General features: G+C 47.5%; 1 protein-coding gene across 1 annotated transcript; it reads left to right on the top strand.

Moving 5' to 3' along the window:
* The first annotated feature begins 14,170 nt into the window (after positions 1-14,170).
* Positions 14,171-50,970, top strand: TNFRSF8 (TNF receptor superfamily member 8). The gene is made up of 12 exons (XM_023732195.1): positions 14,171-14,273; positions 19,123-19,216; positions 19,593-19,753; positions 22,619-22,735; positions 23,310-23,462; positions 29,100-29,193; positions 29,517-29,668; positions 32,218-32,319; positions 32,430-32,483; positions 45,510-45,535; positions 46,920-47,124; positions 50,726-50,970. The coding sequence occupies exons 1-12, from the start codon at positions 14,186-14,188 to the stop codon at positions 50,968-50,970; spliced, it is 1,491 nt and encodes a 496-aa protein (XP_023587963.1). The 5' UTR covers positions 14,171-14,185.
* The last annotated feature ends 20,301 nt before the right edge of the window (positions 50,971-71,271 follow it).

Genomic DNA, 71,271 nt, shown 5'->3' with positions numbered 1-71,271 from the left:
TTTGTTGTTGTTGTTAGGTGCCATTGAATTGGTTCCGACTCATAGCAACCGTATGTTCAACAGAACGAAACACTACCCGGTCCAGCACCATCCTTACAGTCGTTATGCTTGAGCCCATTGTTGCAGCCACTGTGTCAATCCATCTTGTTGAAGGTCTTCTTTTTCGCTGACCATCTACTTTACCAAGCATGGTGTCCTTCTTTGGGGAGTGGTCCCTCCTGATAACATGAGAAAAGTATGTGAGACAAAGTCTTGCCATCCTTGCTTCTAATGAGCATTCTGGCTATACTTCTTCCGAGACAGATTTGTTCATTTTTCTGGAGTCCATGGTATATTCAGTATTCTTCACCAACACCACAATTCAAAGGCATCGATTCTGCCTCGGTCTTCCTTACCCATCATCCAGCTTCCACGTGCATATGAAGCAATTGAAAACACCATGGCTTGGGTCAGGCGCACCTTAGTCTTCAAGGTGACATCTTTACTTCTTAACACTTTAAAGAGGTCTTTTGCAGCAGATTTGCCCGATGCAAATCTGAGAAGTTTAGATGTCGTCAAATTCCTCCTGTCACCCAGACCTGTAATCCCCTTTCCAGCATTCCTGACAGATGGTCCCTAGCCCTCTGCTTACATACCCTCAATGACAGGGAGCTCACTGCCTCATAACAACAATGACTAACACTGATTGAGCATGCTGTATGCGCCAGCCACTGTGCTGAGCCCTTAGCCCAAATTAGCATGTTGAACACTTATAGGGACCCTAGGAGCTAGGTGAGGAGGCTTGGTGATGAAATGGTTAAGTCCTTGGCTGCTAACCTAAAGGTTGGTGCTTTGAAACCACCCAGTGGTACCACAGAAGATAAGCCTGGTGATCTTCCATTAAGATTACAGCCAAGAAGACCCTATGGAGCAGTTCTACTCTGTAACATATGGGGTTGCCATGAGTCAGAATCGACTCGATGGCAACTATCACCACCACCACCAACAGGAGGTAGGTGCTGTTATTAAACACCCTTAGCAAGTGAGGGAGGACAGTAGGGGTTCAGTAGTAGAATTCTTGCCTTCCATATGGGAGATCTGAGTTCAATTCCTGGCCAGTGCACCTTATGAGCAGCTACCACCTATCTGTCAGTGGAGACTTGCGTGTTGCTGTGATGCTGAACAGGTTTCAGCGGAGCTTCCAGATTAAGAGGGACTGGGAAGAAAGGCCTGGCGATCTACTTCCAAAAATCACCCAGTGAAAACCCCATGGATCACAATGGTCTGATTCACATCTTATCATGGGGATGGTGCAGGACCAGGCAGTGTTCTGTTCCAAGAGTCAGGGACCAACTTGACAGCAGCTGACAACAAGCAGGTAGGGAAACTTGGACATGGAGAGCTTCAGGGATTTGCCCAAGGTCACAGGCTAGGAAGTGGCTCAGCTGGGGCTTGAACCTGTCCTCATTCAGAATCTGGAGCTCTTCACTGCTATCGCATACTGACCCCCACGCATTGCTTCCTGGGAGGCAGCAGAGCATACCAGTGAGGAGCTGGTGTCAGGCAACACACCCACTTCCTATTTCACACCACACTTCCAGCACCCGCTTCCTTTGTGCCCAGACTTGCTCCCCACAGGAAAGGGTCTGTGTGTGGCCCACCCATGTGTCCGGGGGAAGGTCTATGAAACCAGGCAGGGAGGTAGGCGAGATCATGGTCTGTTTGGGCCTGGGCGATGTGTCCCCCTTGTCTGAGGAGCTGAGGGTTTCTCCCAGGGCTGTAAGCAAGGGTGAGTGGAGGGTTTCATGAGCCCCACTCCCATGCCTGTGGATAAGCCCAGCTCTTCACAGGGGCCTGCAGGCCTGGCGTGGGGGCTCCTGCGTCACCATCTGAGACTCTGTCCTGTGGTGCCCCTCCTCACAGAGCCTCTTTGCCTCCCTGGGTCTCCGTCTTTGCTTGACTAGCTCCTTGTTATCCTTCAGGCACGACTTAGCTGTCTACTCTCCCTACGGCATTCTTTTCTCTCTGAACAGTGGCCTCCTCTGTCCCCGCTGCCCGTGGCCGAGCTTGGATGGTGCACAGCTCCCTGCCAAGTCTCATTTTCCTTCAGGGCAGCAGGAAGGACATTTGACAAGCATGTCAATTCCAATTCCAGTGCAAGGAGAAAGCTTCGGATGGTTCAGATAAATCCAGATATCCTCCTCTGCTCTGGGTACCCAAGGCCACACCACAGCTCTGTGTGTGTGTGTGGCAGGGGGCCATAGAGGTTAGGGTAGGGGGAAGTTCTTCGAGAAGGGCAGCCTTGTGGGCTAGGAAGACTCTCCAAAATGTATCTGCTGCAACAGACTGGTACGATCTGGGGTGTTACCGCTAGGAGCTGTAGGAACACACTCCTGGGGGACCTCATCCGGATGGAGCACTCAGGGGAGGCTTCCTGGAGGAGATGGCATCTAAAGGAATCTGAGGATGAGCAGGAGTTGGCTGCGTAGAGGTGGGGAAAGTGCTTGTTCTGGTTAGAGGGCCCAGAATATGCAAAGACTGGGAGGTGGGCAAGGGTGGCCCATTCAAGAACTGGGAGGGGTTCCATTTGGCTGGAGACTAGGGTGCAGAGAGGGGGTGGGGTAGGGGAGGACGGAGGGGCTGGCGGCCCAGACTCAGGCAGGAATAGTTCTCCATGTGGGAGTTTCTGGGACCAAAGCAGCTGGGGCTGAGTTGCCTGTCTGCCCTGAGGCTGAGCCAGAGGTGAGGAGGTGTTGGAAATGTCTGTAAAAGCTTGGAGAACAGGTTGAGGCAAGAAAGTGCTAATCAGAGACTGGGGGTGAAGTGTACAGGGCAGAGGAACACTGGGAACTAATTCCAAGAACACCTCCCCAACTCTGGAGCCTTTCTTAACCATTTTTGTTTCTGATTACAAAAGTGATACTCAATGGAGAAGATCTATTTGAAAAATGCAGAAAAGAACAAAAAAGAAATGAACACACATAATTCTTTTGATCTGTCTGCTCCAGCCCCCATGGCCTTTCTATTCTTTGCAGGTATCATGCTTGTTCCTGCCCCAGGGTCTTTGCACCAGCTGTTCCCTCTGCCTGGAATGCTCTCCACCTACCTCCTTGCATGGCTGCCGCCTTCCAGCCTTTGGGTCTCAGTGAGACCTCCCTGCCCACATTGTCTTCAGCTCTCACTCCATATCCCCATCTTCCTCTCTCAGAGCATCTGCTTTATTTTCTTCTGATTTTGTATCTACATTGGAAGCCAACTTGTTAGTTTATTTCTTTACTTTGTCTTTCTTCCCCAGGGGTGAATGTTCTCTCTGTGGGGCAAGGACTTTGTCTTCTTCAGTCCCTAAATCAGTACCTTGTACATCGTGGGTGGTCAGAAATTGTGAGTTGAGTATATAAGTAACCCCACCACCAAATTAGCCACTCTGAGCCTTTGGGTATATTTCCTGCAGCAGAGGGTTTCTAAAGCACACCCCAGATCAGACCCTAGTGCTGAAAGATGATGTTAAAGGCACCTGGAGAGGGGATCTGGATGGTGGCTGATCAGCAAATTTCCACAAGGAGATGGTATTTCAGCCTGACCTGATTGGATGCGAAGCGTTCCTAGTGGGTGGAAATGGAGATGCAGGGGCATCTTAGCCTGGGGAAAGAACATTCCAGGACATATGAGGGGTGTTAGGAGAAAGGCTGAGATGCCCAGCTTAGCTGAGGCATAGAGTGTGTGAAGTGAACAGTGTACAATAATGCCCAGCCAGGAATCTAGACATAGAGTGAGGGCCCAGGAATGCCAGGCTGAGGAGTCTATATTGATTTGGTTGGCAGATCATGTGTTGATCAAATATATCCCAGGGACTGTGATGGGGGAATCAGTGGTGAGCGAACATGGAACGATCCACCCTCAAGGAGCCAACATTCACGTGGGGAATCCAGACACTGAGAACATCATCCCACAAATAAAAGTGAGATTGCAATTGATGAGTGTCTGACAGTTTCTAACATGAGTCCCAGCCAAGTTGCAGAGGGAGTGATGTTTTGACCATGATGTGAAGGTTGAGTGGAAGTTTATTATGGAAAAAGGGGGAGGGCATTCCTGGCATAGGGACCAGCTTGTGCAAAGGCCCTGGGGAAGGACAGAGCTAGAGATTAGAGAGCAAGGGGATACAGGTGGGCAGAGCCTCATAAACCATGGTAAGGATCTAGGCCTTTATTCAGGGAACCATGGGAAAGCTTTGAAAGTTTTAGGCAAGGGGTGATGGAACCAGGTTTACCTCTTGGAAAGACCACTGTAGAGCTACTGAAGTTTTCTGAACTAGAGAGCAACAGCCATCAAGCTAGTATTTTCAAGCAGGGGCTCTAACCCTGGGGGACCATGGGCTCCCAAGTTTCCATGGGTAGATTTCAGGAGGTCTGGGAACCTGAAGGATCCCTGGGTGGCGCAAATAGCTAAGCACTTAGCTACTAACTGAAAGCTTGGTGCCTCAGAAGAAAGGCCTGGCAATCTGCTTCTGAAAGGTCACAGTCTTGAAAACCCTATGGAGCACAGTTCTACTCGGAAACATGACGACTGGTTGGTTGGTTGGTGATCCTGAAAAGATTCAGTTATTTCCATTAAAACCAGTTGCCTTTGAGTTGATTCCATCTCATGGTGACCTTATGTATGTCAGAGTAGAACTGTGCTCCATAGAGTTTTCAATGACTGATTTTTCAGAAGCAGATCGCTAGGCCTTTCTTCCTAGCTACCTCTGGGTGGGCTTGAACCGCCAACCTTTTGGTTAGCAGCCGAGTACTTATAACTGTTTGCACTACCTAGGGATTCCTATTTTCATTAGCCTCTTATAAAATTTTCATTATGAATGCCTTCCGTTATGAATTAAGGCAACAAACCAAAGTAGTAATAGTAGTACCCGAGACGTTGTTACTAGTAGAAATCACAGATACTCTCAAATTATTTTACAATTGCTGCAGACATCATGAAATATTGTTTATGCTTATCACTGCTTCAAAAACTATGGTAGTTATTAGACCTTGTTATTTAGTGAGTTTACAAAGAATCACATATATTACTACGACTTAAATGGTTCTTCTTAATGTTTTGATAACCATATTTCAATATAGTTGGGTTCCTTTGTAATCCTATGTATTTAAAAACATGATTCGGAGGCATGTCCACGTGCTTCCCCACACTGACAAAGGAGCACAGGAAATGTTAGATCCCTTTGGTTGTAACTAACAGAAGCTTAACTCACACAGGGCCAAACAAGACAAAAGAGAATCCATTGGCTCAATCATGGAAGAGTTTGCGGGCACCCTGAAACCAGGGGTTTCAGTGAAGTCTGCAGGAGTCCATTTTGCTCCATCTCTGGACTCTGTTCACCTCTGAGTTGCCTCCTCAGGTGGGTCCTGCCCATGCCAGTGATGCAGAATGACCACCTAGAAGGTTCTAGCTTCAACTGCCTTTTGAACCAGGAACACAGCAGAGAAGAGGGTCTCATTCTGGATACCAGTTGAAAAACCAGTTGCCGTCGCGTCTACTCTGACTCACGGTGACCTCATGTGTCTCAGAGTAGAACTGTGCTCCAGAGGGTTTTCAGTGGTTGATTTCTTGAAGTAGATTGCAAGGCTTTTCTTCTGAGGTACCTCTGTGGAGACTAGAACCTCCAACCTCCAACCTTTCGGTTAGCAATCTGGCCTGTTAACCATTTGTACTATACAGGGACTCCTCTTTGAGGCTCTTGTTGTTGTTGTTAGGTGCCGACTAGCTCATTCCGACTCAGTGACCCCCTGTGTAACAGAAGGAAACACTGCCCAGCCCTGCGCCATCCTCACGATCGCTGTTATGCTGGAGCCCACTGTTGCAGCCATTGTGTCAGTCCATCTCGTTGAGCGGCTTCCTCTTTTTCGCTGACCCTCTACTTTACCAAGCATGAGGTCCTTCTCCAGGGACTGATTCCTCCTGATAGCATGTCCAAAGTACGTGAGATGTAGTCTCGCCATCCTTGCTTCTAAGGAGCATTCTGGCTGTACTTTTTTCAAGATGGATTTGTTCATTCTTTCGGCAGTCCGTGGTATATTCAATATTCTTCGCCAACATCATAATTCAAAGGCATCGATTCTTCTTCGGTCTTCCTTATTCATTGTCTAGCTTTCACATGTATATGAGGTGATTGAAAATACCATGGCTTGGGTTAGGTGCACCTTAGTTCTTAAAGAGACGGCTTTGCTTTTTAACACTTTTAAAGAGGTCTTTTGCAGTAGATTTGCCCATTGCAGTGTGTCGTTTGATTTCGTGACTGCTACTTCCATGGGCATTGACTGTGGATTCAAGTAAAATGAAATCCTTGATAACTTCAGTCTTTTCTCCATTTATTATGATATTCCTTATTGGTCCAGTTGTGAGGATTTTCATTTTCTTTATGCTGAGGTGTAATCTGAAGGCTGTAGTCTTTGATCTTCATCAGTAAGTGCTTCTGGTCCTCTTCACTTTCAGCAAGCAAGATTGTATCATCTGCATAATGCAGATTGTTAATGAGTCTTCCTCCAATCCTGATGCCCTGTTCTTCTTCATAAAGTCCAGCTTCTCAGATTATTTTCTCAGCATACAGATTGAATAAATATGGTGAAAGGATACAACCCTGACCCACACCTTTCCTGACTTTAAACCACGCAGTTTCCCCCCTGTTCTGTTCGAGTGACTGCCTCTTGGTCTATGTACAGGTGCCTCATGAGCACAATTAAGTGTTCTGGAACTCCCATTCTTCGCAATGTGATCCATAATTTGTCATGATCCACCACAGTTGAATGCCTTTGCATAGTCAATAAAACACAGGTAAACATCTTTCTGGTATTCTCTGCTTTCAGCCAGGATCCATCTGACATCAGCAATGCTATCCCTCGTACCATGCCCTCTTCTGAAGCTGCTCTTATGAAACTGCCAGCTGTGGGGCTCATTGGCTGACATATGTCATCCTCACCCCTTTGTCCTGTTTAATCAGTGTCAACGTCCTGTGTCTCTCATTCTTGTGCGATGGGAGACCTAGCCCCCACTTTTCCAAAGTGAGACCACCCAGAGTCTCTTCTGTTTGGGCTGTTAGGGGTTGGTTGAGTGAGTTGCCTGCCTCGCAGTCAGACTGGATTAGGCTCTGCATGGTTTAGGGACTATGGCTCCCCAATTCCTGTAGTGAAAACAGGACCCCTGTCAGGAATAACAACAATCTACGCTTATGTAGTGCTTGCTGTGTGCCCGGGTCTGCTGTGAGCACTTTACTTACAATGATGCTCACACTCCGTTTAATCCTCACAACAAACCGAGGAAGTCAGTCCTATTATTATCTTAATAGTACAGATGAGGGTGTTGTAACTTGCCCAAGGCCATGCAGCTGGCAAGTGGCAGCCCTGGAGTTCCAGGCCCAGCTCTTCACCTCTACCTGTTTTGTGTCTCCTGCCTGCCAGGTGACCATGGACAAAGCCTGCCTTCTCTGGTGCCTCCATCTATAACACAAGACTTGGACTGATGGGTTTGAGGGTTGGCCATGGAGCTGTGGGACACGTGGATTTTAGGGATGAGCAGTGGAGAAAGGGGAGTGAGGCCTTCACCAAGGCGAGCCTGGCCTGAAGCTTCTCTGCTTCTTTTTCCAGAGCTGTTCCAGAAGAAGCAGTGTCTGCAGGAGTTCGCTGAATGCAAGAAGCAGTGTGAGCCCGACTACTACCTGAACGAGGCCAACCGCTGCACGGCCTGTGTGAGCTGCTCACGAGGTAAAGGTCTTGTCCTCCCTCAGGGGCTCCTTCCAGGGAGCATGGGGGGCTTTGGAGGAGAGATGGAGAATTTGGAAGGTAGAGGGTTCTGGGATTTGGTGTTTGTCTCTGAGTTGTTCCCGAGGAGCCTCAGTTTACTTCTCAGGATTTGCAAATTGGTATCAGCCATGATCTTTTGCATCCATAATTTTCAGAGAGACTTAGTTGACTTTTTTTCCTCATGGGGACTCACATTTATTGAGTTTAATCTTCGTGACATCCTTATGGAGGGTTCTTGTCTTATCCCTGTTTACAGTAAGAAAACAGAGGCATAGTGAGGTTAAGTGCCTTTCCAAAGAGCATAAAATTCTAGTAAGTGGCAGAACCAGAGTCTGAGCTGATGATCTGGTAGCAAGAGCTATGTTCTTTCCCCAAGATCACAGTGCTTCCAAGAGAATGCTTTCAACAAGCGCTTTTATTGTTAATTTCTTATTTTGGTTAGTGAACGTGGTCTGTGCACTAGCTGGTATTTTGTTTTGTTTTATTTTTGTGTGTGCAGCAGCTTCCCCCACGCAACACATATCTCTCATGTCTCTTGTGTACAATGTAATTGTGCTACCAGGCGTATAATGGTACAGTACATATATAACCTATAACACATATGTCTTATAGTCATAATAAACACCTACATTACTGGCTTAAGTATATACTGTACTGTACTTTCTATCATCATTTTAATGTGAACTTGCCCTACTTACAAATAAAAGGCTTACCATATAACAGTGTATGCTTTGACTCATAGGCAGCAGCATCCAGTCTCGTGTATCACACGTCTCCTGAGTGGGTGGGTGAGAAAACTGGTTGACATCTGTTGCAGCCTAATATAAGATCAAGCTTGTTAACTGTGTTATTTCAATAATACGTATCTTTATATATATGTTTTTTGTCACCTTCATTTGTTGATTTCTGAGACAGATGTGTTAAAATCTATCTCTCAGTATGGCTGTTCATTCATCAGGTTTTCATTGTATTCTATCAATTATTGCTTTATATATTTCAAAGGTACGTTGTTCGGTACATAAATGTTCATGAATATTGTTTTCATGGCTGGACCTTTTATCAATAGGAAGTGGACCTCTTTGTTCCTTATAATGCTTTTTACCTTAATTTAATTTTTCCTTGGTATTGTCATTTATTTTTTCTTTAGGTTAGTATTTCCCTGGTATATCTTTCCTTTTTTTTTTTTTTTAAAGTAATGGCTGCATTTTATTAAATAAAATATATGTGTTCATCATAAAAAATTCAACAATACATAAGAGTGTAAGGAAACAAGCCAAACCTCACCCCCATCTCTCCATCCACAAATAAATTGTATTTTCACTGGATGAGCATCATGACTGACTGACATAATTACATACCTCTATACAGAGAGAAGAGCAGATAGGTTATTAGCCAGACACCATACACGCATACAAAGAAGAAATTTTCAGAGAATGGGATCATACTACTTATGGCACTAAAATTATTACACTTATTTTTATTCAAATATACTAGAAGAAGAAACTGAAGTGAAGCCAAAGGAGTGCCAAGTCTCAGACAGATTAAAGTGTCTATCACAAGAAATAATACAGTCATGTGCTGCATAATGTCTGTTTGGGCAGGCAACGGACTGCATATACGTCCATGGTCCCATAAGGTTATAATAGAGTTCAGAAATCCCAATCGGAGAATGGGAAGTAGTGGATGTAACCAGACATAGTGAATGCAGCAGCTTCCCGCACGCAACACGTATATCTCATGTCTCTTGTGTACAATGTAATTGTGGTACCAGGCGTATAATGGTACAGTACATATATAACCTATAACACATATGTCTTATAGTCACAGTAAATGCCTATGTTACTGGCTTATGTATGTACTGTACTGTACTTTCTATCATCATTTTAATGTGAACTTTCCCTACTTACAAATAAAAAGCTTACCATATAACAGTGTATGCTTCAACTTGTAGGCAGCAGCATCCAATCTCGTGTATCGCACGTCTCCTGAGTGTTGTACCGTTATATCTCTGCTTAATTTTCTTTCGAAAATATTACCTTGAAGTGCATCATGGCTCCCAAATGCAGCAAAACCAGTGCAGGCAAAGGAAAAGTATCGTTTTGGAAGTGAAACAAAAGGTATCTCATATAGCTTTGCTAAGTATATAATATGGTGTTCACACGACGTCCAAATCACATAACGTCCTATTTCACAGAACATATCGTGGATGTTAAGCGACGCATGACTGTAGTTCCTTAAAAAAAAAAATCTCTCTACAATTAAGAAAAGAGGTTATGAAAATCAATAAGCCATTAGGAATCATTTAAGGAACTACTGTCTCTTGTGGTAAAGTCTATTTGTTCCAGTTTTTGGATAGTATAGAATATATTGACTGTCAGTAATGAAAAATGAAATGATTAGCTTTCCCATTTACCCATCCTCTTCCTGATGTTGCTGATATCATTTTTACTTTGTCATAGTCTATGGCATTTATATTCTCTTCTGTAACCATAAGTCCCAGGGCACGTGAGTGTTCCTTTGATGTTTAAATTTATTCACTGTGTACTATGAGTATATTTACCACAGCTTCTTTATTCCTGAGATTTTAATTTTGATTTGTCACTTGGTTGCCTAGATGTCACTGTCATGTGGGTTTTTCAAGAAGGGCTCATTTTCGCATATTCCCTGAGTTCTTTCATGTTTGAGAATGTTTGCCTGCAGCCTTAATACTTGAATGACAACTTGGGCAGGTATAATATTCTTGGGACACATTTTCTCTAGAACTTTGCAGGCATTGGCCCATTGTCTTTTTACATTGAACGTTGCTATGAAGGAGTCTTCAGTCAGGCTTTTTCCCCCTTTCTAAGTGATTGCAAGAGTAATTATTTTCCTTGAGGTTCAATAACGTAACCAGAATGTGCCTTGATATTAATTGTTTGGAAACAATTCTGTTCTTTCTGGTATCTAGTATGTCTTTTCTATCTGCAGATTTACTTCTTCCTTCTCTTCACAGAAATTTTATCTCTGTATAAAATTACATATATATATATGTACATACATATATTCCTTTTTATAGCTGCAGTTTTGTTTTGCATCTCTGTGGTTATTAATTATATTGACTAAAAACTGGTTCTATTTTCTCTTTTATTGTTGCCTTGAGTGTTAGTTTATCTATCTCTTTCTCTCTCTCTCTATCTACCTACATACCTACTGACCTACAGACCAACCAACTGACTGACCGACCTATCTAATCAATCTCACCTTCATGGACTCCAGTTATCCTTATGTTGGACTGTCTTTGCCTGTTCTTTTTATCTCATCTTTAATTACATTACTATTTTTGTCTTTTTACTTTGCATTCACTGGCATTTTCTCAATCATTTTTCCGTGCTATTAATTTGATTTTCTGCCAAGCCTTTTTCCTTTCTTGTCTCTCAGGTATCAGCAAACTCCCAAAACCAGAAAACCAGACCTATTACCATTAAGTCAATTCCAACTCACAGCAATGCCTTAGGACAGAGTAGAACTGCCTTGTAGGGTTTATAAGGAGTGTCTGGTGGATTTGAACTGCCAATATTTTGGTTAACAGCTGAGCTCTTAACTACTGTGCCACCAGGGCTAGCAACCCCCAGGGCACTTATAATGTATTTATTAGATTTCTAATGATGATGCTGTACTTCTCAGTTTGTTTCCTTTAGTTCTGCAGTCTTCCTTCTTATCTTATCTTATTTGATCATCTTTTCTTTGAACTCTTTCTTTATTAAATTTATATTCTTTTATTAAATTTCTTTAAAGTGTGAAGTTCTCCTGGGATTGATTCTGTTTCCTTTAGACTTGATTCTGTCTTTGCCAACTATGTTCTTATCTCTGTTTTTCTTTTTCTCTTAATTTTTCCTTATCCACTTCCCTCCCTTCCTTCCTTCTTTCCTGTAATAGTATGTTTGCAGAGACGCCTTGTTATTTCTTTTTTTTTCTTGCTCAAGCTTGGCAGGGCCAGCAGCTCCGTCCCACCTTCTTTCTGCCGTGATAACGGTGTGGGTGACTTCTTGATACCTGCCCCTCACTGGGCTCTAGTTCGTCTTCTCAGCTCAGAGCTTAGGTTGGGGACTGAGTGTTACTTTTGAGACTCGTTTCAAAACTCATTTGAAACTCAGCAACTTGATGGGCCGGAGAGGGAGGCAGAGTTCACCAGATAGGGGTGTAATCCTTGCTGGGAGACAGGGATCGCTTTCTCCTCTGAACTGCTGTCAGATAGTCTTTATGGAGCTCATGCCGTCTAGAAAGGGATGTACCCCACCCCTGTGGCTTCTGCACATCCTCACAACTTGGCACAGCTCCCCAGAAGTTGGCATGACCAGGCAGTCTTTTCTGCCTCTGATGAGGCCTGTGATATTATGTAGGGGCTGCTACTCTGAGGGCTTTTCTTGAATTTTACAGGGATGTCTAGTCACTGCCCTCAGTCTGCTTCTCTCCAAATTATTGAGAATTCCCAGGATTTTACTCTCTTCTAAGTACAGTTTCTGGGGTGTGGGTCAGCCTTAGAGACTACACCAATCTCTCCATCAAGGAACAGAAAGGCAGGAGAGTTTCCTGATTTGGTTTTGTGGACCAGGCCTGGGAGAGCCTTTGATCACTTCTGACCACATCCCATTGACCAGAACTCAGTCACATGACCCAAACAAACTACAAAGGAGGCTGGAAAACGTACTTTTTCTCTGAGCCCATATGAAAGAGGATGCGGTGAACACATAGCACTGTGCTCCACGGAATCCCTTTTTATAGCTGCAACTTCCTTTTGCATCTCTGATGATATTTCTTATACTGATTCTAAAGACTTGTTCTATTTTCTCTTTTATATGCTCTTTGAGAGTTAGTTCTTTCTGAGTTTAGGGCCCCTCTTTCTTGATGCTGGTTTCACCCTGATGTTTAGTGACTACTAGTTCTATTGCATGGTATCTGATGACTCTGGAAATCTGAGAGTGGGGCTTCTGAAACCCACCTCCAAGGGTTGTAGGGACAAGGGGGTGGGGTGTGGTGCCAGGCAAAGTCTGCCAGTGGCTGGTCTTCTGGGTCTGTGGCTCCTTTTCTTCCCAGGTATGACCAGCCCCAGGGGTGGGGGTAGGGGAGAGGAGAGATGCTTGGCTTCTAACTTTGTGTCATAAGCAGGTGAGGAGTGTGGGGAAGGCTGACCCACCTGGCTGCTCCTACTGCACCCAATATCTTATTCTCTAGGCCCCCCTCTTGCCCCTGCCATACGTCTACTCAGAGACTGCAGCACCCGGACCCTTTCCCACCTTTCCAGCATGACCTTTTTGAGTGTATTTTGGCCTGTGGTTTCCTTCTTCCATCTGCCTTCCATATTCAGGGAGTTTTTATCATTTCTGGTCTATCAAGGATGCCTCTTTGTGCTTTCCAGAGATGTTATGCATTACTTAATTTGTTATTTTTCCAACCAGTGATTTTTTAAAATTGAGATAAAAGTCCTATAATATAAATTCACCATTTAAACCATTTTAAGGCATACAATGCAGTAGTTTTTAGGATAGCCACAATGTAGTGCAACCATCATCACTATCTAATTCCAGAACTTTTCCACCTCCCCCCAAAAAAACTCCCATAACCCATTGCCATGGAGTCGATTCCAAGTCATAGCAACCCTGTAGGACAGCTGGTGGATATGAACTGCCAACCTTTTGGTTAGCAGCCTGGGCTCTTAACCACTGCACCACCAGGGCTCCTCAAAAAAACCCCATACCTCCCAATTCTCCACCCCCTCTAGTCCTCTCGGAACCATTAATCTACTTTCTGTCTCTATGGATTTGCCTATTCTGAAAATTTCATAAGGAGACTGAGGGCAGTGAGTAGACATCCCTGTAAAATTCAAGAAAAGCCCTCAGAGTAGCAGCCCCTACATAATATCACAGGCCTCATATTAAAGTGTACAAGCTGATAAGTTTTCACATACAATACACACCTGTGAAACCATCATCACAGTCAAGATAATGGACACAGCACCCCCAAAATTTCCTCGAGCTCCTTTGTCCCACCATTCCCTGCTCCAATCCCCATTCCCAGGTAACCACTGAACTTCTTTCTGTACTATAGAATAGTTTGCATTTTCTAGAACTTTATATCAGTGGAATCATGCAGTATGTACCCTCTTTTGTCTGGCTTCTTTCACTCAGCATAAGTGTTTTGAGCATGCTAGAAGACCTGCCTGATGGAACAGTCAAACGACCATTTATATTCTTGTTGGACAACCCCTGGGAAAATGCTTTTCTTCCCCCCCACCCCTACCCCAAGAGGTTCCCTGACCCCCCCTTTCCTTTGTCACCCCTTTATCCTTCTCCTGGCCCTTCTCTTTGTCCTTAGAAGACCTCGTGGAGAAGTCGCCCTGCACAACGAACTCCTCCCGCGTCTGTGAATGTAGACCTGGAATGTTCTGTGTCACATCAGCCTCCAACTCCTGTGCCCGCTGTGCTCCCCACACCATCTGCCCACCAGGGATGATTGTCAAACTCCAGGGTAAGCAGTTCTACCCACAGCCCAGACCAAGATCTGGGCCTGCGCTGCTGCACCACTCCGTACCCCTAACCTGGCAGATTACTTCCAGCTCCCACTTCCTCCTTGTTGCCCAGACCATGTCTCCATTCCCAATGACATGGATGCATCAGGCGCCTGCAGCCCTCTGATGCCCCTTCCCTGTGCCTTGGGTTCCAGGCTCAGAGAGACTCTGGTGGCCCAAGGCACAGACATGGCTGGAGGAGGTCTTGGATTGGTTTGAGGCTTGGGGTAGCACTCTGATGCCCGATAAACAACAAGGAAACCTCTGGGGTTCCTTGAGAGATTGGGGCTGGTTTCCTGTCTCAGAATTGGGTCATTGGGAGTTAGAGACTCCAGAGGTTGGGCACCAGGCTCAAGGCTGAGAAGCCTGGGTTGCTTTCCCAACTTACTGGGTAAACTCTGGCAAGTCCCTTACCTTCTTGGGGCTTCTAATTCTCTGATAGTACGGGGGGGAGGCTGTGAGTAATGGCCAGAGAAGGGTTAAGGGTGACAGATCATGTCAGAGAGCGCCTTTGAGAAGGAAAGATAGGGCGTGGGTGTAATTTGGACCACAGCCCCCAACAGGTGCCACAGCCACCGAGGGGCACACAGAGGGGGTGAGACAGGATCAGAGGGAGCTACATGTCCACCAGGGAGAGAAGTCACCTCTGCCCTCCACTGCCAAGACCAAGCCCATGACCCCTCCCCACCAACCTGCTCCTGTCCTAGAGCCCCCTCTCCTACTGCACAAACCTGATGACTAGCAGCTCCTTCCCTATCACCCTCTCCCTCACCCTCTCCCTTCGTTCACCTCCCACCTCCTGTAGATTTTGCCACCTAGCCCCCCCCCCCAATTCCTCTTCCCATTCTTCCCCCATGGCAGGCAGCCAGAGCGACCTTTGCAAAACCAGATCTGATCAACACACACACACACACACACTCTGCCTAAAACCCTTCGGTATCTTCCCATTACTCTCATGACAAGGACACCATCCTTTGGCTAAAGAAAGCAGGCTTTTGTTGTGGCTTGTTTTGTCTGCACCCTTTGGCAGGTCTGGGTTCCTGGCTTCTTCAGCTCCAAGTCTGGGATATATAAAGCAAAGAGAAAGCCCAGGGACTCACCACCGTCATTCTTTGGGTCCTGAGGTCCCTATCTAGTTGGCCTTCTTCGCTCCACCCTTCAGAGTCTTCTTATGTTTGTTTTATACCTAATGTCCAGGGTTTTCAGTGGTACTTAGTGGAAGGAATAAGGGGCCCTGGTGACTCAGCGGCTAAGTGCTCAGTTGTTAACTGAAAGGTGGGCGGTTCAAACTTACCAGCTGCTCCGTGGGAGAAAGACATGGCAGTGTGCTTCTGTAAAGATTTACATCCTTGGAAACCCTATAGGGCAGTTCTACTCTGTCTGGTAGGGTCGCTGTGAGTTGGAATCAACTCAACAGCAATAGATAAATTGGGAGGAATAAGGAAAAGTATGTCTACTCCATCTTCCTGGAAGTGGAGGTCTCAAGGACACGGTTCTTAACACAGCCCATATGTGATGAGGGCCGTGCATCCTCTGGCCTCAGCTTTCAGCACCGACCCTCACTTTCCAGGCTCCAGCAAGCCTGCTCCCCTTTCAGCTCCATGAACATGCCGTGCTTCTTCCACCAGGTCTTTGCACATGCTGTTCCCTGGGTGGTGCAAATGGTTAACGCAGTCAGCTGCTAACCGAAAGGTTGCAGTTTGAGTCCACCCAGAGGTGCCTCAAAGAAGGGCCTGGCAATCTGTTGTTGTTAGGTGCCACCGAATCGATTCCATCTCATAGTGACCCCACATGACAGAGTAAAACTTCCCCATATGGTTTTCTAGGCTCTAATCTTTATGGAAGCAGATTGCCAGGTCTTTCTCCCATGGAGCTGCTGGGTGGGTTTGAACCACCAGCCTTTCAGTTAGCAGCCGTTGCGCTACCAGAGCTCCTTGAAATCAGCCATTGAAACCCTATGGAGTACACGGTTCTACTCTGATACACATGGGGATACCATGAGTCAGAGTCAACTCGATGACAATTGGTTTTCTGGTTCACTCAGCCTTGAGCTTGCTGTCCAAACATGGCTGCCTCAAGGGGGCCTGCCCTGATCTCTCACTAGGTCGCATCTCTCCCTGAAGATCTTTCATTGGAGCCCTATTTGTCTCTGTCTTTGCTTATTGCTTATCTCACTGCCGAGGCTGTGAGCTCCATGAGGGCAAGACCAAGCCACAGTGCTCTCTGTTATCTCCCACTGCCTCACCCAATGCCAGTACCAAATAGGCTCTCAGTAAATAGTTGTTGAATGAATGTGGGGGTACCTTACTGGAAATCAGAGCTGGGGGCAGGTGGGTTCCTTCAAATCTGGCCAAATTCTTCCTGGGTCACAGAAAAGCACTTTGCTAAGAGACACACACAGACACCCTCCACCCACAAGAGGGGCAGGGTGGTTGAGTGGAAAGCACTTGGGACTGGGTGTCAGATACCTGGGTTTTTGCATAGCTTCATATCTATGGGGTATGTTCCCACCTCTTTTTGGGCCTCAGTCTCCCCACCTATAAAATGAGGAGGTGTGGCTAAAAGGCTCTTGCAGGCCTTGCCAGCTCAGAATCTCTTGCATTTCTGTGAAAAATAGCCTCTGTGGTTAAGAGCTCAGCTGCTAACCAAAAGGTCAGCAGTTTGAATCCACCAGCCGCTCCTTGGAAACCTTATGGGGCAGTTCTACTCTGTCCTATAGAGTTGCTATGAGTCGGAATCAACTCGATGGCAACTTTTTTTTTTCAGTTGTTGTACCCAGCGCGCATGGACTAGGTGCTAGCTGAAGAGGCCCCCTGGGAGGTGTTCCTATGACTGCCACGTGGTGGCGCCAAAGGCCTCTCTCTGCTGCCTCTTGCTAGGGCTGCCCAATCTGGTACTTTAACTCACCACCTGTGGCTCCAGTTAGATACCATAACTCATCACAGGTGGCTATTGAACACTAGAAATGTGGCTCAAACCTACCCAGCGGCTCCGCAGGAGGAAGACCTGGTGATCTGCTTCCATAAAGATTACAGCCTAGAACACCCTATGGGGCAGTTCCACTCTATTACATGGGGACACTATGCGTAGTAAGCGTAAAATATGCACTAGATTTTAAGTTAGCATAAAAAAAACAGAAAACATCTCAATAACTTTTTATATTGATTACATGTTGATGATAATATTTTGAATACATTGGGCTAAATACTCACCAAAAACCCATTGCTGCCAAGTCAATTCTGACTCATAGCGACCCTACAGGAAGAGAACTGTCCCTTTTCGAGGCCGTAAACCTTTACGGAAGTAAACTACCACATCTTTCTCCTTCAGAGAGACTGGTGGGTTTGAACCACCCACCTTTCAGTTAGCAGCTGAGCGCTTTAACCACTGTGCCACCAGGGCTCCCTTGGGCTAAGTAAGCATATATCAAAATTAATTTCACCTCTTTTCTTTTTACTTTTTTAAATGTTGTTACTAGAGTATTTAAAATTATATAATACGTGATTTACATCATATTTCTATTGGATGGTGATGCTTTAGAAGAGGTATTCCAACCTTTGGCTGCCGAACCAAGCTGAATTTCTGGATTCTCCTGTGTGCGTTCTGCAGGGCAATTCTCAGGGCCTCAGTTTCCCCAGCTGTAAAGTGGAAAGTCGCTTCTGCTTCAGATTCAGCTCGTGGCTTTCCCTCCAGAAATCTCAACACTTGGCGGGGCAGGCACATCGTCCTAGCCCCATTTCACACTGAGGAAATGAGGTCCAAAGAAGGTAGGTCAGTTGCCCAACAGCACAGAGCAGGGAACACCAAGCCAGGATTTGAACACCAAGCCAGGATTTGAACTTGTGAGTCCACCATGCTGCAGATACACAGGAGAAGTCAGTATTGCTGTGCCCCCCTCCCCTGAAACCTTCAGATCATGTCCTAGCAACGTGTAGGTCACTTTCTAAAAGATAGAATGGGTGTCCGGATGGGAAAAAGGACGTGATATTTATTGAGAATTTACTACGTGCCATGCAGGGAGATAGACACGTGACTTATGCTAGTCTGTTTATCCCAACGACAGCCTTTTGAAGAGTGTGTTATTATCCCCATTTTACAAAGAAGAAAACTGAGACTTAGAAAGGTTGACTTGCCTGGCACAGCTGGAACATGGCAGAGGTGGCTGGCAAACTCAGGTGCACCTGATGGAAAGCCCAGTGCGTGTCCTCCCCACTCTGCTTCCATCCAGTGTTGTGCAGCCCTCTTTGGGTTGCAGGTAACAAAATCCCAAATTCTTTTGGCTCATGTAACAGGGAAGTCTGGGGACAGCGCTGACAGGCATGGCTAGATCCAGAGGCTCTGTTTTTTTCCCATATCTAGTCTCTGCTTCCCTCCTGTATTGGTTTGTCTGCAAGATTCCTTTCAGCAGCCCCACTTGTGTCCTACCAACCCCAGTGGAAAGACAGCTTCTCCTTCCAACATTTTCAACAACCAAACACAAAACCTTGCAATTCCTTCTGAAAGGCCTGGCTTGGGTTTTTTGCCCATCCTGAACCAGTTCCTACAGCCAGAGGAGTGGAATGGATTGATTGGTCAAGCCTAGTCACATGGCTCCTCCTGGAAGGAGGGTCAGCCAATCCCAGCCCCTAACCACAGACACTGAGATTGGGGAAGAGTAATTCCCCAGGGAAGATGGAGCTGCTTCACTCCAAAGTGGGAACGGGTACTTGCTCACAGGCACGAACACCAGACGGTCACCGCGTTTTCCAGATGCCCCACCCCTGGCTCTGCCTTGATTCCGTTTCTGAAGGCATTGCCATCCCCCTGCAGGCACAGCTGAGAGGAACACTGTCTGTGAGCCAGCTCCCCCGGGGAGCCGCCCTGGCTGCAGCACCAGCCCAGAGGACTGCAAGGAACCTGCCAGGTGACTTAAGCCTCTTTTCCTTCCTTCTCCCTCCAGCTGACCTTCAGGTGGAGCTGTCCTAACCCCAGAGGGTGTCCAGGGCACAGCTGGGCGGGGGTGCAGGTGGGGTCCAGCCCAGAGTATTGGGGGGTATCGAGACCCTAGGGTGTCTCTCTGCCAAGCCCACAAGTCACCTGAAGCCTCCTGTGTGCCCAGCCCTGCTCTGAACACTCGGGAGACCCAGAGGCTGGAAAAATGCAACCTTGGCTCCTGAGCAGCCTGCAGTGGACCTGTGGGGGCAGGAGCAGAGGGCCTGGGCACCCCTCTCTGTAGACACTCTTACCCATTGGGAGAATGGCCTCGATTGTCATTCTCATCTTGACTTCTTCCCCACAAGCACCACCCCTGACGCCGTGTCCAGCCTGACCCCCCCAGGCACCTCCAGTGTCAGGACCACACCCCTCGGAGAGGGCCCAGACCACGCCCCAGAAGATGCTTCCAAACCGATGAGGCCTCCCCACTCTCCGTCCTCTGTGGGGAAGCTCAGCCCAGATCCAGGTAATCTCTCCACGAGCTGTGGGTTGTTGCCCAGGGCAACGGCGTCTGATTAGGGGTGACCCAGTGTGTTGTGGGCAGGGACCTGCGGGCACGAGGTTGTGCTCTCTTCCAGGTGGGAGAGAAGAAGGTCTCAAGATCTGATCTCCTGGGACTGATGGCAGCGAGGGCTGAATGGGGGGGCTTGCTCATTTAGCAACATTTTTGGGCACCTACTGTGTGCCAGGCACTGTGGTAGGTACTAGATGTATTGGTCCCTGCTCTGCTTTCATGGTGTTTACAATGGGGCAGGGTGAGACAGGCTTCAGAATGGACACCCTTTGAGGTAGTATATTTAAAATCATGACAGCGATAAGTAAGCCGAAGTATAGAATTCTGGGCGAAGATGAGACTGTGGGGGGTGGGGGGTGGGGAGCAGGGAATGATTGGGTCGAGAGTGGTAGTTGAGCAGAACGGTAAGGAACGTGGAGCCCTGGTGGCACAATGATTAAGAGCTGGGCTGCTAACCGAAAGGTCGGCAGTTCAAATTCACCAACCTCTCACTGGAAACCCTACGGGGCAGTTCTACTCTCTCCTATAGGGTCGCTATGACTCAGAATCGACTTGACTGCAGTGGGTTTGGTTTTGGTTTGGTTTATAAGGAATGCATAGGAATCCCTGGGTGGTGCAAATGGTTAAGCACTCGGCTACTAACCAAAAGGTTGGCGGTTCGAACCCATCCAGCAGTCCTGCGGAAGAAAGGCCTGGCAGTGTGTTTCTGTAAAGGTTATAGCCAAGAAAACCTTATGGAGCACAGTTCTACTCTGAAACATACAGGGTTGCCATGAGTTGTAATTGACTTGCCTGTAATGGTTTTTTTTGGTTTGATGTATGCTTTCAATTCTATTTATTGATTTTCAGGATTTTTTTTTTTTATAATTCTGGGTCCTATAAACAAACAAACAAAAAAACCCCAAAACTGTTCCCGTCAAGTCAATTCTGACTCATAGTGACCCTAGAGGGCAAAGTAGAACTGCCCCATAAGGTTTCCAAGGAGCAGCTGGTGGATTCGAACTGCCAACCTTTTGGTTAGCAGCCCATTTCTTAACCACTGCACCACCAGGGCTCCCTGGGTCTTATGGGTGTGTTGAAAATATCTCCTCCAGCCCTGTGGCTTGCTTTCTCATTCTCTTTATAGTGTCTTTCAATGAAGAGATGTTCTTAATTTTAATGAAGTGGGATTGATTGCATTTTCCCTTTATGGCTAGTGCTTGCTGTGTTCTGCTTTGGAGGTCTTTCCCCTCACTGAAGTCCGGCAATAGTCTGTGTTTATTTTCTAAGAGTGTTACGGTTTTGCTGTTCACATTTAGATCTGCAATCACCTTGACTTTGGTGTATACTGTGAGGCAGTGGTCATATTCCAAGTTGTGTACATGGATATCCAGTTAGAGCAACACCATTTATCAAATAAATTGTTCTTTCCCCACTGTTACGCATATCATCTTTGTTGTAAATCAAGGGCTCATATATGTGTGGGTATGATTCTGGACTCTATATTCTATTCCATTGATCTATTCTGTGCTAATACTATACTATCTTAATTATTGTAGTTTTTAAATGTCTTGATATTTGGTTGAACAACTTCTCCAACTTCGTTCTTCAATAGTGTATTGGCTGTTCGTGGTAATTTGCATTTCCATATAAATTTTAGAAATAGCTTTCAAATTCCACAAAACATTGTATTGGGACTTGGAACTGCACTGAATGTATAGATCAATTTGGCGAGAATACACATCTTTCCAATATTGAGTCTTCTTATCCATGAACGTGGTATAGCCTTGCATTTATTTAGCCTTCTTTAAATTCTCTCAATAACATTTTATGGTTTTCTGTGTAGAGCTGTTGTACATCTTTTAAATTTTTAGGTATTTTATATTTTTGATGATGTTGGAAATGGTGTCCTTTTAATATTTCATGTTCCTACTATTGTTTGTATTGTTTTGAATGATGACAAATTGCCAACATTTGACCATTTTTGATTTATAAAAACAGCAATTTCATTTGGCTCAATCTAATATATAAAAATTCAACTGATTTTGATATAGTGACATTATATCCAGCTACCTTGCTAAACTCAGTATTAATTCTAATCATGTATCTGCAGATTCTTTTGGGTTGTCTGTGTACTCAATTATACCACCTGTGACTACTAACAGTCTGATATCTTCTTGTCCAAACATTATCATTTTCATTTCTTCTCTTGCATTATTTCATTGGCTAGGTAGTTAAGAGCTCAGCTGTTAACCAAAAGGTCGGCAGTTTGAGTCCACTAGCTGCTCTTTGGAAACCCTATGGGGCAGTTCTACTCAGTCCTGTAGGGTCGCTGTGAGTCCGAATTGACTCGACAGCAATAGGTTTGGTTTGGTTTAGGATCCCTAGAACCGTATTGAATAGAAGTTATATAGTGGGCATCCTTGCCTTGCTGCTGATTTCAAAGGGAAAATTGCAGCACAGTTTGGAGCAGGGAAGTGACTTGGCAGTGAGAATGGGGAGAGGGCTCTGGCAATAGTGGACACGGTGGGTCAGAGATGGGCGGAGCATGGAGCAGGGGGGCAGTTAGGAGGTAGATAGTGCTCTTCTGTGTGGCCTCAAGGCGGCCCTAGTGGCACAGTGGTTAAGAGCTCGGCTGCTAACCAAAAGGTCTGCAGTTCAAATCCAACACGTTCCTTCCCTTTCTGAGCCTCAGGGCTCCCGGTGAGAGGCAGGACCAATCTGACATGTGGGGAATTTGGGAGCTAGCTGTGGAGCTGGGGGCTTCAGGGATGGGTTGAGGGGCGAGGCCTCAACCAAGGCGGGCCTGGTGTGGAGTTTCTCTGCTTCTTTTTCCAGGGCTGTCCCCACAGCGGCCATGTCCACAGGGGTCCACAGACTGCAGGAAGCAGTGTGGGCTTGACTACTACCTAGACAAGGCTGGCCGCTGCACGGCGTGTGTGAGCTGCTCGCGAGGTAAGGGCCTTGTCCTCCTCCAAGGGCTTCTTCCGGGGTGGGTGTTGGTTTAGGGGAGCTACAGAGAGTCTGGGGGTGGGGAGCTCTGTATTTGGTCTTAGACTTTTCAGCCTTCCAGAGCTTCAGTTCACCTCTCTGGTGTTTTTGAGCAGTCAACCGTGGCTCCCACTCACGTCATTGGCTTCAGATCCTCTCCCTCATTGCTGATCTCCCTCATGCCCTTGGCACAAAGTCCCCAAATCCTCCTCAGTTCACCCTCTCTCTGGAGGTTGCAAGGAAGACCCTTATCTTTATCATGTTGGGTCTGTAAGTATCTTGCCAGTTGAGAAATGTTCTTGTTGATCAAGTCACATTCTTCTAATATACTGATGCAATAATTCTATTTTCATCTATAAAACAGAGAATGCAAAATATTTCCAAACATATATAAATGTGTTATTATACTTTTTCTTTTGCAAAGTCTCTAACATTTTATTTCATTTTTTTTTTCTCTGCCCTCCCTGCTCCGGGATCTCTGGATCTCCTTCCCTTGCCATCTCTTGATCTTTTCTGTGACCCTTCTCTATGTCTTTAGATGACCTTGTGGAGAAGACACCCTGCACATGGAACTCCTCCCGTGTATGTGAATGTCGACCTGGAATGTTTTGTGCCACATCAGCCACCAACTCCTGTGCCCGCTGCATCACTCGCCCTCTCTGTCCATCAGGGATGGTCGGCAAACCCCAGGGTAAGCAGTCCCCGCCCCAACCAAGGGGCTGAGGTCTGTGTCCCTACTACTGTACTTCTTCCTACACCAGTGGGGCAAATGACCTTCAACCCTGGCTGTCAACTAGGGAATATTTGAGCTGTGGTTAGTCTTTGAGTAATTAGGCCTAGTGAGTGGAATAAAATCCAGGTTTGGTATTTTGAGAAGAGTCTCTGATGATTCTTTTTTTAAAAAATGATTTTTCCTGAAACTACTGGGCTGGTAAAATTTTGACTTATTTGCAAGTGTATTTTATTGACTCAAGGAAGAAGAACATAAAATTTACAAAGAGGCTTTCAACTCCAAGATGGTGGACACTTGTCAGGGTGCAAAAAGTATGAACCCTTGACATTGGGAAAAAAAGAGGGCTCATTAGAAGATGAGAGATTTCAACCAGTTTCCAGAAAGGATGTTCCAGGCCTCGTGTCAGCAGAGGCACCCTGATTCCCTTTGCATACCCCTCCAGTCTTGGCTCTCCCACGCCCCAGAGGACTATTTTCTTCCGCCCTCCCAACATGGATACCATGTGCTCCAGGCCTCACACTCACAGGGGCACCTAACTCCTCTGAGCACCCACCCACCCACCAGCTTTGGCTCTTCTGCATTTCTGAGGGTTTTCCTGCTTGCCCGGTGACTACAGACCAGCTCTGGTGCAGGAAATCCAGAGAACTTCTCTGCCACCCAGTAGGCTGCTACTACATCTTCTCCAATGAGCTCTGAAGTTTGTCTTTCCTTGGGTACCCTCCTTCAGCTGAGGGTACCCTTTAGAGTTTTTGCTACATTTTTATAATTATCCTCCTATTATAGTTTAATAATTCTTCATATTAAACTTCCCCTGTTTAAATTACTATGCAGTTTCTGTCTCCTGATTGTACCCACACTGGTGCAGAAAGTAAGTGATATAATTGCTGAAGTGAAAAGTTTCAGTGGAAGGATTTGAAGATAAAGTTAAGAAGATCTTCCAGAACATAGAACAAGATAACAGAGAGATGGAAAAGATAAGCATACAGAGGATTCATCCAGACAGTCCTAAGTCTTACCAATAGAAATCCAGAGAGAATATAGGAAGTGCAGGAAGGTAGTGGGGGTGGAAGGTGGAGATAATCAAAGAAATAATAGAAGAAAATTTTTCCTGACTTAAAAATGTGAGACCAAGAACAAAGCAGGATGAATGGAAATTATCCACACCTAGACATACTCTCATAGAATTTTAGAACTCCATGGACAAAGAGAGATCCTGAAAACATTTGGATGGTTAAAAAACAACAAACAGACAAACAGACAAACAAAAACCCAACAACAGGTAATCTACAAAGGACTATATCTTCACAGTTCTGAACCTAGATTCTTTACCAGTCAGATTACAAGCAAGTTAGAAAGCAGAATAAAAACATTTTCAGACATGAAAGCTTTTCCCCATGTATCTTCCCTTAGAAAATTACTCGAAGATGTTATCCAGCTAAATGAGGGGAAAAAAACAAAAAAGAGGAAGCCACAGAATCTAAAAACAGTGGCTCTGTCCCAGGGGAGCAAAGAAGGAAAATTCCAGGATGACAGCTGTGCTGCAGACCTAGGATGCAATTAAGCCCGATCCAAGCAGGAAAATGGAAGGCTCCAGGGAGATGTCTGCAGGAATAAAAGGGAGGAGCACTGCAGTAAATTTCAAGATTAGTAGAATTGAAAAACTTGAGGATATAGTGAAGGCACATTATTCTTTTATCAACAACAAAAAAAGGCAATTGGAAACTCCAGGGAAAATGAAAAGCTGATGAGAAATTTACAGACCAAATATGAAGATGAAAATTTCATCTAATCTTAAGCAATGATGGATGTACAAAAAAGAGAATCCATTTGATTTGACTTTGATGCTAAGACCATTCTCCTTTAAATGGCTCAATGATCAGGTATTTGGACTTGAAGTTTAGTAAACAATATATTTTTTTTAGTTCCGAAGTTGAGACTAGGAGTCCCTGGGTGGCGCAAATGGTTAAGTACTCGGCTACAAGCCAAAAGATTGATAGTTCAAATTTACCCAGCGGCACCTCAGAAGAAAGTCATGATGATCTACTTTGGAAAGATCACAGCCATTGAAAATCTTATGGAGCACAGTTCTACTCTGAAACACATGGGAATTGACTCAACAGCAACCGAGGAAAAAAATTGTTGAAAGTGAGCGTAGGTAGATTTTTTTTCCTCTTCTAGTTGACCGTTATCAGAGAACACAGGTAGACCAGCTCAGGACTAAACAATGCCTTCTGCTCACTTCCAGATCCTAAGGAGGAGGAAAAGGGGAAAGTTACTAACCCAGGGAAGAGGGAGGAAGGTTAGAAGTGAGGTGTGGGATATACAGAGGGGGTGGGTGGCATCAGAAGAGGGCTGGGTGTACCTTCTCAGCTCAGAGGCAGGACAGCAGCTCAGCTGGTGGAGCCAGCAGGTGTTCTGGCGGCAGCTCAGACAGTGGGCCTGTCTAGTTACATCAGGCCATCTCAGAGATGGGCCAGAGGGCTCGCTCCTCATGGTGCAAACCGGGTGTAGCTACGGCTCTTAGGTTAGTGCATTTGAGCACAAGAGATCCTCCAATCCTTTTAAAGTAAACTCTCACTGAAACCCAATGACACCTCAAATAATACCCCAAATACTGATTTGCATATAAATAGAAACTACTGTGACAAATTGGATCATCTTAACCAAAAGGTTGGCAGTTCGAATACTCCAGCTGCTCCTTGGAAACCCTATAGGGCAGTTCTACTCTGTCCCAAAGGGTCGCTTTGAGTCGGAATCGACTCAATGGCAACGGGTTTGGTTTGGTTTGGTTACCTCATAGCTTAAGGCCTACTGCCTTCTGTTAATTCAGGTAATAGTCTGGTGGCAAATGGAAAGACCTAGCATTTGTTTGGAGGCCCTCAAAGGGGAAGTGTCCCTCAGGACTCTATCAATCCAACAAGGAAATTACTCCTAGTCTCACTTTCTCTTTTAAATGTTTCAGGAAAAATCTGAGAGGCATTGTGAGAACTTTTTAGAAGGGAGATGTGTGTATATGGGGGTGTGTGTTTGCTTTGTACCACATCAAAGAAGGGGTGCCTTAGTCAGGGAAGTGGGGGTGGGGAGGTGTAGTGGCTGGGCATGACCTGCTTCAAATCTGGGCGGAAGTTTTCTGCCCCAGAAAAGCAGTGATTGTAAGATTGTAAGCAAGTGCCCAGTCCCCAGGCAGGAGATGTTGCGGTCCAGTGGCAAGTGCTTTGGACTGGGACTCGGGATCCTTTTGTTCTGGCTGTAGCTCTATCCCTGCCTTTCTAGCTGTAAAACAACGTGGCTGGGTCAGATCAGAGGTGACCAGCTTGAACTGGCCCTCAAAGACATTTTGTCTGGCCACCACAGCAACCTAACCATCGCCCTCCTAATACTCGGGAGAAATGAAAATACATGTCCACACAAAGACTTGCACAAGAATGTTTGTAGCTACATTATGACATAATATAATTTTATAATATTCATCATATTTTAATAATATAATACATAATATGTGTTATGAGTATACGGTAGCCCCAACTGGAAACAATCCCATGTCCATTAACTGGTGGATGGAGAAATATTGCATGGTGGTGCATCTATGCGATGACATGCTATCCATGCAGCATGAATGAATTTCAGGAACATGCTGAGAAACAAGCTAGACCCCAAAGAGAACGTACCAAATGATCCCATTTACAGGAAATTGTAGACCAGGACACTGATCTCTAGTGACATAAAGCAGAGTGGCTGCTTGGGTTTGTGGAGGGATGATGGACTGCAGAGCGGCACTGGGGGATTTTCTCAGGGTGATGGCAATGTTCTAGATCTTGATTAGAGTTATAGTTATATAGAACAATAGCATGTGGGAATATTGTTACACAGAAATATACTATATTTGTCAAAACTCATCATGCTGTACTCTCAGGAGACATTTTCTTATATGTAAATTGTGCCTCAATGAAGCATAAAGGAGCTCTGGTGATGCAATGGTTAAGTACTTGGCTGCTAACCGAAGGGTGGGTGGTTTGAACCCAACCAGCCACTCTGCAGGAGAAAGACCTGGCAACCTGTTCCTGTAAAGATTACAGCCTGGAAAAATCTGTGGGGCAGTTCTACTCTGTCACGTGGGGTCGTTGTGCGTCGGAATCAGCTTGATGGCACCTACCAACAACAACGACAAAGTTGATTTAAAAAGAAAATAAACTTTAGAAATCGAGGCTATGTTTAAACATCAGAAGATTTCATGATGTTTAGTTCTCTTAAATAAAACCAGAAAGTCTAGAGCCACTTGGCCCACCGTCCTGCGTGGTCCCAGTTGGCTGAAGAGGAGTAGCAGCTTCTCTGCTTTGATCTGGTGAAACACAAATTGGATGGTCTCAGTCAACTCTTGCAGTAGGAACAATGCATCACAAACGACCTTGAAATTGCAGCGACCTTTCTCACTCTGCGGAGCAGCTGGGGGGCACTGCTAATCTCACCAGGCTGGAAGGTTTGATTTGGATTTGCCCTGCATGTTTCTCATCCTTCTGGGACCAGTGGGGGCTCCCCATGGGCAGGGACGGATTACTCGAAAAGCAAGGTACACACAGGCTTAATTGTGCTTACATACGAATCTGTAGTGACCAATTTCACATGTGGTGAGAACCAGGTGAAACTGGTCCCTACAGATTAGTAAGAAAACACAATTAAGCCCATGGTACCTTGCTTACTGGTTAATCTGCCCCTGCCCACGGGGGCACGGTCTCCCCATTGCCCTGGCACCCACACCACCATCGAAAGAACCTCGTGCCCATCAGCAGTCACTCCTCACCCCACCTCCAGCCCCAGACATCCCCTCGTCTACTTTCTGTCTCCATGGATTTGCCTTTTCTGCACGTCATGTAAGTGGAACTACACTTTCTTTCGCTGAGCATCACGTTTGTGGGGTTCATCCGTGTGGTAGCAGGTATCAGCACTTCCTTCTTTTTATTGCCAAATCGTTTTCCATTGTATGGATAGACCACATTTTGTTTATCCATTTACCAGCTGGTGGACATTGGGGTTGTTTCTACTTCTTTGACGATTGTGAATAACACTGCTATGGATATTCATGTGCAAGAGACTCATCTGTTTTAATGTGGCCTGCAAGGCCCATGGGGGGCTCCATATCAGCCTCTCTGTCTTCCCACAGCAATTCCGATGTATTGTCCTCCCTGCCTCCCACCTCTGGGCCTTGTCACCTTTTATTTCCTCTGCTTAGATCAATCCCACCCTCTTCACAGCGCTCCCCTCCTCAGGGAAGCCTTCCTGATCAGACGAGGGTGAGTCCCCATTACAAGGATCCACAGCTGTCTCGAGTGAGTCACGTCTGTAAGCCCCACCAGGCTGTGAGCTGGTGGAGACGAGGACTTTATCTATTCAGCTCTCTGCTGTCTCCTAGCGCCTCCACAGTCCCTGATACATAGTAGGTGCTCAACAAAGAATCACTGCATGGAGGGAAGGAAGGAGAGACGGAGAGAGGAAGGGACAGACAGCAGGACACCAGCCTGGGTCGGTCCCTGGGAGTTACTAGTCTCTGCTGGTTAGGGCTTTCCTGGACCGCTTCTAAGACATCGCCACCCCCTGCAGGTACAGCTTCGAGGGACACCACCTATGAGCTGCCTCCCTCGGGGACCCACCCTGACTGCCTCACCAGCCCAGAGGACAGTGAGACGCCCTCCAGGTGACTCCCCGGTCCCTTCTGTCCATTTGGCTGCCACAGGGTGGGGCTGTCCCTGCCATGCCCGGGGGATGACTGGGTGCAGTTGACTTGGGATGGAGGTGGGGCCTGGACTGGATCCTCTGTGCCAAGCCTACAGGTCACTTTGGAGACCTGCTAGGCACCATTAGAAAGCTAGAAGGTCAAGGTGCCTGCAGAGACTGTGGGCAGAGGGCCTGGGGACTCTGACCTTGTCTGCACAATCTCCATAGAAAGGAGACTATTCCTGAGCACACACTTCTTTTTTCCATCTTGATATTCAGTTCTACCTCTGACTTCCCTCCCAGCAGCACCACCACCCCCGCCCTGATGTCCCGACTAGACTCCCAGACCAGTAAGAGGCATGGAGGGAGCCCCACCCATGCCTGGGAGGACACCTCCACCCCAACCGGGGCTCCCATTGCTGTCTCTTCCATGGAAAAGCCTGTTCGGGTTGCAGGTAATAACTGCCCCCATGAAGTAGGGACTTCCTTCCGGGAGGCCTTCTCCCAGGGCAGCAGCCTCTGCTGTGTGTGGACATAGTGGGAGAAATCAAGGTTGACCCAAAGATTTCTGGTTTTTTGAGTTGAGATTGTGGCTCTGCCACTTGCTAGTGATGATTCTTGAATTCTTGTGTGCAAGGATTTTATTCACAGCTGCATCCCTATGACCCATAGTTTCTACTCAGAAAATATTTTGTTGAGTGATGATAGCATGGCCTTGAGCTGGTTGCTTAATTACTTTAATCCTCTGTCTTCTCATCTGTAAAATTGTTAAGCATAGACCCTGCAGGGTTGTGACCAGTGTAGTATGGATTGTTACCAGGATTATAAGCAGTTAAACCAAAGGCCAGTTGTCACTGGGTTAACCCTGACTCATAGTGACTCCACGTGTGCTGAGTAGACCTGTGTTCTACAGGGTTTTCAATGGCTGATTTTTCTGGAAGGACATCACCAGGCCTTTCTCCCAAGAGCATGTTAACCATTTGCACCACCCAGGGACTCCGCTAGAAACATTGTGTGCCATCAAATCGATTCCGACTCATAGTGACCCTGTAGGACAGAGTAGAATTGCCCCATAGCATTTCCAAGGAGCAGCTGGTGGATTTGAACTGCCGACCTTTTGGTTAGCAGCCAAGCTCTTAACCACTGCAGCACCAGGGCTCCCCAAAAAAACCAGTTGCCATTGAGTTGACTCTAATTCATGGTGACCCTCTGTGTGTCAGAGTAGAACTGTGCCACCAGGGCTCCACCCGCTAACTAGGGCTGTTAGCTCCTTAAATAGCAAGCAATTCACTTTAGGATTTGCAATTCTAGTAGCTGCCACTAGGTGGTGGTAATACCCTAGGCCAGTAGTTCTCAAAGCGTGATAGTGGACCTGCTGCACACCACCTGGGAACTTGTTTGCTGGAGTCGATTCTAGCTCATAGCCATCCCATGTGTGCAGAGCAGAACTACTCCATAGGGTTTTCAAGGCTGTGTCCTTTCAGAAGCAGATCACCAGGCCTGTCTTCCGAGGCACCTGTGAGTGAATTCTAACCACCAACCTTTGGGCTAGTAGTTGAGCACTTAACCATTTGTGAACTTGTTAGAAAAGCAAATTATCGGCCCCACCCTAGACCTACTGAACCGAAACCTGCATTTTAACAAGATCTCCAGGGGATTCATATGCACATTAAAGTCTGAGAAGACTCACCTAGCATGTATTACTTTTTCAACATCTAAAAATGGACTTAAAACAGTAATTAGATATATATTTTTACAAGCGACAAAAGAAAAAAAAAGAAGGAAGCAGGTTAGGTACTAAGATGTAAAGAAATACATCCAGATAGCAGTTAAGAGCATGGACTCTAGAGTCTGCCTGGCTTGGACTGAGCCTTGACTGCCATTTACCCTCAGGGTGACCTTGGGCAAGGTACTTAACGTTTATGAGCCTCAATTTCCCTGGTTTGTAAAATGGAAATAGCAATGGTGCCTACAGCATAGGGCTGTTGATTCGTTCACTTAAGGGGCACTGGCTGAGTGTTGTTTGTGTGTAGAACAGACCACCTACCTGCCCTCTTGGAGCTTAGAGTCTAGCAGGGAGGCCAGGAGCTGTGAAGTACATAGACACACTCACTCACTTTACCCATCCTCACTGCTCTGCCTTCCTGACCCTGACCTTGGCCACACAGTGAGTGCTGCCAGCTGCCCAGGGCTGCTCACCGCACTGTGCCTTCCTCCACAGTCTCTAGGCTTTGTTCTTTCGGACTTAATCCCTTCTTTCTTCTGGCTTCTTCACTCCTTAATTTCTTACCCTCTAGGGATATTTGGAGTCCCTGGGTGGTGCAAACAGTTAACGTGCTTGGCTGCTAACCAAAAGAAAGATTGGTTGTTTGAGTCTACCCAGAGGCACCTTGGAAGAAAGCCCTGGAGATCTATTTCTGAAAAATCAGCCCTTGAAAACCTTATGAAGCACAATTCTACCCTGACACACATGGGTTTACCTAAAGTCAGAATCGACTCCATGGCAACTGCCTCTGGCTGGTGCAAGCAGTTTGTGCTTGACTACTAACCTAAAGGTCGGAGGTTCGAACCTAGCCAGTGGCACTGCAGAAGAAAGCCTGGCAAACTTCTTTTGTAAAGATTACGGACAAGAAAATCCTATGGAGCACAGTTCTACTCTGTACCACACGGGGTCACCATGAATCAGAATTGACTTGACGGCAACAGGCTTGGGTTTTTTTGGTTTAGGAATAGTTTGCTCTTCTCGAAACTTATTTAGTCAGCCCTGAAGGGCTGCCTGGAGCCAGGTAAGGAGGCAGGTGGATGAGGGCTAGGTCAGATACAGGGGCTGGGTTTCAGTCCTGGCTTGGACAAGGATCGAGTGCTGTCAGCCACAAGAGAATCCAGGTCCCAGGGGATGGAGGAAGCAGTCCAGCCCCAGGGCTGTCCTGTGTGGCTGTAGCTAGGGCTTCGGCTCACTGCTGTCGGCGCAGGGCAGAGCTTGCAGTGCCTCTTTGTGTTTCAGGACCCGTGCTTTTCTGGGTGACCATGGTGCTGCTGGTGCTCGTGGTCTCCGGCAACTTCCTCCTGTGCCACTGGAAGGCCTGTAGGAAGGGGATTCGGCAGAGTAAGTGGACAAGTCTGGGGGCCTGTGGAGGACTGAGAGGGCTGCTTGCTGCTAGCCTGGCCTGGGTCCCTGCCGTGGCACCCCTAGCTCTCCTTCTGGTGTCGTTTCAGAGCTCCACCTGTGCTTCCCAGGCCAGACCATCCGGCCCAAGCCGCAGCCTATGGGTAAGTGTTCAGAGGGCCCAAGGGGCTGCTTGAACCAGCTGGACACGAAGCCACTGTAAACCTTGGGTTTGGGCTCAGGAGGCTTAGCTTCTTCTCCGAACCCAGCCTCGTGACTCCACTGGTCTGTCCTCCCAACCTTGTCTGTGATGGGGATAAAAAGTGGGTGGGTGAAGACTGTGTGACACACCCCGTACAGAGCTATTTCGATGGGGTGCTGGTATGAAGGTTTAGAAGTCTGCCTTTCATTCTTTCCTCTGTAGTAACCGCCAGGAGAGGCATTCCTCAACACCTTCCCCGCCTCCCTGCCTCCCTCCCTCCCTCCCTCTCCCCATCTCCTCCTTCTCCCTCTCCCCTTCCTTCCCTCTCTCCCTCTCTCTCCTTCCCTTCCTCCCTCTCCTTCTCCTCTCCTCCTTCCTCTCTCCCCTCCCTCCCTGTCCCTTCTACCTTCTTCCCTCTCTCCCCTCTCTCCTCCTTCTCCCTCCCTATCTTTTCCCCCCTCTCTCTCCTTCCCTCCCTCCTCTCCTCCTTTCTTCTCCCTCCCCTCTCCTTCCTCCATTCCCCCTCCTCACCTCTTCCACTGACTTCCCAGGGAGCAGAAGGGCATAGAGGGAGGAGGGCAGGCGATAGGCTGGAATTCTTGTTCTACCCCTTACAAGCTACTTTGGGTGAGTTACTTACCTTCTCTGTGTCTCAGTTTCCTCATCTGTAAAATGAGGAGAGTGGCAGCTACTTCACAGGGCTGGTGTGTGGACTGATCGATGTAGGGCCTGTGAGGTCCTTCCCACAGTGCCTGCCCACAGTCAGGAACAGAGGCAGCCGTGTGATGGCAGGCCCTGCTATGCCTGGGTCCTCTTCTCTCACCAGGAATCCCAGGCCTTCCTGAGTTCTAGGCTGTTCTGAAGCCCTCCTTGGTTCTTGCTCTCTGATAGGCCAGCTCTCCCAGGCAGCAGATGGGCTCTGGCCATCTTGCACCAGTGTCTTCTCTCCCTTGTGTAGCCCCCTGTGCCCTTCAGGACAGGGCCTGGTCTTCCTCAACATCCCCCAAGCACTGACTGAGCACCTGTTGTGTGCTGGGCCCTGAGCATGAGGGAAGGAGGAACATGAATTGCCTGATCTTCTGTGGACATTCTGCTTTACAAGGCTCCCGGAGAGGGCCTCCCTGACTCCTCCTGGGAACCCCAGGGGAGTCCGTGTGATGACCTTCATTCCATAAGGAGATGGCCCTGGAAGGTGGATGGCCGGCCTGGGCTACATGGCCAGACTTAGCCCTGGCCCTGGAGGCGGCTTGACCAGCCTTGGTTTGTTTGTAGAGGGCTCAGTTCTGTCCCATCTTCCTCCCTCCTCCCAGCGTTGTCCCTACCCCAAGACTCCCCTCCCTGCCCCCAAATCCCCAAGACCCTTGAGAGCCTCCCTCTCACCCTAATTTGGACTTGGGCACAAAAATGAAGTTGCACTGAGACGTGTTTTGAATTTGATGAGTTTCAAAACCAGGAGCTTGTGTTCCCTTTGCTAGGGGGGTTTTTGTGTTTTGACAGTTTCAAACCTTTTTCCATGAGCTGTCAGCCTCAGTGTCTCATTGAAACTCGCGTTTGCTTTCTTGACATTTTTCTAGTTGTAGAGTTTCCATTGCTGTCAGTCTGTTTTTTTCTTCAAGCCTTCGTGGTAGCAATTTTGTTGGAAAAAAAAAGAAAAGAAAGAGGAGAAAGGCAAAGAAAACACCTTCCCTTAAGAAGGCAGACCTGGAACTGAGCGTGGAGACTCGGTGACGGCCACCCTCGCTCGGAGCCGATTCTGGCCCTCTGGCTTCCTTGGGGGTCCGTTGGGGTCTGGGAGACCAGGCCCAAGATGGAGGTGAGGTCAGGGTAAGCACACAGGGCACAGGATGAGGACAGACTGGGCAAGATGGAGCCCCATCCCTGGAGCAGTGGGTGCTAACGGGCTAAAGGAACATGCGTTCATCTGTTCGATCGTGCATCTGTTCAGATCATCTTCACTGAGCTCCTCTTAGGTGCAGGCTCTGGGTGGGAACAGAAACTGGCCTTGCTCTCCAAGCTGTCAGTCTAGTGTCAATTACTGTCACATTCTGTTGTTGTTGTTAGTTGCCACGTGCAGAGTAGAGCTACTTGATAGGGTTTTCATGGCTGTGACCTTTGGGGAGCAGATCACCAGGTCTTTCTTCCGAGGCACCTCTGGATGAGTTTGAACTGCCAACCTTTCGGCTGGTAGTTGAGTGTTTAACCATTTGTGCCACCCAGGGACTCCAATGTCACATTCTGTTGTTGTTGTGGTTGTGTACCATTGAGTTGATTCTGACTCACAGCGACCCTATTTGACAGAGTAGAACTACCCCATAGGGTTTTCTAGACTGTAATCTTTATGGGAAGGAGCCCTAGTGGTGCAATGGTTAAGCACTCGGCTGCTAACTGGAAGGTCTGTGGTTCAAAAGGTCGGGAGAAAGATGTGGCAGCCGGCTTCTGTAAAGACTACAGCCTTGGAAACCCTATTGGGCAGTTCTACCCTGTCCTACAGGGTACCTATGAGTTGGCATTGACTTGATGGCAACGGGAATCTTTATGGGAGCAGACCTCCAGGTCTTTTCTACCACAGAGTTGCCAGTGGGTTCGAACCACCCATCTTTTGGTTAGTAGCTGAGCGCTTAACCGTTTGTGCCACCAGGGCTCCTGTCACACTCTAGAAGGGGCGAAAGGCAAACAGGATGGGAGTGTGTGCCCCATCCCTCCATCACCTGGAACTCTAGGGCTAGGGGATCTCATGATGCTTAAACAGTGCCTACTAGATGCTCACCAACCAGCTCTGGAATTAATTTGACTTCATTGCCTGTGTCCTTCGTGGCAGGCATTGGTGAAGTACTGATGTTATCCCATTTTATTCCTCTCATCAGCCTTGTAAGGCAGGTACTGCTATTGTCCCATTTCACAGATGAGGAGACTGAGGCACAGGAAGGTACTTAAAAGTAACTTGTCTAAGGCCGCTTGGTTAATAAGTAGTAGGACTAGGATTTTGTAGTTGTTGAGATTTGGGTTTAAAAAGGGTTTCTTTACCTCAGCACTATTGACATTTGGGACCAGATAATTATTTGTTGCGGGGACTGTCTGGTGCACTGTAGGATGTTTAGCAGCCTCTGCCTACCAGATACTAATAGCATCTCCCCAGTTGTGATAACCCAAAAATGCTTCCAGACATCACCAAATGTCCCACCCGTCTAAATTCTTGTAAGTCTTCATTTTAATGGGCACTAGAGTCGTTATTTTGTCTTTTATTACAGACAGATTTAAGTTGAAAAAAACTTTTTGTTGTTGTGAAAAATTTCAAACTTACAGAAAAGTCATAAGTCCAGTACAAAGAACTTATTTTTCCCAAACCATCTGAGAGTCTGTTGCTGACCTGCCTTATAACCCCCGAATACTTTAGTGTGCACTTCATATAAACAAGAACATATTTTTGCACAACTGTAATAAAACCATCAAAACCAAGGAGTTCACATTGATGCATGACCACTAGCTAATCCTTAGATCCATTTGAGTTTTTCCATTTGTCCCAATAATGTCCTTTTGCAGCAGAAGAATCCGGTTCAAAGTTACATGTGTCATTTAGTTGTCAAATCTCTTTATTGTTATTGTTATTGTTAGTTGTGGTTGACTAACTTATGGTGACCTTGTGCATAACAGAAGGAGACATTGCCCAGTCCTGCACCATCTTCAGGATTTTTGGTACGCTTGAGTCCATTTAGGCTCTTCAGTCTCTTTCAGTCGGGAACAGTTCCTTAGTCTTCCCCTTGACTTTCATGACCTTGACACTTTTGAAGAGTACCCAAGTGATTTTGTGGATGTCCCTCACTTTGGGTTTGTCTGACGTTTCCTCATGCTTGGACTCAGTTGTGTATCTTTGGCAGGAAGATTCGAGAAGTGATGCTGAACTCTGCTCACTGCAGCCTGCCAGGTTTCAGTTTGTCCCTTTCCTGGCGATGCTCGCTTTGCACACACAAGGCGGCGTCTGACAGGCTTCTCCACTGGGAAGTTACTCTGCTTCTTGATAATTACTAAGTACTTTGTGGGAAGGTGCTTTGAGACTATGTAAATAACCCGATCCTCATTGAACTTTCGTCTTATGTATTTATATATTTACGTCTGTATGGGCTCTTTTATTCAACGGGTTATAATCTGTTACTGTCATTACTTTGATGCTCAAATTGTCCCTGATTAGGCCAGTGGGAGCCCCTTCAAGCTAGCTCCTGGGTCCCTCTTCCATACCTCCATCCTTTTGTTGTTTGAGCACTTCTTTGCTTTAAGATGTTTGTCTTAGTTACCTAGTGCTGCTGTAACAGAAATACCACAAGTGGATGGCTTTAACAAACAGAAATTTATCTCATCACAGTCTAGTAGGCTAGAAGTCTGAATTCAGGGTGCCAGCTCCAGGGGAAGGCTTTCTCTCTTTGTCGGCTCTGGAGGAAGGTCCTTGTCATCAATCTTCCCCTGGTCTAGGAGCATCTCAGTAAGGGGACTCTGGGTCTAAAGGACACACTCTGCTCCTGGCACTACTTTCCTGATGATATGAGATTCCCCTGTCTCTCTACTTGCTTTTCTCTTTTATATCTCAAAAGAGATTGACTCAAGATGAAACCTAAGCTTGTAGATTGAGTCCTGCCTCGTTAGCATAACTGCCTCTAATCCTGCCTCATTAACATCATAGAGGTAGGATTTACAACACATAGGATAATCAGTTGACAAAATGGTGGACAATCACACAATACTGGGAATCATTGTGTTTTAGTCATCTAGTGCTACTATAACAGAAACACCACAAGTGGATGGTTTTAACTAGAGAGGTTTATTTCCTCACAATCAAAGTAGGCTAAAAGTCCAAATTCAGGGCGTCAGCTTCAGGGGAAGGCTTTTTCTCTCTGTCGGCCTTCTTCTCTTCAGTGTTCCCCCAGACTAGGAGCTTCTCTGCGCGGGGACCCCAGTCCAAAGATACGCGCTCTGCTCCCGGCACTGCTTTCTTGATGGTCTGAGGTCCCCCTGTCTCTCTGCTCACTTTTATATCTCAAGAGATTGCCTGAGGACACAATCCAATCTTGTAGACTGAGTCCTGCCTTACTAACACAACTGCCACCCATCCTCCCTTATTAACATCATAGAGGCAGGATTTATAACACATAGGAAAATCACACAGTACCAGGAATCATGGCCCAGCCAAACTGACACATTCATTTTCTGGGGGACGTAATTCAAACCATGACACATGGCCTAGCCAAGTTGACACACGTTTTGGGGGGACACAATTCAATCCATAACATTGTTCCAGGCTCATCTTGTACTTTCCCTGCCCCAGGCTTGGAACTAGCCATCTCTCCAAAGAGCCCAGGTAGGGCCAGGATTTGAATCTAGGGGTGCCTGCCACCAAAGCCTGGCTGAACCTCTGTGTCAACCTCCTTCTTGGGGCTTGTTCTGTTTCCTGAATGACTGGCCGGAGAGGGGATAGGGCTGGAAGGGAGAGAATGAGGGCAATGGAAGAGCAGAGAGCTTTAAATCATGAGTTGGAGCCCATTACTGCATGACAGTGACCTTCAGAGCGGCGCTGGGATACTGAGCACTTATTGCAGGGAGCTACGGTGGCCCAGCATGTTCTGGAGTTGTGTCCTGGGGTGCCAGATGGGTTTGTGGGAAGATCATTGTTCTTCCCAAAAGCAAACAAACCAATACATGAACACAATGGACTAAAGCAGCACTTTTAGGGGAAAAGCACTCACAGAATTTGACCTTTGTGCTTGGTGAGATTTGCTTTGGGTCTCTATCAAAGCACACTTGGGTCATGACCAGGCTGTAGGCAGATTTTGACCTCTTTTGCCTTTATGTTATTTTGCACTTGTTTCTGAGAAATCAGTATCAAATGCTGCTTTTCTTTCAGGGTGATGGAATGCCAAGCCATACCAACACCCTGGGCTTTGCCCAGAACCTACTATGTGCTCGCCAGCATCCTTTCTTTTCCCCCCATACAAAAATTTATACATATATTGTTGTGTGACTCTACTTGCTCTCCCCGTACTGTGACAGCACACTCCTCCTTTCCACCTCTGATTCCCCGTGTCCGTTCAACCAGCTCCTGACCCTCTCTGCCTTCCCATCTCACCTCCGGACAGAAGCTGCCGTTTAGTCTCTTGTATCTACTTGAGCTAAGAGGCACACTCCTCATGAGTATCACTTTATGTCCCACAGTCCAGTCGAATCCCTGTCTGAAGAGTTGGCTTGTTTTACTTCTGGGCTGATAGACAATCCAGGGACCATGCTTTCCGGGGTTCCTCCAGTCTCAGGAAGGCCATTAAGTCTGGTCTTCTTACTAGAATTTGAGTTCTGCACCCCACCTTTCTTCTGCTCCATCAGGGACTCTCTGTTGTGTTCCCTGTCAGGGCGGTCATTGGTGGTAGCTGGGCACCATCTAGTTCTTCTGGTCTCAGGCTGATGAAGTCTCTGGTTTATGTGGCCCTTTCTGTCTCTTGGGCTACTACTTTCCTCGTGTCTTTGGTGTTCTTCATTCTCCTTTACTTCAGGTGATTGGGACCAATTGATGCATCTTAGATGGCTGCTTGCCAGCTCTTAAGACCCCAGACACCACTCACCAAAGTAGGAGCCAGCATCTTTTTTAATTTTTTAAAAATTTAAATAGACTTCACGTTGTAGAACAGTTTTAGATGTATAGAAAATGTAAGAAGATAGTACAAAGAGTTCCCATGTACTCTCCACACAGTTCCCGCTATTATTAACATCTTCCATTAGTGTGATACATTGCCACAATGAATGAACCAATATTGTTACATTATTATTAACTAAATTCCATATTTTATTCCGATTTCCTTAGTTTTCCCGCATGTCCTTTTTCTGTTCCAGCATCCCATCCAGGATACCACATTACATTTAGTTGTCGTATCTCCTTAGGCTTGTTCCTCTTGGCGGTAACAGTTTCCTTGTGTTTGATGCCCTTGGCAGTTTTGAGGAGGCCTGCTCAGGTGTATTGTAGGATGCACTTCAAATGGAATTTGTCTGATGTTTTTCTCATAACTAGACTGGGGATATGGATTTCGGTGAGGAAGGTCACAGAAGTGAAGTGCCATTCTCATCATATCATATCAAGAGTCCATGTTCGCAGCATGACTTATCACTGAGTACCTTCACTGGTTTTTTTTTGTTTAAATTGTGGTTAAAAAAAAAACACAAAACATTTGCCAATTAAATTTTTTAAAAAGTAATTTATTTTATTTTTGTTTTTGTTGAAAATACACGTAGCAAAGCATACACTGATACAACGATTTCTACATGTACAATTCAGTGACATTCATTACATTTTTCAAGGTGTGCAACCATTCCTACCTTCCTTTTCCAAGTTGTTCCTCCTCCATTAACATAAGCTCACTAACCCCTAAGCTTCCTACCTAACCTTTTGAGTTACTGTTGTCAGTTTGATCTCATACAGATAGTTCTTAAAAGAGCACAATGCTCAGGGAAGACATTCTGTACTAATTAAACTAAACTATTGTTTGGTTTAAAGAAGACTTCAGGGGATATTTTTGGATTAAGGTTTAAACTTTAAAGATTATCTCAGGGCAATAGTTTTGGGGGTTTATCCACCCTCCATGGATCCAGAAAGTCTGCCTGGATACCATGAGAATTTGAAATTCTGTTCTGCATTTTCACCCTTTCGATCAGAGTTCTTCTATAGAATCTTTGATCAAAATATTCAGTAATGGTAGGAAGCCTGCCAGTGCAACAATTTTTACATGTACAATTTAGTGGCATTGATTACGTTCATCATGTTATGCAGCTATCACCACCATCCTTTTCTAAATTATTCTACCACCATTAACAGAAACTCTGTGGCTACTGTGTGAGAATGAGGCACGGTTCCCCAAGGTGACCACTTTGCTGGGAGCAGCAGTTATTCGGCCTGGTGTAGGTCCCTGGGTGGCACAAACTGCGCTCAACTACTAATCTAAAGGTTGGCAGTTCAAACCCACCCAGTGGCACCATGGAAGAAAGGCCTGGCAATCTGTTTCTATAAAGATTGCAGCCAAGAAAACCCTATGGAACTCAGTATCAAAAGCTTAACTTTAGATACCTTATTTACTCTTCAAAAAGCCCCTCCAGAGTTGATGTGCTATGTCCCATTTCCCAGAGGAGAGGACTGAGGCTTGGAGAGGTGAGGTCATTCTGGCTGGAGGGTCATGGCCAGTTTGCCACCCCCGCCCCCCACCCAGTGCCTGCAAAGCTGCCCCATTGTTTGGCACTTGGCTTGTTTTCCGTTTTTTGGTGATTATAAATGCTACTGCTGGGCACACCTTTTTTATTTCTTCTGGGTTATTTCCTGAGGATGTGTTCCCTAAAGAGGAATTACTGGGTCAAAGGATGTAAGGTTTTCACTGCCAGATGGCTCTTGAGAAAGGTGGAACCAATTTGCCACTGGGCCTGGGCAGCCTAGTGCCCTTGTTTACTCACGTCGTCTCTAACACTGAGTTTTAAGCACTCTTATTTTTATTTTTCATCTTGTTACGTTGTCACACACATTCACTTTTCTTTCTTTTTTTTTCAGTCCCTGGCCACACCAATGACTTGGCACCAAATAATAGTTGGCTGTTTTCAAAACTCAAAATCACTCTCAAGGGACAAGGATTTGGCTTCTCTGACATTGTTTAAGAGGATGTGCTTCAGGCCAGAAGAGCGCTTCCTCTGTGGTGGCTTGAGCAATGGGTGCCTTGTGGGAACGAAGTACAGTTCCCCAAGGTGACCACTTTGCCGGGAGCAGCAGTTATTAGCGGTAGTGTTGGTCCCTGGGTGGCACAAACTGTGCACAAGTGCTAACCAAAAGATTGGCAGGTCAAACCCACCCAGCAATGCCACAGAAGAAAGGCCTGGTGATCTGCCTCTATAAAGATTACAGCCAAGAAAACTCCATGGAGCTCAGTTTTCGTCTGTAACACCTGGAGTCACCATGGGTTGTAATTGACTCCACGGCAATGAGTTTGGTTTTTTTTTTGGCCTGGAGTGTTTGTTAAATCAAGAATCAGTAGAGTTATTTTACACATGAACTTCTTCTGACCATTGTATTAATTGCCAAGGGCTGCTGTAGGAAAATCACCACAAAAGGAGTGGCTTAAAACAACAGAAATTTATTTTCTCACAGTCTTGGAGGCTGTTTTCGTTACTTGCCGTTTAGTCAGCTCTGACTCATGGCGACCTTATGTATAACAGAAGGAAGTGTTGCCCAGTCCTGCACCATCTTCATGAACGTTGGTGTGTTTGAGTCCATTTTTGTGGCTATTGTGTCAATCCATCTCATTGAGGGTTTCCCTCATTTTTCTTGACTCTGCTTTACGAACCATGATGTCCTTTCCTAGTGATTGGTCTTTCCTCATGACATGTCCAAAGTGAGTCAAAGTTTCGCCATCCTTGCTTCTAAGGAGCATTCTGGTTGTATTTTTTCTAAGGCCAATTTGTTCATTCTTTTGGCAGACTGTGGTACAGACTAGATATTCTAAATCAAAACTAGAAGTCTGAAATCAAGCCATCAGCAGGGCCATGCTCTCTCAAAGCTCTAGGGGAAGATCCTTCCTTGTCTCTTCCAGCTTCTGGTTGTTGTTAGGTGCCATTGAGTCAATTCCAACTCATAGTGACCCTATGCACAACAGAACAAAACACTGCCCTGTCCTGCGCCATCCTCTCAATCACTGCTGTGTTTGAGCCCATTGTTGCAGCCACTGTGTCAATCCATCTCATTGAGGGTCTTCCTCTTTTTCACTGACCCTCTACTTTACCAAGCATGATGTCCTTCTCCAGGATTTGGTCCCTTCTGATAACATGTCCAAAGCATGTGAGATGAAGTCTTGCCATCCTTGCTTCTAAGGAGCATTCTGGCTGTACTTCTTCCAAGACAGATTTGTTCATTCTTCTGGCAGTCCATAGTGTCTTCAATATTCTTTGCCAACACCATAATTCAAAGACATCAGTTCTTCTTTGGTCTTCTTTATTCATTGTCCAGCTTTCACATGTATATGAGGCGACTGAAAATACCATGGCTTGAGTCAGGAGCACCTTAGTCCTTGAAGTGACATCTTTTCTTTTTAACAGTTTAAAGAGATCTTTGGCAGCAGATTTGCCCAATGCAATGCACCGTTTGATTTCTTGGCTGCTGCTTCCATGGGTGTTGATTGTGAGTCCAAGTAAACTGAAATCCTTGACAACTTCAATCTTTTCTCTGTTTATCATGATGTTGCTTATTGTTCCAGTTGTGAGGATTTTCATTTTCTTTATACTGAGGTGTAATCCATACCGAAGGCTGAGTTTCAAGTCCTCTTCCCTTTCAGCAAGCAAGATTGTGTCATCTGCATATTGCAGGTTATTAATAAGTCTTCCTCCAATCCTGATGCTCCATTCTTCTTCATATATTCCAGCTTCTCAGATTATTTGCTCAGCATACAGATTAAATAGGTATGGTGAAAGGATACAGCCCTGATGTATACCGTTCCTGACTTTAAATCACACCGTGTCCCCTTGTTCTGTTTGAACAACTGCCCCTTGGTCTAAGTACAGGTTCCTCATGAGCACAATTAAGTGTTCTAGAATTCCCATTCTTTGCAGTGTTATCCATAATTTGTCATGATCCACACAACCGAAAATACACGTAAACATCTTTCTGGTATTTTCTGCTTTCAGGCAGGATAATACTGACATCAGCAATGATGTCCCTTGTTTCATGTCCTTTTCTGAATCCAGATTGAATTTCTGGCAGTTCCCTGTTGATGTACTGTTGTAACGGCTTTTGAATGATCTTCAGCAAACTTTTACTTGCGTGTGATATTAATGATGTTGTTCGATCATTTCTGTATGCTGTTGGATCTCCTTTCTTTCCAGTGGGTACAAATATGGATCCCTTCCAGTCAGTTGGTCAGGTAGCTGTCTTCACAATTTCTTAGCATAGACGAGTGAGTGCTTTCAGCGCTGCATCTGTTTGTTGAAACATCTCAACTGGTATTCTGCCAATTCCTGGAGCCTGTTTTTCGCCAATGCCTTCAGTACAGCTTGGACTTCTTCCTTTATTACCATTGGTTCTTGATTATATGCTACCTCCTAAAATGGTTAAACATGGACTAATTCTTTTTGGTACAGTGACTCTGTATTCCTTCCATCTTCTTCTGATGCTTTCTGTGTCATTTAATATTTTCCCCATAGAATCCTTCAATAATGCAACTGGAGGCTTGAATTTTTTCTTCAGTTCTTTCAGCTTGAGAAAAATGCTGAGCTTCTGGTAGCCCCAGACACTCCTTGGCTTGTGGCAGCTTCACTCCAATCTCTATGTCCATCTTCACATGGTTGTCTTCCTTATATGTCTCTGTGTCTCTTCTCCTCTGTTTCTAAGGACACCAGTCATTTGGAATTAAGACTCACCTCATCTTAATTAAGGAGCCCTGATAATGCAGTGGTTAAGTGCTTGACTGCTAACCAAAAGGTCAGCAGTTCGAACCTACCAGCTGTTCTGCGGGAGAAAGATGCGGCAGTCTGCTTCCATAAAGATGTACAGACTTGGAAACCCTATGGGGGAAGTTCTACTCTGTCCTATAGGGTCACTGTGAGTCAGAATTGACTTGATGGCGATGGGTTTTGGTTCATCTTAACTTCATTGCATCTGCAAATATCCTATTTCCAAACAAGGCCACATTGACAGGTACCAGGAATTAGGACTTGAACATATCTTTTTGGGGGACACATTTCAACCTATAACAACCATCATTTGGTCTATTTCCCCATTCGACGCTTTCTACCTGCTGATGCTCACTTCCATTTAAAAGGCACACTTAAGGGTGTTTCCCAGACTGACCTGGTGTCTCAGCGGCATTTTCTTATTGTCAGTCTTGCTTGTGCTATCTTAGTTGATTGGCCTTCAGCGAGTGTTCAGCTAGGATCCACGGCTGACGGCTCCCTGGAGCTAATGAAATCAGAGTGTGTTCTGGAGGTGACTTAGCTGCATACTGGCATCTCGTAGCCAATCTCTCTAGTCAGACATGGACATCTAACAAGACACACTCCAAGAATCTGTGGATGGCCTCCTTGAGGGTTGTTAAATGCTGTGTGTCCCACAAAGATCCTCTGCGACTGGGAGTTGATTTACTTTTGGATAGACTGGATGCCTGGGTACCCCCTCTGGTGTTCTTGGAAGGCCAGTGGGCCGTGGTTAAATGTCTGTATACACTTGGCCGTGACCTGGCACCCTATTTAATATGAAAGAAAAATTAGAGTGGAGGGTGGGGGCGTGGGATGGGAAGATAAAGGCTGTACCCTAAGAATCACTGCCAGAAATTAAAATACCCCCTGAGCCCACAAAGGGCGAGGGAAGTGGGGTGACTGAGAAGCTATAGAAAGTAATAGAAAACTGAACCCAAGCTGGCTTGAGCCCAAAAGACCCCAGAGTGAACTGGCCTCAGCCATGTCTGGATATAGGGTTCAGCCAAGGTCCCCAGGCTCCATCCTCTCTCTGTCACCTGCAGTGAGGTCCTCCCTACAAGTTCCACATGGCACTTTGGGAGGCTCTGGGTTCTCTAGGTCCCGGAGTCTGCAGAGAGGGGCAGACCCACTTCTGACCCTACAGAAGTCTTCTTGGCTCTGGTTGGGAAGGACACTTCTGTGCTCCCCATCACAGTGTGTTGGGGGGGTCCCCAGGGTTGATTGGCTGAGTCCGCTTGAAGTGGGCATGGCCAGGGCACAGTGGTTCCCCAGAGCTGCCAACCCCGATGACTGCCTGACACTGGGGAGGCTGACGCGGAGAAGTGAACCCCTGTGTCCCAGGTCTGCGGGGATGAGGATGCTGACTCTCAAACCCATCCACTGTTCTCCAGACCAAGGTTCTGGCCTCTGGGTGGAGCTCAGCACCACCAACCATCCCGGGGGCCATTGACAACTGGTGGGTGGGGCCAGGTGGCTGCCGGAGTCTCTGTGGTGAAATCTCTGCTTTTTTTTTTTCCAGATTCCAAGCCTGGGAGGAAGCCCACAGTAAGCAACCCTTCCCTTGCCCCTATGTCAGCTTCATGCCTCTAAATCTGACTTCTTCCCTAACTGAGACCTGTAGGGCAGATCATGTGTCTCCCAAACAGCCTGGGGATGTGACTGCCCTGCAGGTTCAGGCAGAGTCTGCCCCACTGCAGGGAGCTCTGGGCACTGGTGGTGGGGGGGGCCTGGCGTAGGGCCTCAGCCCTCCTCCCTGCCCCCACAGCAGTCTCCAGCTCCTGGCTTAGCGTGCAGGGGACTTCCAGAGGGGCCTGCCAGACAGCAGATTTGGTTTTGGCCACGTTGGGTGCCAGGTCTAGTCAGAAGGAAGCCTGTGCATATTTTCTCTCTTTCTCTGTAACTATTCCATGAGTCTCATCCTTGAAGGTGGAATAAGAAATCAACAGCATGAATTAAAAAATATATATATATATTAGCTACCATATGCTGAGCACTTACTATGCACTAGGCAGCTTGCTTTGTGCTTTATGGAAGTTATCTCCTGTGATCAGAGGTGGGTACTGTTGTCCAATTTTACAGAAGAGGAAACACGGGGGCCCGGAGAGGTGAGGTGGGGGCCCAAGGCCACACAGCTGGAAAGGGTAGATCAATTCAGATTTGAGTCCTGGATTGTGTGACTCCAAGACCCATGCTCTGACTATCACCCTAGGCTGCCTCCTAATAGTGAGAACATATTCATCTACCTTTTGTCAACGCTTACAGTGTGCCATGCACTGGGTGGGGGCTCTGCAAATGTTACCACGATTCTTACAGCCACACAGCATGGGAGCCCTGCCCTGGCACCCAGCCCTGTGCCCAGCTCCCCAGGGCCAGTGCAGGGTGTGAGGACAGCTCAGAAGGTGCAGGGCCAGGTTTTCGTATGGTGGGGTCTCCAGTGAGTGTGGTTCACTGCTGCAGTGAGTGTCACTGGGGACCAGGGACTGGTGCAATGGAAGGGCTTCCAGGAGGTGGTGGGCCAGGAGCTGGCACTTACAGACTTTTCTGGAATGAGACTGCCAGGGTTCAAGTTCTGGCCTAGACACTTCCTAACTGTATAACCCTGAGCAAGTTACTTGACTCCTCTGGTCCTCAGTTTCCTGATCTGTAAAATGGGGTGGTTATTGAGAATTAAAAAATGTCAAAGACTTAGAACAGGGTAAGCACCATATAAGATGCTGGCTATTTTTCTTGTTGTTAGTTGAAGTTAAAGCAGCACATCACCCCGAAATCTACACATGAGTGTGCTGTGCTATCAAGGCTGAGAATCCTGGGGGGTAGTAGCTCCTGGCAGCTTTAAAGCACAGAGGAAGACTCACACAGGGGGTCTGTAGAAACAAAGAAAAACTGAGGTACCCCACATCAGCACCCACTTCCTTGTTCCCCCCAACAGCCCTGCAGGACCGTGTCGGTGGTAGAGCCAGGCCCAGAAGAGCAGGGATTGATGAGCGTCCCGGCTGTGGAGACCTGCCCCAGCATGGGGACCTCCTGTCTGGAGAGCCTGAGGCTGCTGGAGGCCAGCCCAGTTGAAGGTCCCTCATCCCCCAGGGACATCCCTGAGCCCCGGGCCACCACAGAGCACACCAATAACAAGATTGGTGAGTCGGCTGGTTGGGGTCCTGGTGGGGACAGGTTCAGAGGGGTGGGGGGTGGGGTGGGGGAGAGATGGTGCTATGTCCTGGGCCTCGGGGCAAAAACTAAGGGGCCTGGGGCCGGAAGTAGGACATGATTTTTGTGAAAACCAAAGCAAAACCAAATATTCCGACTCATAGCAACCCTATAGGACAGAGGAGGCATAGGCTTTCCAAGGCTGTAAATCTTTATGGAAGCCGACTGCCACATCTTTCTCCCATGGAGTAGCTAGTGGATTCAAACTGCCAATCTTTCTGTTAGTAGCCAGGTGCTTAACCACTGTACCACCAGGGCGTCTACATTTTATGAAAGAGTTAAGTATTATTTACTGTACAGCGCAGCTTGCTTCACTTTGCCTCTTTACCCCAGTTTCCATTTCTGTAAAATAGGAATAGGAGCAGCACTTACTTCCTAGGACTACTGTGACAGTTTAATGAAATAATGCATGCAAAGTCCCGAGCCCGGTGCTCGCTGTCATTAAAGTAAAAAGTGACCACCTCCCCCTACCCCCACTCGAACGAAGAGCCTGCCCCTCGTGGGGACAGGAGGACGACACATCAGTGGCCACAGACCTGCCATTTGTCACACACATTCTGTCACTCCTATTTATTACACAGCCTTTTGAGGGTGGTATCTTTCTCTCTGTTTTATAACTGGGGAAACTGAGGCCCTGAGGGATGAAATGATTTTCCCATTACACAGCTGCTAAGTGGCAGAGCTGGGACTCGACCCCAGCTCTGCTGGACTCGGAAGCCCGTGGCTTCCCTGCGCCACCACTGGCCTTGGAGTCACTGCAGGGTCACCACGGCTGGATCTGGCCCAGGTGCCCAGCACTTCTAGAGCTAAAGCTGCCCTCCAGCTGGGACAGGTCTCCGTCCTCCTAGGGTCTCCCTGCCTCCTCACTTGCCTCTCTCTACCCTGGTGCAGCTAGAGTGTTTTCCCCAAAATTCATACCTGTCCATATCACACTCCTGCCAAACCCTCTAGTGGTCCCTGTCACCATCAGGATCCTAATTCCAGCTCCTGCCCACCAGCCTCCCCTCTCCTCCTGACATCCCATCCTTGGTCCATAGGGCTGATCCTCCTACTTAATGGCAGTTTCCTGAATGTACTGAGCTCTCTCTCACCTCCAGACCTTTGTGGGAGCTGCTTCCTTCTGGAGCAGCCAACTCCACCCCTTTGAATCTAGTTAATTCCTGACGTCCTACAGGGCCCTGCTTGGTGCCTCCTCCTCCAGGAAGCCTTCCTTGTCCTCTCCTCTCTCCCGTCTAGGCCAGATGCCCCTCTACTCTGCCTTCCCCAACCCCCTCTCCCCGACCCCAGGCTCTCCGCCCCACCGAGTTCCCTCAGTGCCCAGCTGTGTGACTTTGTGTTTACAGGACTGTCGCACCCCTCCAAACCTGGCTGTGAGCCCCCAGGATGTGGGACCTTGGTGAGCCCACCTCTATCTTTTCTGAAGGGGTAACTGGCCCTCAGATAATACTAAAGAGGCATTGCTAATCTGTTCTGCACATTTCTATGGCAGACACTGGCGGATAGAACTCTTCAGGGCAGTCTTTTGTACCAAACTGAAATGATTGGAATTATAGATTTCAGCAGGTTTTATCTGGAAAAAAAAAAAAGGATTTTGGGAAATACCATCCAAAGCTTCTCCCTCAAATTTTCTAAGAAGTCCTAATTTGAAGGTTTGGGTCCGCGCTGAGTGCAGTGCCTGGAGCTCTACCCCACCAAGGCAAGCTCCCTGGATTCTGGAGCCCTGAGGGGGGCAGGAAGCCCAAGCAGCTTCTGGAGGAACCCCCTCCCCAACTAGAGGGTGGGCAGCTTGTGATGGGGCAGAGCCAGAGGGTCAGGACTCATGGGATGTGAGAGGTGGCCCCCAGCTTGGGCTTCTTCTACCTAATCATCCCCAACTCCCTCCACCATGCCCAGGTCTCTCCCTCTGCCCCGTCTCTCTCCTCCTCTATCCCCCTCCCCCATCTGTCCTCTTCTGTCCTCTCTCACTTTCTGGCCCCCCTCTCTGTCACCACTTCTGACCCCCTTCTTTTGCCCAGCCCCTCCAGTCAGGGTTCCCAGGGTGAGGGCACAGGGCTGATGGAGGGTGTGTGGCTGGGGCCTGAGGCCTTTCTCTCTCTCTCTCTCTCTCTGTCTCTCTCTGTCTCTCTCTCTCTGTCTCTCTCTCTCTGTCTCTCTCTCTCTGTCTCTCTGTCTCTCTCTCTCTCTGTCTCTGTCTCTCTCTCTCTCTCTCCTGCTGCTGTTTTGAGCACTTCTCTCTCTCTTTCCCTGGAGGTGTTAAAAACAAACAGAAGAGCCAGTGTTATGCAGTGGGGCTGAGGGTGCAAGGGCCCTTGAGAATCTTTTTGGGGTTCTTGAATAGAGGAATGTAACTGGGTTACCCAGAGAGGCAGGGATCTCTGAGCCCCCCATACCCCAGCTCTAAAGTTCCACTGCGAGCTTCCTCATTCACCCTTGTGAGCCCCAGGGCAGAGTAGTGAGGAGCTTGACCTTCCCCGAGCTTGAGGCTGGGCCGCTGGTGGTTAGAGTGGGTGACCTGAGGGAGGTCCAGGCTTCCCCACTTCCTGGCTTCTTGGGCAATTTATTCAGCTCCCCTGGTCTCCGTGTCCCCCTCTATAAAATGTGAATGCTGGACGCTCTGGCATCAGACTGTGGTGAGGACTACATGGGATTGTATCTTTATGGGGTGAGCTCGGACACTCATCCTAGTGATATTTACCAGCCCCTACTAAGTGCTAGGTGAGCTCAGCTGTGAAGGAAACAGGTGCGAGAGCAGCAATAAGCCATCAACACTGACGTATACGGGCCCAGAGCAAAACTGCTAGAATCATTGGCTGCTGTTGATAATTTGAGGTTTGTGTTGGGTGACCAATTGTCCCGGTTTGGCTAGGACTGAGGAGGTTCCTGGGACCAGGGACTTTTAGTACTAAGCCTAGGAAAGCCCCAGGCAAACTGGGATAAGTTGATCGCCCTAGGTTCATGCTTTAGGCACGTGGACAGACACTGCCTGTGCTCTTGTTGGCAGAGGAGAAGGCAGGCTGCCTGGCCCCTGGCCACTGCCTGCCCCCCTCTGCCCCAGGAAGCAGAGGAGGCAGCCAGGCAGGCTGGGGATTTCTGCTAATTACCTGGTGACCTTGCATAGGTATTTAATCCCTCTGCTTTTCAGATTCTTTACCTGTAAAATGGGGATAATAATAGAGTGTCTGCCTCACAGGAGGAAGGTGAGCACCCCAGGAGTTAGTGTAGGTCTGCATTCACCTGTGTTACTGTTGTCAGCGTTGGTGGCAGCTTTTCTGTGTGTCCTTTCCTATAAGCACCAGAGGGCTTTTCCTAACTCCTCAGGGTACACTTCTGGCTGCTTCACCTCCTCTGAGCCTCAGTACACCTGTAAGGTGGGCGGGGCTTACTGTTCCCAGAGAGGTTGTGTCATCCACCTGGGGCCCCGTGGATCAGGAGTGGCAGAGCTGGAACCTGGGATGCAACCATCCTCCTTCTCCTAGTCCGCATCCCAGCTGGGCTTTGGTCTCCCTGCTCACGCTTTCGTTTGCCTTGCAGAGAAAATCTACATTATGAAGGCTGATACGGTGATTGTGGGGACAGTGAAGACCGAGGTGCCTGAGAGCCGGGGCCTGACAATGCCAGTGGGGCCTGAGTTCGAGGAGGAGCTGGAGGTAGACCATACCCCCCACTATCCGGAGCAGGAGACAGAGCAGCCTCTGGGCAGCTACAGGGATGTCATGTTCTCAGTGGAAGAGGAAGGGAAGGAGGAGCCCTTGCCCATAACCGCCTCCGAAAAGTGAGGCCTGGCCTGGGAGGGGGCTTGGAGGGCAGCTGGGTGCCCCTGGGAAGCCAGGGCAGCACTAAAGGCACCCAGTTGAGGAGCGGAGGTCCATCTGGCCTGACCTGAGGTCCCAGCATCTAGTGGTGATTCCAGTGTCATCACAGAGGTTTCTGTGGTCTCCACTTGCCTCCTACCTAGCTGCCCCACCCAGCCCCCAGGGAACCCTGGGCTTGTATAGAAGAGACAGTCCCAGGGTGCTGGATCTGAAGCGATGTTTGCTAGGGCCACAGAAACAAGCAGGGGCCAGGCAGCCTGCCTTCTTCTCTGCCAAGAAGAGCACCTCTCCAGGAGCCCTGGGGACCAGGCACACCTACAAGGGCCAGCCTGCCAAGGGAGGGGTCACGCCTCGAGGCTGGCTCCAAGCCTCACCCGTGCCCCCGCACTCTCACTCTCCTCCCTGGCCTCAGAGGTGACGCCCACCAGGCCTTGCTGGCGTGCCACCAGCCCCCAGTTACTGTAAATGTGGCCCCCGTGGGCACGGAGCCAGCGCCTGTGGCATTTTCTTTTAGTCAAAAGGAAAGTTGAGGCCAGGCCATTACCGGCGGGAAACCCACCTCAGCCACCGCAGCCGCCTGCTTGGCCTGCATATGCCCGGAGTGGGCGCCCAGCCTGGCCCCCTGCCCAGTAGACTGAGTGGGGCCCTCCTGGGGCTGCCAGCCCTTCCTGATTCCAGAGCCCTCACAGTGGACCCAAGGTCCTCACGGTGCCCGCTGGGGGAGGCATCTCGGGACCCTGATGCCTCTAGATCCTCAGCAGCTACAGAGCCCCCACCTCCGCTGGAGACCCTGCCCTCTGGCTGCTGTCCAGAGAAGGGCCTGCTTGGCTCTGCTTGTGACATCTTCCCTGCACACGGCAAGGGGAACTGTGGGCCCTGCCCGGGGTCCTTGACTGTGCTGTGAGTGCCACCCTCTCTGTCCTGGGAAATGAAGAAGCATCTGCCTGAAATCTGCCATGTTTGCAAGTCAGGCTGGCACTGGTCCCTGCCATCTGGCTCCAGCCACCAAGCCTCCATGATAGGAGTGGATGTCGAGGGACACAAAGTAACATGGTTTCACCAAGATGTCCTCCCTTATCTGGACTATAGGAGAGAGAGTGCTTGGTTGTACAGTCTGGACTTCAGGATTTTGGCATTTCACAGCAAGGAGGAAAGCCACCCCGACTCTCCTAGGGTCTGCAGACTCATACAGACACACGAGAGGCCTGGGGAGATGGGCAGGCAGATAACAAGTTTGCCGCAGCCCAGGCTTTGAGTGGCGGGCTGCCGGGAGACTCCTGGACTTACCCGCTGCAGGTCGGGAAGCTGCTGTTTACTCACCGGGCTACTTACTCTCTGGAGGAAGTTGGGGCCGGGCTAGGAATCACGAGGCCTGTTTCTGAAACCTCTCAGATGTTTTGGGGAAAGTTGGAGAGGCTGGGATATTGCAAGAGGTGGTTACACCAGAACCCTAGACATTGGCAGGGAGAAGTTAAAGTGGGAAAAAAAAATTGCCAAAATGTCCCTGTGCCGGTGTGGTGTGGGTGTCTTCTCCCTCCAGTGCTTCAGGGGTAAGGGACGCGCAGATTTCACACACCCACTGAGCAGGGCGGCTCTGGCAGCCTCCACTTGAGAATACTGACTCATGTTTTAATGCAATAACGTGCTCCCTCACTGTACGGCTCTTCCCAAAACATTTGATTCTCTAAAAATTCATACCAGTAACCAAAACCAGCTGCCGCTGAGTCAACTCTGACTCATGATGACTCCATGTAAGTCAGAGTAGAACTGTGCTCCACAGGGTTTTCAGGGACTGCTTTTTGGGAAGTAGATTGCCAGGCCTTTCTTCCGAGGCACCTCTGGGTGCACTCAAACCTCCAACCTTTCGGTTAGCTGCTGAGTGCATTAATAACCATTTGCAGTACCCAGGGACTCCAAAACTTCATAAGGTCCATTAAAAGCCAAAGATCATAAGGCTGAGGAAACTATCACTGAAATGGAGAGGATTTTAGATCCTCTGGGTTAGAAGGGTCTGAGGAGTCTCTCCCCCCAGGGCAGGGACCCCCTCTGTAGCCCCATGACCCCAGACATCTAGTGGGCCGGTCTCTGATTAAGCCCCTCTGGGGACACGAAGCCACTACTGCTGGGACAGTCATCCCCTTCATTGGACAATTCCAACCACAGAGAGGTTCCTCCTCATCTATCATGACACACCCTTCCTCCATGTAACTCCCACTCTCTGGTCCACAGCCTGCCTTCTGAGGGGGCTCAGAATAAAGCCACTCTTGTCATAAGGCTGTCTTCAGGTGTTTGCACAAAGAAGTCAGGCACCCCATGGTCCGCTCCTCTGGGCTGGCCAAGCATTCCTGCCGCTTGGAAAAGGGAGCCACAGAATGGCAATGTGAGTGCCCAGCCCCGGAGATGGAGGAGGGCCAAAGGTGCAGGTGAGCCGTGGGCTTCTGGGGGTGAGCAGGGAGGGCCCCAGCCTGGCTTTCTGGTCACAGCACAGGGGCAGTGTGGGGCGGGCTCCTGCCCCAGGAGAGACCATGGAAAGACCTCGCCCACCCCATCCCTGGACTGTAGCCGACACCTAGACTTCATTACTGCCCAGCCACTGCCCCAGCCACTGCCAGCCAGGTGGTCAGGCCAAGAGTGAAGTCCCTGCCCTGACCAGTGATGGACATCCTGTCCTGGCCTCTGGCCGTTCTGATGTCCAGGAAGGCCCAGCTTCTCAGGGTAGCAATTCTCAGGCTGTGAAGACATCCCTTCCCCTACCCCCACCACACACACACTTTTCCAGAACAGGGAGTGAAAGCAAGTGATAACTGTTTGACAGAAGCTATTGTGTTCAACAGGGCCAGATTAAGGCATATGAGGGCCCTAAACACTGATAATCCGTGGCGTTCCCCCCTCTGTTTACTCACGTATTCGAAGGGTATATGTGAGTTCAGTATATACACATGTGTATACATACGTGTGTGTGTGTCTTAGCTATCCATGATGTAACTTCTTTTTAAATGTGACTATAGTACTAGCGATTGAACACAAAAGTGGCTTATGCCATTTTAGCGGAATGAGGTGAACTGGATTATAAAATTTTTAGTGGATGTGGGGTACTAAGATTTTGACTGTATATCACACTTTCTACAAAAAAAAATTCCACATATTCTACAACAAAGAAAATGAGTCAATGAACTTAGTTGTTTCAACAACGTAACATTCTGTTGATCCTCACAATGAAAAATTGACTTTCACCAATTTTGCTTTAAATGGCTCATATTTCAATTTTGAAGCTTGTTTCATAATAAATGCTATAATTATAAATGAACAAATGAAAAGATGTCATAAAAGAGAACTTTAAAGATATTTAGAAGTTTAGTTTCTAAATATTAGAAAGAAATTACTGCATTTTATTTTTAGATAGATCTTTCATCTCTAACATGTTATAATTAAAAACATTTCTTTCTATTCCTTGCTCTTACAAATTCTTCAATGATTTTGTCACAGTTAAGCTGCCAAACAATATCTACTTCCATAAATCATAAGAATAGTGAATTGAGTCTTCAAGACTTTCTTCATTGTTGTGTGCTGGCTTTTCCTTGTGTCCTGTCTGTTGGGCATCTATGAGTCTTTGCTTTGGACAATTAGTTACCCCTGTTTTGTTGACGCCCTAAGCACATGCTTACCTTGCTTATAGGGTAATTCATCCCTGGTGTTCAGAGACAAGCATGCTCCCCAAAGCAGCTTTGTCGATTGTCAACTACTCTATGGTTCTTAAACTCTCCAAGGCCTGGCACAGGTCCCTAAAATGGAACAAGAGGACTGGCTGCCCAGAACGTCTCTCTCTCCTTCTCTATGTGCCCCCCACCCCAACAGGGAGGTCCTAAAGACCCAGGACTGTGTTTTGGTCTTCTCAATTCCTCAGTCACCAGGATTGATTGTTGAGCTGAACAGGCAGGAACATCTGTGCAGAGGTAGAGGTGGCTCTCGGCTGCAGTTCCTTAGCTGCCTTTCCTTCACGCCCGCTCCCTGGCCCTCCCTGCCAGCAGTTGGGGGCAGGGAGGCATGGGTTATGAGGGGCTGGGACCAGAATAGGAGAGCGGACTACAGTCACAGCAGGACCCAGGAGAAAAGCTTAAACACGGGAATACGGCTGGACCATCTGGAAGCCAAGGTGAGAATACTGAACGATTCAAGCCTGGCTCCGTAGGCCTCAGTATAACTTGGGCTCATGACCCTCTTCCACACTCTCTCCCTTGGCCAGCACCCCATGCTGGACATATATCCTGGACCCTTGCATAGGCTGGCCCCAAGGAGCAGCCCCTAACCGTGGGGTGGTGGGGTGTGAGTAAGATGCAGGGCCGAGAGGCCTGCCCACCGCCCTCGTGGCCCGGATGCAGAAGGCTGCAGTGTGCAGATGGGAATGGGGCTCTAGGCTCAGAACCTGATCAGCTTCTGTCCTCCTTCCAGCCTGGGCACCACTTCCCAGGTCTGCAGAATTCAGCCCCCTCTGACTTACAAATGGGTCACTTTCAAAAGGGCATTGTACTTGGGAGACATTTCTCCCAGACAAACAATGTTATAATTAGTGGTTGGTTCCAAGGCTGGCCCACAAAAGCCTACTTTAGCTCTATTAAGGTTAACCAGGGCATCCAATGGGTTCCACCTGGTTCAGTCATGGCCAAGGGAGTGAAACCGGAGCAGACCCAAATTTTTACAATTTGGGTGAACCGGAAGGGAAAAAAGTACAAGTCAAAGCCCTGGAATAAGAGACTTGAAAGAAGCATAGTGAGCCCTTTAAGGAGCCTGATCGGTGAGATTGGATTATTGGCAGGACTATGGAAAGTTACGTACATTCAAAGCAGTGCACTTGGCCCCCATCTTTGAGTGGGGCACTGCTGTTTCCAACTCTGCTCAAAATCTGATGGGCAAGAGATTTGGTTGCTATGCAACAAGTACACTGCCCTTGAGGGAGATTAGGTTTCTAGCAGGGCTTCAATCAGTAATTATATATATATATATATATTTTATTGTACTTCAGATGAAGGTTTACAGAACAAACTAGCTTGTCATTAAACAGTTAGTAAGCGTACTTTATGACGTTGGTTAACAACCCCCAACATGTCAACACTCTTCCTTCTCGACCTTGGGTTCCCTATTACCAGCTTTCCTGTCGCCTCCTGCCTTCTAGTCCTTGCCCCTGGGCTGGTGTGCCCGTTTAGTCTCATTTTGTTTTATAAGCCTGTCTAATCTTTGGCTGAAAGGTGAACCTCAGGAGTGACTTCATTACTGAGCTTAAAGGGTGTCCGGGGCCATACTCTTGGGGTTTCTCTGGTCTCTGTCAGGTCAGTAAGTCTGGTCTTTTTTTGTGAGTTAGAATTTTGTTCTGTGTTTTTCTCCAGCTCTTTCTGGAACCCTCTATTGTGATCCCTGTCAGAGCAGTCAGTGGTGGTAGCTGGGCACCATCTAGTTGTACTGGACTCATTCTTGTGGAGGCCGTGGTAGTTGGGTCAACCAGTAATTTTTCCCGTTCCACTTATCCTTCCGGTTCACCCGAATTTTAAAAATTCAGTTTTGTTCTGGTTTTCTTCCTTGGCCATGACTGAACCGGGGAAGATCTGGTTTGAAGCCTTGAGGTTAATAGGGCTTTCATGCCAGTGTGGGGACCTGGACCTCCCCTGGGACCAAGTTGCTGCAAGAACTCCAGAATGATCCCTCTTGCTCTGTGGGGTGCCTCACAAGACCCCTCAAGTCACAGTCGTAGAACTGGCTGTGACTCCAAGCATGTTTGTGACATGATGAGTCTCCTGTGCAGGGGACACCCACTCATGGTTCTAGTGCATTCCAGACTCTACCACACTGCTTCTTGAGATCTTTCCTTAAGTGAAGCGTGGTCTCCTTCCCTCCCTTTCAAACACACCTATGATGAACCAGGCCGGATCCCACCTGCAGAGGGTGTAGCCATGAGCAGGCAGATGTGCCCTTCCAGAGCCTGTGTTCCAGTGGAGGAGACAGACTTAGATAAGCAAGTAATCAAATCAGTGAAGATCATTTCAGAGTCAGATTATGCTAAGTGTCATGAGAACCCCTCAGGGAAGTGTGGTGTCGTGTCTGGAGGTTGGGTCAGCTTTAGCCAAGTAGTCAGGGAAGGCTTATCTGAGGAGGTGCCCTCTGAGCTAGACCCAGTGATGTGACAGGTGAGCAAAGTGGAACCCTGGAGGCAGAACATTCCAGAAAGAAAGGGAACTGCAACCCCGCAAAGGCACTTAAGTGGGAGCACTCTTTGCCTTGAGATCCAGGAAGAACCCACTGTGATAGGACCATGGAGAGGGAGGAGGCTGGCAGGGCCAGGTCATAGAGGGCCTGGTGGGCCATTGTAAGGAGCTCAGATTTTCTCGTAAGTATAACAATCTACACTTATTCTCTTTTCCTCCTATTAGAACAATAATATCCTGGTATTCTTTCAGCAGTGGACAAGAGTGGCCAACCTAGGGGCTGCAAAGTTTGTTTTAACTTATTTCAAAGGGAAGTCGGGAAAACAGGCAACAGTGACTAGTAGCTAGGAAGCAATTTGATGTGTTTTCTGAGAAAAGGCCAAGAGCTGAGAAAACACTCCTGATGATATCACAGCTCTGGGCCTGAGACTGATGTCTCCACAGGAGGTTAGGAGCCAGTAGGTCTAGTTTCCCCTTTCTTTGGGTGTCTTCCAGGAGAGTAAAACTCAAACCAAAAAACCCTGGGCCAGCTTTCTTTGTGTTTTGGTGTGGTGTTTGTTTTCAGAGCACAGGCTGTCCTGAGAGCATCACAGTGGCAGCAGTGACCCACACTTCCCTCCTTAGCCCTCTAGCCTGCCTCACTGCCCCCATCCCAGGGATCCTGCCTTCCAAGGGCATTTAACCATCACATCACTGTGCCATGTGATGGAGGGGAAGGAATGTGAGCTGTGGAGAAAGATGGAGCAGGGTCAACCTCCAGCTCAACTACTTACCAGCTGTGTGTGTGCAAAGTCCTTAAACACTTTCAACCTCAGTTTTCTGATCTGCAAAATGGACATAATATTTACCTTCCAAGATGGTTGTAAGGCTTAGAGGGAAAGTACATAAGGTGCTCAGCCCAGTGGTAGGCACATCTTCCATGTTCAGTAAATGATAGCCACCATGAGTTTGTTATCATAAAACCAAAAACCAAACCAGAGGCCATCGAGTCAACTCTGATTCATGGCGACCCCATATGTGTCAGACTAGAACTGTGCTCCATAGGATTTTCAATGGCTGATTTTTCAGGTGTAGATCACCAGGATTTTCTTCCAAGGTGTCTCTGGGTTCACTGGAACCTCCAATCTTTTGGTTAGCAGCCAAGTGCGTTGACCATTTGCACCACCCAGGAACTCCTCTGTTATCATAATCAGCATTTTAAGAGCTTTAGAATTTGCCCAAGCCTTTCTGCATCCTTGACTCACAATAATAATAACCCCCAAAGGTAAATAGGTAGGTATCAGCACTCTCTTTAACAAACTTAGGCTCGGAGAGAGGGAGCAACTGGCCCGCCGTCACACAGCTGGGAAGTGCTGGGGCTGGGGTTCAACCCCAACTCTGTGATTCTAAACCACTCCGTGTGCCCAGGCAGCCCGGCTACCTCTGTCTTCAGGGTTGTGTTTATATCAGTTATTGTCTGGACTAGTTCTTGGACTAGTTTCCTTTCACCTTTATCCAAGCCACCACCATTGAGAAGTAGGAAGGAAGTCGATTTTATTCCTTTCTTTTATCCCTCACAAGAGGCTGGGTAACTTGCCTGAGATCAGGTAGTCCAGGTGTAGCTTTCTGATTCCTCTGACCGGGCAGAAAGGACACCAGGCTAATCCAGTCAGAGCCTGCGCCTCACAGGGGCTTTCCTTGAAGGCTTATGTGTCTGATCCTTAGGTCGAGGAGACTAAGGGCTGGGAGGATAGGCATGCAGAGAATCTCTGCTGGAGAATTGCCCAACAAGCGAGTCCCCTTTCACTTTCTCAGTGGCACGCGTGTCCTGCTCTCGGCTCCATCCCAGCATCCCTGGAAGGAAGACAGGTTGTGAATAAGCGTCGCCATTTTACAGACAGGAAAACGAGCCCCATAGAGGTAAATTGGTTTGCTCAAGTCCTAGCTTGGTGCTGTGTGGTGGAGACAGCACTAGCGGTTTGTCAGCCTGAAGCCATCCCTCTACTGGTGGGAAGCTGGCAGTGAGGAGTGGGGGGTGAGTGGGAATTACTCTCCAGTCCAGGTGAGCAAGAATTAAATTACGTGCTGATTTTTGGTTCTCCCTCCCCCAACTTTTTTTTCTTTTTTAATTTGGTGTTAAAATAAAAGTATGAGTGGTAAGAGTTGGGTCCTTGTTTATAAGGCAGCTTTGCAGGAGTTCTGGTGGTGCAGTGGTTAAGCGGTCAGCTGCTAACTGAAAGGTCGGCAGTTCGAAACCACCAGCCACTCTGTGGGATAAAGATGTGGCAGTCTGCTTCCGTAAAGCCTTACAGCCTTGAAAACCCTATGGGGGCATTTCTACTCTGTCCTGTAGGGGTGCTGTCTTACGCTGGGTTCTCTAGAGAAGCAAAACCAGTAAAGCATATAAATATATATAGAGAGAGATATTTATATCAAAGAAACAGCTCACGTGATCGTAGAGGCTAGAACGTCCCAAGTCCGCGGATCAGGGTAGAGGCCTCTCCCAAGTCACACAGCTGCAGAAGCTGGTGAGCCCAAGATCGACAGGTCAGAGAGCAAGGCTCCCATTCACAGGCTGTGAAGGTTGATGAATTCCAAGATCAGCAGGCAAGACCACAAGGTTTCTCCTGATTCACGTAGCTGCAGGGGCTGGCGAACCCAGGATCCGCTGGGCAGAGAGCAGAGCTCTGCTCACAGGCTGTGAAGATCAACGAATCCCAAGTTCAGCAGATAAGCTGACAACTCAAGTCCCAAGAACCGGAGATGAGACGACAGGAGGCAGCAGCAGGATCCGGAGTGAGCAAAAAGCCAGAACGTCTACTTATATTCAGATGCAGGCCATACCCCTAAGCAGACTCCCTTTCATCTGATTGGCTACTCACAGTGTATTCAATCATGGGAGTGATCACATTGAAAAACCGAGAATCGTGGCCCAGCCAAGCTGACACACAATCTTAACCATCACATTTGCTGTGAGTCTGAATCAACTTCAATGGCAATGGGTGTTTTTTTGCAAAAGTCCAAACGGCTCACGGAATCAGGGTAGACAAGAACACGGTAGGAGAGAGGTTGTCTTTTTGGGCATACAATTTGTGCAGCTGAAGGGCCCTCGAGGCGATTTTGACTCATAGCGACCGCACGTGACAGGGTAGAACCAAAGGGTTTTCTTGGCTGTAATCTTTACAGAAGCAGATCACCAGGTCTTTCCCCCTCAGAGCTGCTGGGTGGGTTCAAACCACCAATCTTTTGGTTTCAGTTTGCAGCCGAGTCCTTAACTGTTTCGCCACCAGAGCTCTGCACTTGTTTTAATGCTCTGCTGTTGCTGTCTTGAAGGCTATTGATAATTTTTTCACAAGGGGCCTCGCATTTTCATTTTGCCATGGCTTCTGCAAATTTAGTAGTCCTGCATGGGGGCAGGGAAATTGTTTCTTAGGAATTTACTCAATGCCAAAGCACCTTACAGATACTGTCGGTTAACCTCACAGTGGCCTTATCGATGAACATGTGTATCCCTACTTTTCAGCAGTGTTAAGTGACCAGAAACTGGCCCTAGCTGACTGTTCTGATTATCTCTTGCTATATAACAAGCCACCTCAATGCTTGGTGGTGTGAAACAATGGCAGTCGTTTGTTTTGCTCACAGATCTGCAGTTGGCCCGGGCTTGACAGGGAAAGTTTGTCTCTTTTCCACACAGCGCCAGCTGGACAGCTCGAATGGAGTGGGAGAATCCACTCCCACAGCTGTGGCGTTGGTGCTGGCTGTCGGTGACTCTGTAGACCAATCAAATCCACTTGTTCTGATGCCAGCTGACAGCATAATAATCAACACAGATGAAATTTCCCGCTTTTCACTTCTCTGTTCAATACTGACACCAGCAGCACAGGCAGCACTTCTTCTTCTGCTCCAGCCGCTCGGAGCTTAGTGAGAGCTCTCGGGTTAAAGGACACGGTCCTCCAGACTGCCAAATTGGCCTAAGACTTCAGATGCCAGCTGCAAGCTTGGGAGTCCCCAGGGCTCCCCTCACTGCTGACTTGTTGGCTACAAATTTGGGGGTTCCCTCTACCCCCTCAAGATACCAGCCACAAACACAGGAGTCCTCAACACCCTTGCTTCTGACCCGCTGGATCCCACTACTCTCTCATGTTCATAATTGGCTAGAATGACTCCCAAGGAAAGTGCTATACTTGTGATTGAGGAGTCTGGTGGCACAATGGTTAAGCACTTGGCTGCTGACAGAAAGCTCAGCAGTTTGAACCCCCCAGCAACTCTGCAGGAGAAAGATGTGGCAGTTTGCTTTCATAAAGATTACAGCCTAGGAAATCCTATGGGGCAGTTCACTCTGTCACATGGAGTGACTATGAGTCGGAATTGACTCCACAGCAATAGGTTTTTTTAATGGGAGCAGGATACTTATGATTACAGACTTATTTAAAAGGACACAAATCAGGATCAGCACAAAGAAGAGGCAGATAGGGTGAAGTCTGGGAGGGTTTCCAATGTGGAGCTTCTGTGTCCCAAAGTGGGTATGTTACCCTTCTGAGCGCAGATGTCTTTTGCCAACCAGAAAACCCATGGAAATTTAGTGTCCAGAGCTTTTATTGCGGGTTTCATTATGTAATGCAAACTCCAGCCCTTCTCCCCTGAGGTTGGTTGATATCACAAGGAGTTCATGAAGTATCACATGGTAGATTTTTCTGGCCTGGCCAGCCCCCACCCCAGAATCACCTCATCACCTCACTAGCATAACCTGTTAGATGTGGTCTGGAGTCCTTATCAAAGACACTTAAATTGCAAAGTTTCTTAAAGAGATTATCTTTCAGGAACTGAGGAAAAAGACCAAATGCTTTGGGTAAAGTTAATGTAAACCCCACAGTTTCTCTCCATGGACCATTATGGTGTAGCTTGGGCTTCCTCACAGCATGGTAGCTGGGTTCCATATGCAAACAACCCAAAGATGAGAAGTGGAAGCTGCCAGGTTCTTAAAGCCTGGGCCCAGACACTGACATAGCATCACTTTTGTCAAGAAGGGACAGAGCCCATATTCAATGAAAGGGGATGTAGACCCCATCATGCGATAGGAGGAATGTCAAACAATTTTGATATCTTACTACGTGCGTCAGGCACCGTGATGAACACATCACATACCTTGTCTCATTTAATCCTCCCAATAACTCTACCATCATTGCTCCCAGAATTGGCTCAAGGAAGTCTGTTCATAGAGGCTAAATAACTTGACCAAGGTCACGTGGCTAGAATTTGAATCCACATCTATCGGTCTCCAGGTGATGAGCTCTGGACCACGGGGCTGTCCTGTGCATTCAGGGACCAAGGCAGTCAGAATGAGGCAGGGCCAGAATTCGAGCCCACCTCTGTCTGACTCAAGAACATTTGAGGCTTTAGAAATAAACAGCTATACCTCTCCCTCCCCCCCCACCCCTCAGTTTTCCAGGTAGGGAAACTGAGGCTCCAAGAGGTCTCACTAGGCAGCCTCTGAGGAGGGGGCAGGGTGTGGCACCTTTCCTGGCAGGATACCACCCTCCCCCCTCCCCAGGGCTGCACAAAGCCTGGTCAGGAAGTCACAGAGAGCTGTGGGCAGATTATGCAAGAAAAGGCTGTCTCAGGGACGTTGTTTTTCATTGCATTACACTTCACTCAGGAAATACCCACAGCTTTGGCAGGTACTGAGGGCCCCTCACCCCTGGTGGAAGACACCCTGTGAACACCGTGGCACTCCTGAGGTGGACAGGGTCTTCTGGGCCAAGTTCGTCAACAAAAGTTCCCTGAGAGCCACTCTTTGTCTGTCTGGACTGGCTCCAACCAAAGAGAAAGAGAGGAGCCAGTCCCTGCTATCCAGAAATTCACGTTTTACTTAGAAAGACTATTATTATTGTTAGTTGCTGTCCAGTTGGCTCCAACTCATGGCAACCTAATGTATAACAGCACAAAACGTTGCCCAGTCCTGCACAATCATTGGTATGTTTGATCCCATTGTTGCAGCAACTGTGTCAATCCGTCTCCTGGAGGATTCCCCTCTAACAAGAACTACTCATTATTGAGGCTTTTTATGTGCCAGAGACTTGTGCTATTTCATTTAAACCTCACAGCAGCCTAGAAAGTGGTTGCTATAATTACCCCCATGTTACGTACGGGTGAGGAAACTGAGGCACAGAGCAGTGAAGTCAGTTGCCCAAGGTCACATAGCTGCTAAGCGGGGCAGCTAGGATTTAAACCCAAGGCACCTAGCTCAAGTCTGGGCTTGCAACCGCTTGGCCGGCCTGTTCGGGTGTGGCTCAGGCCGGGGTCACTGCTGTGCTGAGGCCCTCCACCCTGAGTCCCAGTCCTCCCAGCATGCACAGGGCTCAGGAAGCCTATAGGGAATGGAATTTGTCTCCTGGCTTCCATATCATCTTTCCTTTTCAAAGCCCAGCCACTCCCTCACAGAACCTACGATGGCTCCCCAGTACTTAGAGGCCAAAAGCCTGTTAACCTGGGTCCTGCCAGGCAGGCCCTGCTACCTCCCAAGGCTCCCAGATCCAAACTCTGTCTGAGACCCAACTGTGTCCCCAGTCACCAAATACGGAGGGCATACCCTTACATGAAATCTCTGCTTAGCCCTGCAACCGCCAAGTCTCACCTTTCTCCTCCTCCTTCAGAAATCCGTCCTAGAACACCCAGGACCAGTGGCCTCTGCAACACTGACTGTGGGCGGAACTGGAGGCCGAATTCCAGAAGCCCATAAAAAAAAGCTCTGGTCTGGAAAGACAAATTCATTCATTCAGTCATTCAGCCACTCGCTTAGTCGCTCAAACAACAAAGCTGTAGAGAGCCCCTACTATGGGTCAAGCAACGTGCTGGGTGCTGGGGAAATACCAGGAGGCTGGGAGGTAACGGGGCATCCAAGCCCAAGTGGGAAGGCAGGGCCAGAGTCAGGCAATGGCTCTCAGCATGATATTTGTTATGACCGAGGGAAGCATAGGGCTCTACGGGCCCAGTGGATGGGCATGTAGCCCAGACAGTGGGCCTCTACTTCCTCTTCTGCAAAATGGGTTTAATAAGAGTATCTGCGTTAATCCTTGCTGCAAGGATTAAACGCATTCACTCATTTGTTAAAGCAATATTTGTCAAGTGCAAACAACATGCCTGCCTGGGTGCTAGGAACAGAGCCGTGACCCTGACCGACACAGCCCTACCCTCCTGGAGCTTATTGAGTATTGTAGAGAGGGACCGTGAAGACTCTGTCAGATAATCTTAGCTGTGAGAACTGCTATGAAGACAATGTCAGGCCCTGAGTGTGAGTCAGGGGCTCAGCGAGGGCTTGGGGATATGGCACCGTTTTACAAAGGTCTGGGAGGAGAGAGCAATTCCAAGGCATGCAGGAGGAAGTGAGCAGCCGACTGAGGTGGCAGTGCCTGAGTATTTGTAAGTCTCAGGTGGCCATCGCCTCACCTCTGGACTTTGCGTCTTTAGGTCTTTAAAGCAGAAAGGGGTGAGGTGTTGCAGACCATTTCACAGGCAGGAAATCGTCAGCAGGAGCTGGAAGGACTGGGTTGAGCCGCTGGTGGGAAGTTGCAACAGTCTCAGGAGGGGCTGGGGAGCTGAGGGGAATTGGGGCCTGGAGGAGGGGTTTTCCTTTGAGGGTGAAGGGAAATAGTGAGGCTGAGCACTTCAGGAACTTCACAGGGAAACCTTCGCTTGCACCCCAGGGAAGCTGGGGCTCCATTCTGGGTAGGATCCTAGGCCATCCTCAAGTTGGCGCAAACGGTCAGTACACTAGGCTGCTGACTGAAAGGCTGGAGGTTTGCGTACACCCAGGGGTGCCTCAGAAGAAAGGCCTGGGGATCTACTTCTGAAAAATCAGCCATTGACAATCCTATGGAACTCAGCTCTATGGGGTCGTCATGAGTTGGAATCAACTGGATGGCAACAGCTTTTTTTTTTAATATGTGCCAGGTGCTGTGGACACCCAAACTCTGATCCCTGCAAAGTGGGAGTTATTTGTCCCTCTTCTACAGATAAAGAAATAGAGACTCAGGGATACTATGTGATTTGTCCAAGGTCAAAGTCACATTAGCTAGGGCTTGAACCTAGATCTAGGTGATGGCAAAGTTGATGCTTTGTCTCCTTCTGAGACAGCCCAGTTGCCTAAAACAGCTTTTCTTCTAGCCTGAAAATTTCACCATTCATTCATAGAGGTTGAAGATTCCTGGACCCTCCTTTCGGACATATGGCTGGGAGCAGGGCCCTGATGGACTATGGGAGAGGTGGCAGAGCACACTTTCTGGCACACCGTAGGTGCTCAGTAGGTGTGTGTGTTGACTCTGCAGGGCCAGCCTGGGGTACGGGGGCTCTGCTTCCCTGGAGCAAGATCCCAAAGACAAACTTCCCCTGGAGGACTACTACCAGTACCAGTTGCTGTGTAGTCGATTCCAATTCATGGGGACCCCGTGTGTGTCAGAGGAGATCTGAGCTCCATAGGGTTTTCACGGCTGTGACCTTTCAGAAGCAGATTGCCAGGCTTTCCTTCCTAGGTGCCTCTGGATGGGTTCGAATGACCAATCTTTCAGTTAGTAGCCTGGAGCTTAACTGTTTGTGTCACTCAGGAAGTCCACAAGAGGACATAGTAGACATGGCCAAGTGATGCTACCTACTCCAAGAAGCCCCAGGGCTCCTAGCCAGGACCCCTCACTCTAAGTTTTCTGCCCTCCCACTCCCATGGCCCTGCGCCCCACCTACTCCCCATTCTACCCCCACCCATGCCCTAAGTTCCTCCAGGGGCGCGCCCAGCCTGAGTCATCCACGTTCAGCCCTGCCCAGCTCCGGCCGCAGCAGACACATCTTGGTAAACATCCGAATGAGTGAAGACTGGGAAATTGTACCAGGGGAAAATTACTATTTCTTCCCCTTTTGAATTGGGGAAGGGAAGAGGTGCCGGGGAAATGAAGTCAGTGGCTCTGACATTGCGAGCTCCTTGCTGATGGCATTTCCCAAAGGGAAGGCTAGGTAGTTTGTCAGGGAAATGGGCCCGGAGCATGGCAGACAGGCAGAGGACTGTCACCCCAGCCCATCCCTCCCTCCTCACTCCCTGGCTGCTCAAACTTTGAGCTGAGATCTCGCTGATGAGAAAAAAATGAGCTGGTTCACTTCTCCCAGTGTTGGTGGCGCCCAGGGTGAGAGAGCATGCAGACGTGACCAAAATGGTGCAGGGACCGCTGGGAGTGAGGATTCACGACTCCCGGAGGTCATAGCGCCACACAGCCCTCCCTCCCACGGTGCAGAGGGGGAGACAGGCCTGGTGAGGAGAGAGACTGGCTCAAGGTCACGCAGAGAATCAGTGATCATCAGGACTAGAACCCAGGTTACTGGTGCACTAAAGATTAAAAAAACAAAAACAAGCTTTAGAATTGGAGAAGGAAGTGTGATTTAAAAAATAATAATAAAAGCAGAAAAAAGCATAAGGAAAACAATAAAAATTACCCACAGTCCCATCACCTGTTATAACCTACTTTAAACATTTCAGTTTCTTTCCTTTCTTTTAAACAGTTAAAAAATTATCCTCAATGATTTATTAACAAAGGAACCTCCCAACTTCTTGTTATGATGGTTGTGGTGATGTGTTCATTGCCCTCGTCACCCTGTGGGAATTATTTTTACCTCACAATTACAAATGCTGTTAGAAATCCATGGCTTTGACCATGAGCTGAGTCACTCTTTCTTTCATGGAAACCCCTCTGAGGGGATTTGTTTCAAAGGGAGTGAACAGAACTTCCGGATGACCCTGGCTTTTAGATCCTGTTCTTTCGTTTTAGATACAAGACCTGCTCCTTCTGAATGCCTGTGTTGCATTAGGGAATCGCCTTTGCCTATTTCAAATTTTAAATTATACACATTATTCTCGAGTCTGGATCCCTGATCCACACCATGGGATTTTAGGGCCCCGAGGATGTACCTCAAGGGTGAGCCAAGTTAGTGGGGAGCAGACCTTCCCCTCCCTCTCAATCAGAGTGGCTCCCCTTGGATCTGTTTTACAAACTGGGGTTCCATCCCGATAAACTGTTGCTGTGTCAGGTTGATTCTGAGTCATGGACACCCCATGTGTTACAGAGTAGAACTGTGATCTATAGGGTTTTCTTGGCTATTCCATCTTTTAGGAAGCAATTAGCTAGGTCTTTCTTCCTCAGAGCCGCTGGGTAGGTTTGAACCTCCAACCTTTAGGTTAGCAGCCAATTGCAAACCACTTGCACCACCCAAGGACCTTTTCATCCTAATAGCCATCAAATACTGGGCGCTTATTTTGTGCCAGGTGCTTTTCATATGTCATCTCGTTTAATCCTCACAGCAACCCTGGGAGACAAGTACAGTTTTTATTGCCTTTCTACAGATCAAGAAATGGAGGCTCAGAGAGGTATAGTGACTTGTCCAAGGTCACACAGCCAATGAGTGGCAGAGTTGGGATCCAAATCCAGGCAATCTGAGAAAGCTAAGTTACCTCTCCATTTAAGATTTCATTTGAACAAAGGGCTTCATGGCCAGAAATGTCTTTGAGAATCTCTGGTTTAGCTTATTCCAGGGCTTTGTCCCTGGTGCCAGACTGCCGGAAAGAAGGGCAAAAGTCTCCTGTGGGCCCGAGAGATCCTGGAGGGCTTCAAGGAGCAAGTGGGGTTGGAACTGATCCATGAAGGTTGGCTCAGCATCAGAAGCCAGAGGCATCACATTTAAGTGTGGGGGACTGATTGTTTGTCTCCGGGGGTCTGGATGGGGAGCACTCTGGGGAGGTAGTTTAGAGGAGGCATTTGGGGATGGCAAGGTGAGTTCAGGCTCAGGAACGCTGTTTGCCTTAGGAAATGCCAGATGGAAGATGTGACAGATGTGGCCTTTGCCCCTGGATTGGGCCTGTCTGAAGAGCTGGCTCAGAGTGTGCATGTGCCACTGGTCATGGGGGGAGATGAGCTTGGTAATTCAACCCCTCTGTAAGGCTGTTGTTGTTGTTAGGTGCCATCGAGTTGCTTCCGACTCATAGAGACCCTATATACCACAGAACGAAACACTGCCTGGTCCTGTACCATGCTCACAATCATTGTCATGCTTGAGCCCATTGTTGCAGCCACTGTGTCAATCCATCTCATTGAGGGTCTTCCTCTTTTTCACTGACCCTCTACTTTACCAGGCATGATGTCCTTCTCCAGGGACTGGTCACTCCTGACAACATGTCCAAAGTATGTAAGATGTAGGCTCACCATCCTTGCTTCTGAGGAGCATTCTGGTTGTACTTCTTCCAAGACAGATTTATTTGATCTTTTGGCAGTCTATGGTATATTCAATATTCTTCACCAACACCACAATTCAAAGGCGTCAATTCTTCAGTCTTCCTTATTCATTGTCCAGCTTTCCCATGCATATGATGTGATTGAAAACGCCATGGCTTGGGTCAGGCACACCTTAGTCTTCAAGGTGACGTCTTTGCTTTTCAACACTTATTTAAAGAAGTCTTTTGCAGCAGATTTGCCCAATGCAATGCGTCTTTTGATGTCTTCACTGCTGATTCCATGGGTGTTGATTGTGGATCCAAGTAAAATGAAATCCTTGACAACTTCAATCTTTTCTCCGTTTATCATGATGTTGCTTATTGGTCCAGTTGTGAGAATTTTTGTATTCTGTAAGGCTAGCCCTGGAGAAAGCCTAGTGTTCAGGACACGTGAAGAACCTCAGGTGCCCCAGCTATGAAGTGGATGTTTTTAAAATGAGTGATGAGTGGCATAACTAAAACAAGTGGCCACTGCCTTGTGGTCTGGCAAGCCCTTTATGAAACAGACTTGTCAGATAATAACGTTTTGATGTAAAAAAATTGTTCTGTATTACGTGTTTACACCCTGCTGGATGTGTGGATGAGTTGCTTAAAATGGGACTATCTGCCCTGCCACTCAGCTCACCTGGAGTAATTGAAAATGTCAAATTGGGTTCCAGGTGTGAAGGTGGTGAGCTAGGGAGGAGCACTGACACCTCTCACCCCGACCACACCCAAATGCCCAGAGAAAAGTTATTGATAGATGCTGTCCAGTGGCTTCCGACTCATAGTGACCTTGTGTGTAACAGAACACAACGTTTCCCGGTCCTATGCCATCCTTACAATCGTTTCTATGTTTGAGCCCATTGTTGCAGCCTCTGTGTCAATCCATCTTGTTGAGGGTCTTCCTCTTTTTTCTGACCTTCTGCTTTACCAAGCATGAGGTCCTTCCCCAGGAACTGGTCCCTCCTGATAACATGTCCAAAGTAACTGACACAAAGTCTCACCATCCTTGCTTCTAATAAACATTCTGGCCGTACTTCTTCCAAGACAGATCTGTTTGTTCTTCTGGCAGTCCATGGTATATTCAATATTCTTCACCAACACCATAAATCACAGGCAGAAATTCTTCTTCGGTCTTCCTTTTCCATTGTCCAGCTTTTGTATGCCTATAAGGTGATTGAAAATACCATGGCTTGGGTCAGGTGCATCTTAGTCCTTAAAGTGATATCTTTGCTTTTTAACACTTTAAAGAGATCTTTTGCAGCAGATTTACCCAGTACAATGCATTGTTTGATTTCTTGACTGCTGCTTTCATGGGAGTTGGTTGTTAATCCAAGGAAAATGAAAACCTTGACAACGTCAATATTTTCTAAGTTTATCATGATGCAACTCATTGGTCCAGTTAAGAAGATTTTTGTTTTCTTTATGTTGGGATGCAAGCCATACTGAAGGCTGTAATCTTTGATCTTCATCAGTAAGTGCTTCAAGTCCTCTACCCTTTCAGCAAGCAAGGTTGTGTCATCTGCATATTGCAGGTTGTTAATGAGTCTTTTTCCAATCCTGATGCCCCATTATTCTTCATATAGTTCAGCTTCTCAGGTTATTTGCTCAGCATACAGATTGAATAAGTATGGTAAAATGATACACCCTGATGCACACTTTTTCTAATTTTAAACCATACAGTATCCCCTTGTTCTGTTTGAACCACTGCCTCTTGGTCTACGTGCAGGTTCCACGTGAGCACAATTAAGTGTTCTAGAATTCCCATTCTTTGCAATGTTATCCATAATTTACGAATGGAGAAAAGTTAAAGCTAGTAAAAGACATAGAAGAAGTACTGAACAAATGAAGAATATACCATGCTGATCGATGAGATGTGCTAATGTTGCAATGATGTCAATTCTCCCCCAAATTCACCTATCAGTTCAGTGCAATCTCAATTAAAAATCACAGCTGGAATTTAAGAAAGTTGACAAACATATTCTACAATGTGTATGGAAGAATAAAAGAACCATATATAATTAAGTAAATTTTGAAAAAAGAAGAGCAAAGAAGGGAATTTACTCTACCAGATACTAAACATTCTACAAAGCTTCAATTATAAAAACCATATAGAACTAGCCCAGGAACAAAACAACCGATGGAACAGAAAAGATGGTTCAGTGACAGACCTATGCAATTATGATCAATGATATAATGATGAAAGGATGGGCTGTTTGGCTGGTAGGATAGGGAAGACATGAAGAAGGCAACAGGTCATTAAAAAGAAAAGAAAGAAAAGACCAAAACGGATGTCAGAAGAGACTCTGAAAGTTGCTTTTGAACATCGAGTAGCTAAAGCGAAAGGAAGAAATGATGAAGTAAAAGAGCTGAACAGAAGATTTCAAAGGGTGCCTCAAGAAGACAAAGTAAAGTATTATAATGATATGTGCAAAGACCTGGAGATAGAAAACCAAAAGGGAAGAACACTTGCAGTATTTCTCAAGCTGAAAGAACTGAAAAAAAAATTCAAGTCTCCAGTTGCAATATTGAAGGATTCTACGGGGAAAATATTAAGTGACACAGGAAGCATCAAAAGCAGATGGAAAGAATACACAGAGTCACCGTACCAAAAACAATGGGTTGATGTTCAACCATTTCAGGTGGAAGCGTATGATCAAGAACCAATGGTACTGAAGGCATTGGCAAAAAACAAGCCTTCAGGAATTGATGGAATATCTATTGAGATGTTTCCACAAATGGATGCATTGCTAGAAGTGCTCACTTGTCTATGCCAAGAAATTTGGAAGACAGCTACCTGGTCAACTG

The sequence above is a fragment of the Trichechus manatus genome, unplaced genomic scaffold (genome assembly GCF_000243295.1).
Source record: "Trichechus manatus latirostris isolate Lorelei unplaced genomic scaffold, TriManLat1.0 scaffold00048, whole genome shotgun sequence".
Taxonomy (NCBI): Eukaryota; Metazoa; Chordata; class Mammalia; order Sirenia; family Trichechidae; genus Trichechus; species Trichechus manatus.
This window is presented reverse-complemented; position numbering and strand designations above follow the sequence as displayed.

What these genes read in the sequence shown, in the direction of transcription:
- TNFRSF8 (XM_023732195.1), top strand. Translation starts at nt 14,186, where the DNA reads ATGTTCTGTGTCACATCAGCCTCCAACTCCTGTGCCCGCTGTGCTCCC. An exon ending in GTGTGTGAGCTGCTCGCGAG is followed by an intron (nt 22,736 to 23,309) that starts GTAAGGGCCTTG and finishes CTATGTCTTTAG; the next exon opens with ATGACCTTGTGGAGAAGACA. An exon ending in GCCCAAGCCGCAGCCTATGG is followed by an intron (nt 32,484 to 45,509) that starts GTAAGTGTTCAG and finishes TTTTTTTTCCAG; the next exon opens with ATTCCAAGCCTGGGAGGAAG.